Here is a 72,089-nt window from a genome sequence, read left to right as displayed (position 1 = left end):
GTTTTGAAGTTACAAAATGTAACAGTGTTCACTAAGATCTTTAAACTCTCACTTTGACAGTGTGTGTTACCCACCTGCATCAAGCAGGTTTTAATTATATCAGTACCCAAGAGGAATGTGGTGACCAGCTTCAATGACTATCACGCAGTTGTACTTACATCCACAGTGATGAAGTGTTTTGAGAGGCTGCTGATGAAATATATCAGCTCTTGCCTGAGAGGTGACTTGGATGCGCTCCAATTTGCCTTCTGAAGCAACAGGCCCACAGCAGATGCCATCTCATTGGCTCTCCACTCAATCCTGGAACATCCGGACAGCAAAGATATAGACATCATGATGCTCTTTATTGATTACAGCTCAGCAGTCACTACCATCACCCCCTCAAAGCTACTTAATAAGCTCAAAGACCTTGGCCTTAATATCTCCTTGAGCAATTGGATCCTGGATTTCTTCACTTGGAGACCCCATTCAGTTCAGATTGACAAGAAGATCTCCTCTACAATTTCCATCATTACAGATGCTCCACAAAAAAAAGAGCAAAATCTTTCCACTAATCACCGATGTGTAAATCTAGAAAGAACAATCCTTGACATGGGAATTTTCTGATGGGTCATTGCTCCTACCAAACCTGGAGAAGACACTTCCCATTAGCTCTCCCATCCAGCAAAACTTTAAATGTGGGTAATACGCGTACCAACCCCAGGGGGCAGAATCACACTCAACTGAAATACTCTCTACAGCAATGGGAAGGGAAAAGAGCAGCAGCTGAGATACTGGCGGAGAGAGAAGTCATTGTTTAATTTTGTTGACAGGAGTTGTCTGTATGCATCTGCAGGGTCTTCTCTTCCATTCAATGTCATAACGCAACCCAACAAATGTCACTCCCCCTCCCCCCCCCATGACAGGTACTCAAACTGGTCAAATAGGGCTAATTGAATGGAGTAAACTGTATGTTTGGTTCCTTAAAGTTGCTATAGCCGGGGGTAGTAATGGGGACAAGCTCCCACTACCTACTAAATGCTCCCAATAGCGTACGCCTCAAATAGCCTCGGACAACCATGTTCAGTTGTGGCTCAGCTACTAAGCCCAGTGCAAACATTTCTACTGACAGGGGATGGGACAAAGGCAGGTTACTGGCGTCTTAAAAACAGTCACTTTGAGCAGACTGGGCTTGACAGCTGTGCTTGGCAGCTCATCTAGGAGAGGAAATTCTGATCTCAAACCTCCTTTGTCTTCCCACTATCCCCACTCATAGGAAGTCTTCAGGAGAAAACCCAAGGGAAAAATCCAGAGCTGGAGTCCGCAGGGTAATCCTATGTTGAGTTCAACACTAACCAGCAACTCATACGATGCTGCTGGTGCCAAATTGTGTCAGTCTATGCTGTTCCTTTAGATTCAGCAGCTACATGGAGAGGGGGAGCCTGCTACATGGGCAACAGCTTGTACTGCCCAGGCTTGCATATCACATAGACAGCTGGACGCAACCATGACCAACAGAGGCCTCGCTGTACATTTTCCCAGTTACCATTTAATATATGTGCTCCTGTTCACAAACCAGAAAGATTATCCCAGGCCAGAAATCAGGGATGGAGTGAAAAGGCAAGTCTTGGACCAAAAGGCACAGCCTCAGAATTGAAGGATATCCCTTTAGAGCAGAGATGAGGAGGGATTTCTTTAGCCAGAAGGTGGAGAGTCTGTGTAATTCATTGACACAGGCCACTCTTGAGGACAAGCCACTGGGTATATTTCAAGTTCTATGTATTTAAAGAGAAGCTGACCAGTGGTGCAGTGGCATCACCACTGGACTTTGAGGCCAATGGTCCTGGGCTTGCATCCGGCCAGCTCCTTGCACGCTTCCCATCTGCTGGGTTGAGCATCAAGCTAGCAACTCAGCCTCATTAACAACAGACAAGTGCTAAGGAAAAAACAAAAATGCTGCCCAATGTGCCACAAGATTTGATTTGGAGAAGTGCACAGATGCAGTAGCTCATCATTGCATAAGGCCACTGAGAAGGTTCTGGGATAAAAGGGAGACATTGCCTAGTGGAGCAGTCATCAGAGTAGTGTGAGTCAGAGTAGTGGGGCTTTGACTCATTAGGGCTTCAGCAAGGATGGGCCTAGGAGAGGTAAAAGAGGTAAATTTCATATCTCTTTTTTCCTCTAACTTAAGAATAGTGGGTATGACTGCAAGGCCAGTTTTCTGCTCTGGATGTCAGATGCGGGATATCCGGGAAACTTACAGCCTCCCTGATGGCCACATCTGCACCAGGTGAATTGAGCTGCAGCTTCTTAGAGACTGGTTAGGGAACTGGAGCTGCAGCTCATTGACCTTCAGCTTGTTAGGGAAAGTGAGGAGGTGATCGATAGGAGCTGCAGGCAGGTAGTCACACCGGGGCTACAGGAGACAGATAGGTGGGTGACTGTCAGGAGAAAGAAGGAAGAACATCAGATAATGGAGAGCACCCCTGTGGTCACCCCCCCCCCCTTAACAATAAGTACTCCATTTTGAGTACTGTTGTGAGTGGGAACCAACAGTGGTCGTCACAGAAAGGTAGAGAACAGAAGAGTTTGGCAGCAATAACCAGGGGACTCTATCGTTAGGGGGATAGATAGGCAATTCTGTGGGTGCGAGAAAGAAACACAAATGGTATTTTAACTTGCAGGTGCCAGGGTTTGGGATGTTTCTGAACGAGTCCACAATATGCTGAAATGGGAAGGTGAGCAGCCAAAGGTCATGGTACATATTGGTACAACGACACAGGTAGAAATAGGGAAGAGGTCCTGAAAGTAGAATACAGGGAGTTAGGAAGGAAGCTGAGAAGCAGGACCTCAAGGGTAGTATTGTGGGGATTACTGCCTGTGCCACTTCACAGTAAGTATAAGAATAGAATGAGGTGGAGGATAAATGTGTGGCTGAAGAATTGGAGCAGCGGGGAGGGATTCAGATTTCAGGATCATTGGGACCTCTTCTGGGGCAGGTGTGACCTGTACAAAAAGGACAGGTTGAATCCAAGGGGGACCGATAGATATCCTGGTGGGGAAGTTTGCTAATGTTATTGGGGAGGGTTTAAACTAGATTTGCAGGGGGTGAGAACCAAAGTGAAGAAGAGGAGAATGGGGTAGTTGGCGCACAAGTAGAGGCAGCTTGTAGGGAGTTTGTGAGGAAGGATGGGCACATGATAGAGCAAAGATGCACTCAGCCTGATGGTTTGAGATATGTATATTTTAATACAACGAGTATTATAAAGAAGGCAGATGAACTTAGAGCATGGATTAATGCGTGGAACTATGATGTTGTGGCCATTACAGAGACTTGGATGTCTCAGGGGCAGGAATGTCTGCTGAGTGTGCTAGGCCTTAGATGTTTCAAAAAGAACAGGGAGGGAGGCAAAAGAGGTGGGGGCATGGCACTGCTGATCAGAGATAGTGTCACAGCTGCAGAAAAGGAGGAAGTCATGGAGGGATTATTTACCGAGTCAGTGTGGGTGGAAGTCAGCAACAGGAAGGAGGCTATAACTCTACTGGGTGTTTTTATAGATACCCCGATAGTAACAGGGACATCAAGGAGCAGATAGGGAGACAGATTCTGGAACAGTGCAATAATAATAGGGTTACCCTATTATTACTGCACTGTTCCAGAATCTGCCTCTCTATCTAGTGATGGGAGATTTTAACTTCCCTAATATTGACTGCAATCTCCTTAGAGCAAGGGGTTTAGATGAGGTGAAGTAAGTTCAGGAAGGTTTCCTGACATTATATATAGATAAGCCAACTAGAGGAGAGGCTGTACTTGATCTGGTATTGGGAAATGAACCTGGTCAGGTATCAAATCACTTGGTGGAAGACCATTTTGGAGGTAGAGATCGCAACTCTATCTCCTTTACCATAGTGCTGGAGAGGGATAGGAACAGACAATTTAGGAAAACATTTAACTTGGATAGGAGGAAATATGATGCTATTAGGCTGAAAATGGGGAGCAGATGTTCTCCGGGAAATGCATGGCAGAAACGTGGCAAATGTTCAGGGAACATTTGCATGGCGTTCTGCATAGGTGTGTTCCATTGAGCCAGGCAAAGGATGGTAGGGTAAAAGAATCATGATGTAGAAAATCTAGTTAAGAAGAAAAGAAAAGCTTATGAAAGGTTCAAGAAGCTAGATACTTACAGAATTCTAGAAAATTACAAGGTTGCCAGAAAGGAGCTTAAGAATGAAATAAGCAGAGCCAGAAAGGGCCATGAGAAGGCGGTGAGCAGGATTAAGAAAAACGCCAAGGCATTCTACAAGTATGTGTAAAGCAAGAGGATGAGCCGCGTGAGAATAGGACCAATCAGGTGTGATAGTGGAAAGGTGTGCATGGAGTCAGAGGAAGTAGCAGAGGTACCTTGGCAATTGTGGGGATGACTTAGAGTGTACTGAAACACTTGAGCATATAGACATTAAGAAAAAAGATGAGCTGGAACTTTTGAAAAGTATTATGTTAGATAAGTCACCGGGACCGGACAAGATATACCCCAGACTACTGTAGGAAGCGAGGGAGGAGGTTGCTGAGCCTCTGACAATGATCTCTGCATCATCAATAGGGACAGAAGTACCGGAGGATTGGAGGGTTGAAAATGTTATTCACTTGTTCAAGAAAGCGAGTAAAGATAACCAGGAAATTATAGACCAGTGTGTCTTACTTCTTTGGTGGGCAAGTTGTTGGAGAAGATCCTGAGAGGCAGGATGTATGAGCTTGATTGAATTATTTGAGGATGTAACAAAACACATTGATGAAGGTAGAGCAGTGGATATAGTGTATATGGATTTCAGTAAGGCATTTGATAAGGTTCCCTATGCAAGGCTTCTTCAGAAAGTAATGAATAAGAAGAGACCTTGCTTTGTGGATCCAGAATTGGTTTGCCCACAGAAAGGAAAGGGTGGTAGCATATGGTTCTTATGCTGCATGGAGATCGGTGACTAGTAGTGTTCTGCAGGGATCTGTTCTGGGACCCCTCCTCTTTGTGATTGACCCAGGATGACCAGGATGAGGAAGTAGAAGGGTGGGTTAGTAAGTTTGCTGATGACACAAAAGTTGGGGATGTTGTGGATAGTCTGGAGGTTACAGCGGGACATCGATAGGATGCAGAACTGGGCTAAGAAGTGGCAAATAGAGTTCAACCCAGATAAGTGTGGTGGATCATTTTGGTAGGTCAAATTTCAAGACAGAATATATTATTAATGATAAGTCTCTTGGAAATGTGGAGGATCTGAGAGATCTTGTGGTCCATATCCATAGAACACTAAAAGCTGCTGCGCAGGTTGACAGAGTTGTTAAGAAGGTGTGTGGTGTGTTGGCAGTCATCAACCATGGAATTGAGTTCAAGAGCCTTGTGATTACAGCGATATAAGACCTTAGTCAGACCCCACTTGGAGTACTGTATACAGTTCTGGTCACCAGATTTACAAGGATGTTGCCTGGATTTGGAGAGCATGCCTTAAGAGTACATGTTGAGTGAACTTGGCTTTTTCTCCTTGGAGCGACAGAGGATGAGAGGTGACTTGATAGACATGTATAAAATGATGAGAGGCATTGATTATGTGGATGGCCAGAGGCTTTTTCCCAGTGCTGAAATGGCTAACACGAGGGGGCAAAATTTTAAGGTGCTTGGAAGTAGGTACAGAGGTGATATCAGAGATAAGTTTTTCACACAAAGAGTGGTGGGATTCATGGAACACATTAACAGCGACGGTGGTGGAGACGGATACGATAGGGTCTTTTAAGAGACTCTTAGATAGGTACATGGAGCTTAGAAAAGAGAGGGCTATGCGGTAGGGTAATTCGAGGCGGTTTCTAGAGTCGGTTACATGGTCAACACAACATTGTGGGCCGAAGGGCCTGTAATGTGCTGTAGATTTCTATGTTCTAAGACTGGAAACCAGTGGGTAACCTACCCCCTTCCCACAAGCAGCTGTTCTTGTCTGGGTTCTGCTGGTCAACAGCCGATTCGAAATCCCCTATCCGATGTTCGAGACACTCTAAAAATATTTCCCCAACATAAGCAGTTTTGCAAGAGGAAACAAATATCAGTATTTCAAATAAGCAAAATAATTACGCATAAATGGACACAAAGTTAGTCTACTACCTCAAAGACCTACAAGATGATTTCCCCCAATTGCATTATATTTTCCTGGTGATTCTGAAGTTAAAGTACTTGTCCAATTGCCCCTCCCACCTGTTTCTATCTGCTTAGACAACAATGATTGTACCCTTTAAATATACAATTCCTGAAGGCAAACTTTGAAAATGCCAAACTCACTTAGCAGTTAGCATCACTTAAGCAGTTTTCAATGTAATATTCATTTTTCAATTATTCTGCATTTACGTTCTTATTATAATACCAAAGGAAATTATCATCACTGATTCCCACCGCTTACTGTGTCTGCTTACTGAGAGTGGACCACATTCCTCCTTTTGTTTACCAAATTTTCTCAACTGAACAGTCCCCTTTCATGTTACTCCAGGTGCTACAAGAAACAAGTCAGAACTCTCCTTTAACGTTCACACAATTTCTTACAAAGTTTGCAGTCCAGATACAGAATTTCACTATAGATGTTTATCTTGCCTAATTGTCAGATGATAGTACACACACCAGTATGGTAAACTGACGTCTGTGTTAACATGCTGGCTGCCAGTCATGTCAAGTTCACGTGAGAGACAACTATTAACTGTTAAACTCCAAATAAATCCTACAAAAGGTGGTGGATTTGGCCCAGTACATCATGGGTAAAGTTCTCCCAAGCATTGAAAACATCTACATGGAACACTGTCGTGAGAAAACAGCATCTAGCATCAAAGATCTTCACTACCCAGGCCATGCTCTCTTCCCACTCCTGCCATCAGGTAGCAGGTACAAGAGACTCAGGACTCGCAACACAGGCTCAAGCACAATTACTACCCCTCAACCATCAGGCTCTTGAGCAAAAGAGGATAACTTCACTCACTTGCCCCATCCATTGAGATATTGCCACAACCAGTGTTAACAATCTTAACAATGTTAACCACTTTACAATCGTTCTATCTTGTTATCTCACATTCTCTTTTTTTTTGTTATTTATGTATATTTGCCTTTGCACAGTTTGTTGTCTTCTGCACTCTAGATGATCTTTCATTGATCCTGTCATAGCTACTGTTCTATGGATTTGCTGAGTATGCCTGCAGGAAAATGAACCTCAAGATTGTATACGGTGGCATATATGTACTTTAATAATAAAATTGACTTTGAACTTTTGAACTTTGAACTTAATTGAATCAAACTAGCTCCCAGAGGAACAAACGGTCCCTTTCAATCTCTCCTTATTTCTCTGTTCCCTTGGCAATTTATTCTCTTTTTTACGCCCGTTGTCTCCCCCTTTGATGCTTTCGGCAATTACATTTACTGAGCGATAACTTGCAGTAACCAATTAACCTTCTAGCGTATCTTTGGGAAATTAGAGGAAACCAAAGAATGTAGCAGAAGCTAATGGAAGATGTGCAATCTCTACCCAGACAACAGTCAAGGCCAAAACCAAACACTGTGAAGAAGCAGCACTAACTGCTGTGCCACGACATTGCTCTATTTGTTAGCACATTGACCAACCATTCATTACTGATTCTCTTACCTGGACAAAATTGTATGGGTTCATTTTGATTGAAACAAAAAGTTTTAAATCACATCCCTATAGAAGAAAAATAGTGCATCCTGTTAAAGAAATAGCCATTTCTGTGGGAATCCCAAGGGGGCCTTGTCTACATTTGTCGATCTGCCAAAAGCTGAATTTCCTGGTGGCCTAACATTTAAATTCCTATCCCTCTGCACTTCCCAACATGTCGGTCCATGGCCTCCTCTTCTACCACAGTGAGGCCACTCTCAGGGTGGAGGAGCAACACCTCATATACCATATGGGTAGCCTCCTACGCTTTACAGTACAGGCGATCTGGGTTCAATCCCCACCACTGCTTGAACGAAATTTTTACGTTCTCCACGTGACTTCATGGGTTTCTCTGGATGCTCTAGTTTTCTCCCACAGTCTAAAGAGCTATCGGTTGGCAGGTTAATTGATCATTGTAAATTGTCCTGTGATCAGGCTGGGATTAAATTGGGGGATCGCTGGGCAGCACAGCTCGAAAACCTGGAAGGGCCTGTTCTGTGCTGCTTCCTTTTTATTGTTAAACAAACAATGAATCATGTAGACCTCACCATTGAAGACTGAAAAACTTTGCTAGGTTGTCAATGACACTTGCATGTTGCCCACCTTTGGTGTGAATCTGATAAATTTTATAACTTACTGTAGATACTTGCAGCCCCAATAAACTCCACCCCCACACCCCCCAGTGACTGCACTTTGGGCCGTTTGCCCAAGTACCAAGTTTGTACAGGTTATTAGAGCTACAACGGAACTTCACACTACTGACATCCAGCAACCACCTAAGCAGGTTCTTAGCCTGAATTCATCTTTTCTGAGGCTTAATTTCACCTCAGCCTTCCACACCCCAACTCAGCATGGAAAGTGTTCCTTCTGTTCTATTGTGTCCTTTCACCATCCAGTGTTAGGACTTGCTCAACTGCCTTTCAGCAACAAAAAATAAGGTGTCATCTAACACAGCTAACAAAAGCAAAATATCCCACAACACGGCAGAAGAATGTTGAGAAACATGTGACAGCAAGCCAGCTAACAAGACATTGGAGCAGGAAACCAAAACTCTTGTTTCAAAACATGCCAGGATTTTAAAACAGGAAAGAGAAGCAGAGAGGGTGGTGAAGAGGTTTAAGAAGAAAATCTGGTGTTTAAAACAAGCTGAAGACATGGCTTCCCATGCTGAAATCATTAAACTCATAGGTGACCACAAAACTAGTGGCAGAGTTTAAACAAAAAAGCAGAAAATGCCAAAGGCACTCGCAGGTCAGGCAGCGTGCATAGAGAAAGAAACAGCACCAACATTTCAGATCAATGACTCTTTGTCAGTTGTACTTTTCTCTCTACATGTTCTGCTTGACCTACAGAAAACTTCACAGAGAAGGTGCACAGACATCTTGAAAAAACTGAAGGTTTGCAGGCAAATACAAAGATTAAATGACCAAGGCTTCTACCGAAACTAAAAACAAAGATAAAAATTTAGATCAAAACGTTTACAAAGCTCAACAAGAACTGTGTTGTGTACCAAAAGATGATTGTATCCATTATAGACAATAGACAATAGGTGCAGAAGTAGACCATTCGGCCCCTCGAGTCTGCACCACCATTCTGAGATCATGGCTGATCATTCACTATCAATACCCAGTCCCTGCCTTGTCCACATATCCCTTGATTCCCCTATCCATCAGATATCTATCCAGCTCCTTCTTGAAAGCATCCAGAGAATTGGCCTCCACCGTCTTCCGAGGCAGTGCATTCCACACCTCCACAACTCTCTGGGAGAAGAAGCTCTTCCTCAACTCTGTTTTAAATAACTGACCTCTTATTCTCAATCCATGCCCTCTGGTACTGGATTCTCCCAACATCTGGAACATATTTCCTGCCTCAATCCTATCAAATCCTTTAATTATCTTAAACGTTTCAATCAGATCCCCTCTCAATCTCCTCAATTCCAGCATGTACAAGCCCAATCTCTCCAATCTCTCTGCATAAGACAGCCCTGCCATCCCAGGAATCAACCTAGTGAATCTACACTGCACTTCCTCAATTGCCAGAATGTCCTTCCTTAAACCTGGAGACCAAAACTGTACACAATATTCCAGGTGTGGTCTCACCAGGGCCCTGTACAAATGCAAAAGGACATCCTTGCTCTTGTACTCAATTCCCCTTGTAACAAAGGCCAACATTCCATTTGTCCTCTTCACTGCCTGTTGCACTTGCTCATTCACCTTCATTGACTGGTGAACTAGGACTCCTAGGTCTCTTTGCATTTCTCCCTTACCTAACTCTACACCATTCAGACAATACTCTGCCCTCTTGTTCCTGCTTCCAAAGTGGATAACTTCACATTTATTCACATTGAATGACATCTACCAAGTATCTGCCCACTCACTCAGCCTATCCAAGTCTCCCTGTATTCTCCTAACGTCCTCTTCGCATGTCACACTGCCACCCAGTTTAGTATCGTCAGCAAACTTGCTGATATAGTTTTCAATGCCCTCATCTAAATCATTGACATAAATCGTAAAGAGCTGTGGTCCCAATATAGAGCCCTGTGGTACCCCACTAGTCACCTCCAGCTAGTCCGAAAAACACCCATTCACTGCTACCCTTTGCTTTCTATCTGCCAACCAGTTTTCTATCCATGTTGAAACCCTGCCCCCAATGCCATGAGCTCTGATTTTACTCACCAATCTCCTATGTGGCACCTTATCGAATGCCTTCTGAAAATCTAGGTACACAACATCTACTGGCTTACCCTCATCTAACATCCTTGTTACACCCTCAAAAAACTCCACAGATTAGTCAAGCATGATTTGCCCTTGGTAAATCCATGCTGGCTCGGCCTAATCCTATTTCTGCCATCTAGATGTGCCACTATTTCGTCCTTAATAATGGACTCAAGCATCTTCCCCACGACTGACGTTAGGCTAACAGGGCGATAGTTCTCCGTTTTCTCCTTCCCTCCCTTCTTGAAAAGTGGGACGACATTAGCCACTCTCCAATCTTCAGGAACTGATCCTGAATCTAAGGAACATTGGAAAATGATTACCAATGCATTTGCAATTTCCTGAGCCACCTCTTTTAGAACCCTCGGATGTAGACCATCTGGACCCGGGGATTTATTAGCCTTCAGTCCTACCAGTCTACACATCACAGTTTCTTTCCTAATGTCAATCTGTCTCAGTTCCTCTGATATCTTATGACCCTGGCTCATCCATACATCTGGGAGATTGCTTGTGTCCTCCCTGGTGAAGACAGATCTAAAGTACGCATTAAATTCTGTTGCCATTTCCCTGTTTCCCATAACAATTTCTCCCAATTCATTCTTCAAGGGGCCAACATTGTTCTTAACTATCTTCTTTCTCTTCACATAGCTAAAAAAGCTTTTGCTAACCCCTTTTATATTCCTGGCTAGACTGAGCTCATACCTGATTTTTTTCTCTCCGTATTGCTTTTTTAGTTAAGATCTGCTGTTCCTTAAAACTTTCCCAATCATCTGTATTCCCACTCATCTTAGCCCTGTCATACTTCTTTTTCTTTAATGCTATACAATCTCTGACTTCCTTTGTCAACCACTGTGGCCCCTTCCCCCTCTTTGAATCCTTCCTTCTCATTGGTATGAACTGCTTTTGCATCTTTTGTATTATGCCCAAGAATATCTGCCATTGCTGATCCACTGTCTTTCCTGCCAGGGCATCTGCCCATTTAACTTTGGCCAGCTCTTCCCTCATGGCTCCATAGTCTCCTTTATTTAATTGCAACACTGACACCTCTGATCTGCCCTTATCCCTCTCAAATTGTAGATAAAAACTTATCATGTTATGATCACTACTTCCTAATGGCTCCTTTACTTCAAGATCACTTATCAATTCCTGTTCATTACACATCACCAAGTCCAAAATAGCCTCGTTCCTGGTTGGCTCAAGCACAAGCTGTTCCAAAAATACATCCCTTAGACACTCCACAAACTCCCTATCCTGGGGTCCAGCACCTACCTGATTCTCCCAGTTCACCTGCATGTTGAAATCTCCCATAACGACTACATTACCTTTAGCACATGCCAATGTTAACTCCCTAATCAACTTGCACCCAATATCCACGCTACTGTTTGGGGGCCTGTACACAACACCCATTAGGGTTTTTTTACCCTTACTGTTCCTCAGCTCAATCCACACAAACTCTACTTCCCCTGTTCCCAAGTCACCTCTTGCTAAGGACTGAATCTCATTCCTCACCAACAGGGCCACCCCACCCCCTCTTCCCATATTTCTGTCTCTACAATAGCACGTATACCCTGGTACACTCAATTCCCAGGCCTGATTCCCTTGCAGCCATGTCTCCGTTATCCCAACAATATCGTAGTTCCCCATTTTCATCTGAGCTTCAAGCTCATCTGTCTTATTTCTGACACTACACGCATTCAAGTATAGAATTCTTAGCCCATTCCTCCTCTCTTTGCTTAAAACACTGTCTACTGTACCTAACCCAGCTCCTTGAACTTCCATCGGGCAAATTGCACCCTGAATTTTGATGACCTTCTCAAGATCACCCAAACCTTCTACACATTTAACCCCATGCACCTTCTGACCAACCCTCTGGATCTGGATCCCTGCCCCCTGCACATCTAGTTTCAACCCCCCCGAGCAGCACTGGCAAATACTCCTGCAAGAATGTTAGTACCCCTCCGGTTCAGATGTAGACCATCCCTTCGAAACAGATCCCAATGTCCCTGGAACAAAGACCAATTATCCAAAAACCTGAACCCTTCCTTCCTGCACCATGCTCTCAGCCTCGTATTAATGTGCATAATCATTCTATTCTTCGCCTCACTCGCACGTGGCACAGGTAGCAATCCCGAGATTGTCACCCTGGAGGTCCTGCCTTTCAGCTTCACTCCTAACTCCCTGAACTCTCTAAGCAGGACCCCCTCACTCACCTTACCTACATCGTTGGTCCCTACATGGACCACTACATCTGGGTTCATGCCCTCATTCTCAAGAATAGCCTGCACCCGATCTGAGATGTCCCAGACCCTGGCACCAGGGAGGCAACATACCATCCGAGACTCCCGATCTGCCCCACAAAATCTCCTATCTGCCCCCCTGACAATAGAATCCCCTAAAACTACCGCTCTCTTCTCTTCCCTCCTCCCCTTTCTAGTTGAGGGTTCAACCTCTGTGCCAGAGGCAGGACCACTACAACTCATTCCTGGTAGGTCATCCCCATCAACAGTATCCAGTACGGTATACTTATTGTTAATGGGAATGGCCGCAGGGGTGCTCTGCTCTCTCTGCCTGCTCCCCCTGCCTCTCTGGACTGTCCCCCATCTGTCTACTTCTTGGATTTTTGGTGTGACTACCTCCTGATAACTCCTATCTATCTCTGCCTCTGCCTCCCGAATGATCCGTAGTTCATCCAGCTCCAGCTCCAACTCCCTAACTCGGGCTGATAGGAGCTGCAGCTGGACGCACCTATTGCAGGTGTGGTCATCAGGGACAACTGTGTTGACCCTGACTTCCCACATACCGCATACGGAGCACACCACTGCTCTGACTGTCTCCCCCATACCTGAACTGGATTGATAGAATAAGTCTAAAAAGCACCTAGCGACCTTACCTTCTTCCCCTCAGCGAGCAATCACACAGGCTTACCGAAGTCCCCTTACGCTGAAGCCCACTTAGCCAAAGCCCAGGACTCTGCTTCCACGGACTCCACTGCCCGCTCTGACAAGAAGTCCTGCCTTTTAAAGTGCGCGCTCGACGCTGACGTCACTCGTGCCTGCGCAGTTCCCCCTCCTCCACAGGTATTGACCAGGTAGGCTTAAATCCTACCTACACGGTCGAATTCTCTGAGCTCCCAGCTGAATCACAAGCTGTAACTTGCTCCCGATTCAAAAAAATCCATTGACAGATACTAAGATATACCTGTTGTACTCTACATGTTATTATTCATTATGCAAAGTAACGGATGACTTCATATGAAATTGAGCGCCATAGTAGCGTAGTGAGTAATGAAACACTATTATAGCTTGGGACATTCCGTTTAGTCAGAGAGTGATGAATCTGTGGAATTCTTTGCCACAGGCAGCTATGAGGGCCTGTCTTTAGGAATATTTAAGGCAGACTTTGATAGATTCTTGATTGGTCAGGGCATGAAGAGATACGGGGAGAAGGCAGGAGATTGGGGCTGAGAGGTAAAATGGATCGACCATGATGAAATGGCAGAGCAGACTCGATGGGCCAAATGGCCTAGTTCTGCTCCTGTATCTTATGGCCAGTTGGTTCCAGAGTTCAGAGTTCAGTTCCAGTACTGTTTTATAAGGAGTCTCTCTACGCCCTTGTTGCAAACTGTCCTGAGATTAAGTTAGGGTTAATAGGGGTTGTGGGGTAGCTGAGGTGGCATGGCTTGAAGGATGGAAGGGCCTACTCTGTGCAGCATCGTTAAATCAATAAATAAATAAATAACCAGACACATGGACTTAAACACCTAAAATTAATTTGGACTTTGATCCACATTTGATGATCAAACTCTTACTAGTGCACATCTTCATATTGTCTGCAAACATTGCAGCAAGTCCACTAATTCCACCATCCAAGCCATCCAGCTTCAGCTCCAGCTCCTTAACCCAGTTTTTTAAAAGCTGCAGCTGGATGCACTTCTCAGAGTTGTGGTCGTCAGGGACACTGGAGGTCTCCCTGCCTTCCCACATCCCACAAGAGGAACACTTCACTCTCCTGCCTGGCATCTCTGCTGTCCTAGATCAGCAGGTATAAAGAAGAGAAGGGGGAAAAAATTACTTTTTCTTTCTTTGCTTTCTCTGAGTGAAGCCTCTCTTCAATGAAGTCTCGAAGAGCTAAACCCTCAAAATTACCAGTCTGTCTATGTCCACTCTGAAGGCAGCCACTGTGACGATGGCTTCTGCCAAGACCCACTGCTGCCTTTTTAGTTTAGTGTCTGTTTTCTCTTGTTTTCTGGCCCTTTGTGGCTTGTTATTTTGCAGTTTATTATTAAATTTTATCACTCACCGCTGCTCTGCCTTTGGGTTAAACCTTTATATTTTCTCAGAATCATAATCAGAATCAGAGTTAAGATCACTGGCATATGGTGTGAAATTTGTTAACTTTGCAGCAGCAGTACAATGCAATAAGTGACAACAGAAAAGAATAAAAACTCTTAATTACAGTAAGCATATATATATATATATAAATAGTTAAATAATGCAAAAATAGAAATAAAAAAGTAGTGAGGTAGAGCTCATGAGTTCAATGTTCATTCAGAAATTGGATGGCAGAGGGGAACAAGCTGGTCTGGAATCACTGAATGTGTGTCTTCAGGCTCTTATACCTCCACCCTGATGGTAGAAATGAGAACAGGGCATGCCCTGGGCGATGGGGGTCCTTAATGCTAGATGCCTCCTTTTTGAGGCATTGCTCCTTGAAGATATCCTGGAGGCTAGTGCCCATGATGGAGCTGGCTGAGTTTACAACTACATGCAGCTTATTTCAATCCTGCACAGTAGCTCCCCACCCCACACCCTCATACCAAATGGTGATGTAACAAGTTAGAATGCTCTCTATGGTACATCTGTCGAAATTTGCACATGATTTAGGTGACATAACAGTAAATGCTGCCAAAATTCACAAGCTGCATCTTGTTTAAGCCTGTTATGGATATAGACATTATGAGTCATTGTTACATGGGAGCCTTTATCAAAAGACACAAGTAAATACATTTTTCATTTTTTTTTTGTAATTATATCCTTCTGTGGGAAAATAACTAAATTTTGACTGATGAGAGATGGAGGGGCAGTTAAAATCTACATTGTAAGCTTACTGCCCTTTTTAGAGTACCAACCAAGAAAGAAATCATTTACCGTTTTAGAGAGAACTGCTAAGAAGAGATGGATGGTGGGGTGGAGATACATCTCTCCCAAAGGAGGTGTTAGATAATCCTTTCCTCCACTAGTCTGCAGGTCAACGTTGGGCAAGGTGGAGCACCTGCTTAGACCCCGATCAGGGCCACATGAAGCCATGGGAGGAGGTGGTGGATGGTCGTATGAGCAGGTGGTACGTAATCACAAGTTCTTGTTAAGTGACCACTGACACCAGGCAGCCAATCTCTAAAGAGTATTGATAATGACTGGGGTCACCTGTCTTGTAAAGACACTGCCCAGGAGAAGACAATGGCAAACCAGTTCCTCAGTAAAATTTGCGAAGGACAATCGTGGTCAAACACCATGATCCCTATGTCATACCAAAGGGCACAAGATGAACAGAGAAAAGTGCTGCAAACTGGTGCCAATATTAGGCAAGAGGGAGTGTATGAGGAAGTAATTTGAACACTTGTCTCAATTAGTTGCTCCTGAAATTCTTGACAAAGACATGCCCATTACCAGATTCCTCTGACTCACCTTCATTCTGCCCTTTTCTATTTAAAGGTCATTCAGATTCCACTGCTGTTGTCCAACCTGCTTCAACTTTGCATTCACACATCATTCCTGAATAATCCTACCCATCAGTATCAATGTATCTGAGTTTTTAATTCATGTGAAGTCATCCATGACATTGCCAAATGAATGGAGTGTACAAAATGTAGTCAGATTTCTTTGTATCAATCTATGGTACAATCATTTGTGAGTATAATGGTTCATTCATTCATCTATCTATATATTTATGTATTTATTGAGATACAGCAAGGAATAGGCCATTCCAGAACTTTGAGTCATGCCCCACAGCAATTCCCAGATTTAACCCTAGCCTAGTCAGTGGACAATTTACAATGACCAATTAACCTACCAACCGGTATGTGTTTGGACTCCGAGAGGAAACCAGAGCACCCAGAGGAAACCCACATGGTCACAGACAGAACGTACAAACTCTTTACAGGTATCAGCAGGAAATGAACCCAGGTAGCTTCAGGCAGATGGAGCTCCTCAACTGTGGTCGGAAGCTGACCTAGGAGAAGGAAAACTCTGATCTCAAATCTTCACTGCCTTGCAGCTATACCCATGCATGGGGAAGGCTTTGGGAGTAAACCCCAAGGAAAAATTCAGAGCTGGAGTCTTTAAGGCAGTCCGACATTGAATTCAATGCTGGCTGGCAACTCCTGCGACACTGCTGGTTCCAAACTATATCTGTTTCTGCCATTCCTTTGGATTCATCAGATGTGTGGAGCGGGGGAGCCTGCTACACAGGCAACAACTTGCTCTCATATCATACTGTCCTGACTTAACTGCCTATCGTAGGCAGTTAAGACCCAATATCCATGTTTAACCCTGGATTTCCATCTCAAACCTAGAAATCCTGCTACAAAGTTAGAAGCCTTTGACTATTTTCGTTGAAGAGTCAAATGAACAACATACAGGAAGACTCCACTTATCTGGCAAGCTTGTAACTCTGGTGATGCAAACCAGCAGATTTTCCAGACTACTGGATATTATTTCCAATTAATGCCCCAAAAATGATTTGATTTCACTTTCTTTTTAAGCTGTGGCACACCAGAATAATAATCTTTCAAGTGAGCCAGGTATGCTTAAAGGGAACATGAAGTGTTCTGGTAGGTTTAAAAGGACTGGGGAAAATGAGGTCTCTGAGAGTGAAGAGTTGTGCAGGAACTGGAGCCAGAGTGTGGAAATCGTGCAGAGTGAACTGAATACTGAATTAGCAAGACTTACAAATATTCGGGTGACAGATTAGCTTTACAGGCAGTCATTCCTGTATCTGTCCTTCCCTATGCCTGTACGGACTGTTGTACTTGTGCGATGTGCGCAGAGCTCCAATGATTGTTGCAAAAGTCAAACCCTATATTCAATCCTTTATTATCAATTAGCAAACATACAATTAAGCATTATTGAGCATCATCTCAGCAGTCACCAAAGATATGACCCTCGCTGGTCCCAAGCTACAAATTGCCATGAAATATGCAAGAATACATAACTTATTCCCTTTACCACACACCCAGTCATGTGACTAGTTACCATAATGAATGCGCAACACAGAATACAATGCCAATAGAGAACAGATACATGGCTCCTACATTACCCAAATGTTTGACAGGACTGAATTACTTAAGAACTGTTTGATTTGATTTGATGTTCAAGAAAAAAGTTGTCCCAATTTCTATTGAGTCACATGAGTTTGAAAGTGGGAGGGAGCAGGAATTTATGTTTCTTCTTTCAGGTTAGGGTCATCAGTTCACTAGAAGGGATTGAAATTCATTCCACCTCTCTATCCCCACTTCCTTACATATTATTTGTGGTAATTTATTAAAATGGCGGGATTTGTACGCAAACAACTGGCTTTGTGCGCGGGACTTATCTCCAAATTAGGACACCTCATTAACTTCTCCAAGTATTTGCTTTCTATGTTGATCAGTTTTAGTTTCCATCCTATGTATCGATAATGGCTCCCTGTAATCACTCCAGTCTGGGTAGTGGAGTGGAGACTCTGTACGTCTCTATTAATGGACGTGTAAGGCGCTCAAGCCCTCTGCTGGTCTGCAGGTCACCCTTGAGCAAGATGTAGCTCTTGCTTAGACCCCCTTGATCAGGGGCACGTGAAGCAGGTGGTGGATAGTCATATGGTTCAAATCACAAGTCCTGGCTATGCGACCACTGACACCAGGTCAGATCATCTCTGGAGCTTTGGTAATAACTGGGACCATCCATCTTGTAAAGACACTGTCCAGAAGAAGGCAATGGCAAAGCACTTCTGTAGAACCATATGGCAAAAGCAATCATGGTCGTGAGACCATGATCGCCCACATCATACGACACAGCACTTAACAAACGAACAAGCTCTGTCTCAGATACTGTATTCCCCAGATAGGGAAGGGATGAAATGCTGTAGTCTCAATACTTTATTTAGAGATTCAGTATGGAACAGGTCTTTCTGGCCCCCTGCAACCCACGCCACCCTGCAACCCACCGATTTAACCCTAGCCTATCACAGGACAATTTATAATGGCCAGTTTACCTACTAACATAGAAAACCTAGAGCACAATACAGGCCCCTTGGTCCACAAAGTTGTGTGGAACATGTCCCTACTTTAGAAATTACTAGGTTTTAACTATAGCCCTCTATTTTACTGAGCTCCATGTACCTGTCCAAAAGTCTCTTAAAAGACCTTATCGTATCCGCCTCCACCACCGTTGCCAGCAGCCCATTCCATGCACTCACCACTCTCTGAGTAAAAAACTTACCCTTGACATCTCCTCTGTACCTACTCCCAAGCACCTTAAACCTGTGTCCTCTTGTGGCAACCATTTCAGCCCTGGGAAAAAGCCTCTGACTATCCACATGATCAATGCCTCTCATCACCTTGTACACCTCTATCAGGTCACCTCTCATCCTCCTTCGCTCCAAGGAGAAAAAGCCAAGTTCACTCAACCTATTCTCGTAGGGCATGCTCCCCAATCCAGGCAACATCCTTGTAAATCTCCTCTACACCCTTTCTATTGCTTCCATATCCCTCCTGTAGTGAGGCGACCAGAAATGAGCACAGTACCCCAAGTGGGTTCTGACCAAGGTCCTATATAGCTGCAACATTACCTCTTGGCTCCTAAATTCAACTCCACGATTGATGAAGGCCAATACACTATACGCCTTCTTAACCACAGAGTCAATCTGCTCTGAGTGTCCTATGGACTTGGACCCCAAGATCCCTCTGATCCTCAACACTGCCAAGAGTCTTACCATTAATACTATATTCTGCCTTCATATTTGACCTACCAAAATGAACCACTTCACACTTAACTGGTACGTCTTTAGACTGTGGGAGGAAACCTGAGCACCCGGAGGAAAGTGTTGCACACACAGGAAGGAATGTACAACATTGCTTACAGAGGATGCCAGATTTGAACTCTGAACTTCAATATCCCAAGCTGTAATAGTGTCGTGTTAACCACTATGCTCCCATGGCACCCCAAATGAGTTCACGTTTCAAGCAAGTTCATCAGCATCAAGAAGAAAACCATTTATTAAGTTCAGCAGCTGAGTTCAGAAGGCAGTAGCAAAGCCTCCCATTTGACAGTGATACAGTATCCTCCATCTGGATTGCTATAAAGCAGAGGTTCCCATCCTGAGGCCCACAGACCACTTATTTAAAAGTAAGGCACCATGGCATAAAAATGGTCGGGCACCCCCTTCTCTAAAGGGTTCCTCTGCTACCTCTCAGTTATGTCTGCCTAAGGAATTCATTACATTGTGTAGCTTTCTTTCTAAGAGGTTAGCCTTCAAAGTTCAAAATAAATTTATTATCGAAGTATACAACCCTGAGATCAGTCTTCTCACAGGCATACTCATCCATAATAGAATAATAGCCATCATAGAATCAATGAAAAGCCACCCTGCTTGTGCGTTCAACTAGCGTGCAAAAGACAATAGACTGTGCAAATACAAAAAGAAATTGTCCATGAAGCCGGTGGTGAGAGTCTGAGGATTCTATACCTTCTTCCTGGTGGCAGCAGTGAGAAGGGTCGAATGGCCTACTCCTGCACCTACTGTCTATTGTCTATTGTCTTCCTGATGGCAGCAGCAACAAGAGAGCCTGACCTGGGTGGTGTGGGTCCCTGATGATGGATGCTGCTTTCCTGCTACAGAGTTTCACATAGACGTACTCAACGGTGGAGATAGCCGAAAGCAGCGTGGAGATCCAAGATCAGCCTGTTTTTACACAGAAGAACCTCTGGCTCCTGCACACACTCCATTTTAAATGTAGTGACAGTCTGATGACAGTCACCCTTCCCTAATTACTCCAATATTCACCCTTGTAGTACTCACAATGGAATGCATTCAGAAATCAAAACACGCGGTGTCACGGACCCGATAGCAGGAGTTTGTTTAACAAGGGACCGGGTTCCCAGGTCCAGGCAAACCCTCTCCCCAGACTGTGAACTGCGGCCCCACATTTGGGTTTTTTGTCTCATGCCTTCTTTTTGTTCGGCTGCCGATAAAAGGCCCTTTCATCTTGGTGAACTGAGAGAGCATGAACTCCAGCCCACTGGAGAGTGGGCTTGACACTATCATATTTGTCAAGTTCTTGCTCCATTCAATTCATTTATTTTCTTTTAAGTAGGTCTTTGGCATCTAATTCTCCATATTCCTAATTTGCCTTGAGTGGCCTAGTGTTCAGACCTTGTGATTTCCACTCCAACTAACACTAACCAATGGTTGTTTTACCTGCTTTGTCCCTCTTTTATAACCATCAATGTAGAGGCTCCTGATAATCCAGTGTTTAGTCCGCGGCATTGCTTTGATACATCTATGTATCATCTTACCAGGTCACCTGGTTGAGTTCCATTGCAATAAGCACGTTATTTCATCACCGGTACCAGGAACTACTGAAAACTACCACATCCTGTTTTCCTGTTTTGCTAACCCAAATCTTAAAAGAATAATGGCAAAATATTTGTATGCTCTGTCAAATAAAGCTAACCCAGATTCTGTAGTTTTGCCTTTTGTCCTAATCCTGCAAAGTTCATGTATCAAGCATTTATTCAAAACATGAAATGAAAAGTTTCAAAAGAGGTTCAAACAGTTAAGAACATGATATAGCCACACTGAATGCAAATCAGCTGGCCTAATTTCTACACAGTTATGTAATGAATCTGGGACTAAAGGTACAGTTTTCCTTAAATCATTTTGTCACTCTTTGGTATGGCACATGAATTAACTCTGATATCAAAATCAGTGAAGCATTTATCTTGTTTCAACCCAAATACTATGAAATGAAACAGTCTGTCTTACCTCGAGTGTCGTTTGACTAGCATTGCCTTTGTTAGCCCTTTGAATATAGAAAACAATATCAATCTTTTCTGATCACTGAGAATCATTTTGATCAGAGGTCAAACACTTCGAATGCCTCTCCAATTTTTGAAGATGTTTTCTATCACAGAGTCACGGAGTCTGGAAACAAACCGAACCATCTAACGAGCTTCCATATTGCATTCCTATACTAAGGCCAGATTTTGTTGTCCTTTCCTTGTTCTCATCAATCCCTCTGAGAACGTACCATGGAGAGTGGTGACGTATGTGTACAGTACCATGCAAGCGTCTTAGGCACATCGACTTTTACTGTGTTTGTCAACGTGGAGTGGAGAGTGAGTTTGTAAATCTGGAGAACAAAGGATGTTGGAAATGGTGAGGATGGAGCACCATGGGAGGGCATGGGACAAGCGGCAGAGAAGGAGGAAAAGGAATGCCAGGAGCAGTGGGTAGTGTGGGTGCAGACAGGGTCATTTGATTCCAAGCAATTGATCTATTGATCATTACAGAATGTCTCTCTGGTGCTTCCTGCTCCTTTCCCTCTTTTCCCAACCATGATTCCCCTCTCCCTGCCCCCTTCCTGCTCTCATTTCACAACAGAGACCCATATCAGAATCAGGTTTATCATCACTCACATACGTCACTAAATCTTTTTTTGCAGCAGCAGCAGCAGTACAGTGTAATACATATAGTTACAACAGTACGAGGCATCCCAGCTATATACATGTGCCTAAGACTTTTGCACGGTATTGTTTGAGGATCGACATCAGCCCAAGCAACAGATCACGCCCTTTTTGATTAACTCAGTCTGCTGTTGCTTCATCATGTTCCTTCTTCTCGGTAGAGACTGAAAGAAAAACAATGGAAGTTATTCAGAATTTAGCTGGGCTTATGAAGCAAAATGAGTCTTTACAAAGTTAGGTAATAGAATATGCAATGGGATTTTGTCATTGTCTCAAATGTTCCTTTGCACAACTTTTTGCAGACTGTCCTGATCAAAGGCCATTCCAACCTTTGAAATTCAAGTCAATCTCAGACTTCTGGTATGTGCAGAAAAATGTGGAAGTGCTGAGCATTTCGTGGCTCCCTGGCTGTGGACTCACTTTTGTATCCTTTAGTTCTGAATTTTATTTCTTTACTTCTTATTTTTTACATGATTTGTTCTTTTTTTTTGCACATTAGCTGTATTTTAATGGGTTCTGCTGGGCTTCTTTGATTTTTGTGGCAACTTGTAAGAAGGGGAATCTCAAGATTGTACATAATATACATAGTTTGATAATAAATGTACTTTGAACTTCCAGCTAATTCAGAAGATCATGTTTATCAATTCACACTAACACTGGTATCCAAAAGTCACATCAACAGTGCACAGTCTTCCTGGAATTTACCATCATTCCCGACGCTGTCTGTAAGGCCTTTGTACTTTCCCATCATAACCATGTAGGTTTTCTTTCAGGTGCTCCAGTTTCCTCCTACGATCCAAAGATGTAGCAGTTGGGAGGCTAATTGATCATTGTAAACTGTCCCTTGATTAGACTAGGGTCAAATTGGGGGTCGCTGGGCAGTGCAGCATGAAGGGCAGGAAGGGTTTGTTCCACGGTGTATCTCAATAAGTTTTTTAAATGAATGTATCTTGTATGTTTTTAGTTAGTAATACATTATTTTGTAAAGAATTGTAATAATTCTGTTATATTTTCATCAATTATTACGATATTAAGATTGCTAATAATTACACAGCTGGCAAAGGTCTCCAACCCGTTTTGCAGACTGCCCGAAGCTATCTGGCCCAGACGTTGCCCACGCCACACAACCAGACTTCAGAATAGAGAGAGCCAGCAAAAGGGACCACCATCGTTTGGGTCTGCTAAGTCTGGTTGGTTTCTGGACAGGGAGGCTGGTCCAGCGCAAGCCTCCGCACGAAGTGACATATTGCTCACCATCAGGGTGGTTTCCATTCCACGGTCAGATCTTTTTAAATGTTTCCATTGTTTATCAACAATGAACTGCAGAATCACTCCTAATTAGGTTGTAAAAATACCTTCCTGCAATAACGATTATCGCTTGATCTTTGTGTAAGTAGCAACAGCCAGTTGCATCCCTTCTCATTGTCCAGACAAAGCAGGGAGTTTCTTTTGCTGTCATTTTTGACCAAAATAAAAAAAATAAATTTAAATTGTAATTACCGAGTGGGCACCACGGAGGTGTAGAGGTTAGTGTGACGTTATTACAACTCTGGGTGCTGGTGTTCAGAGTTAATTCCCAGCATCCTCTGTAAGGAGTCTATACATCTTCCCTGTGGAGTGTGTGGGTTTCCTCCCACAGTCCAAAGATGTACCAAGTAAGGTAATTGGCCATTGTAAACTGACCTGTAATTAGGTGAGGGTTAACTCAGGGTTGTCGAGGGTTGCCTGGGTGACGCAGCTCGAAGAGCCGCAAGGACCTACTCCACGCTCTATCACTAGTAATAATAAAATATTAAACCATCAGTTATTCAGCTAAGTCATTGTAGAAACATGCAGATAAATTGTGAGGAGTCCCTAATGAAGGGTCTTGGCCTGAAACGCTGACTCTTTTCCATAGACGCTGCCTGGCCTGCTGAGTTCCTCCAGCATTTTGTGTGTGTGGCTGTGGAAAGTCCCATCCTCACATAGATTCAGCCAAATGGATGCTAACCCAGTCATTTAATTCTGAGAGGAAACTGTAATATTTATTATTAAAGCCAAATAGCAAAATACTACATTACATTCATATCAACCACTGCTGGAATTGGTTCATTGGCACAACCTGTAGGCATAATATTGTACTTCTTAAAGCAGTGGAATTCCTTAAACCACTCACCCCACATCAATCTATCTGTAGGGTACACTTATCCAAAATAAACTGATCCAAGCTTTGCAGGTTTTGTATCTTCAGTAACCATGTTTCTTCACCATGGTTACCACAAGCAGAATCGTCAATCTGTGTAGCATAACAATTTCATCCTTCGTGTACACAGACATACTTTATGCACAGCCTCTTTAATTCTTTCTTGGCTTCTGTTGCTGGGGGTCGACCATGGATGTTGCGACCTGGCTGTCTACACGATATGCAAGCCAGGGCAGTACAATGTGGAGAGCAAGCTCCTGCCTACGTAGCAGGCTCCCCCTCTCAACGCAGCTGATGAATCGAGCGGAACAGCAGAGACCAATACGGTTTGGCACTAGTGACGTCACAGGAGTTGCCAGTCAGTGTTGAACTCAATGTCGGACTGCCTTAGGGACTCCAGCTCCGGACTTTCCTTGGGGTTGACTCCCAAAGCCGTCCCAAAGAGTGGGTATAGCCACAAGGCAGCAGATGCTTGAGATCAGAGTTTCCTTCTCCTAAGTGTACAGCCAACCACAGCTGATGAGCCCCATCTTCCTGGAGCAACTGGTTTTATGGCACTAGTAACCCACCTTTGCCCCTTTCTCCTGTCAATAGAAATGGTTCTACTTGACTTAGTAGCTAAGCCATACGTGAAGGCTAGGAGCTGGACTTGGTTGTCAGAGACTATTTGAGCTGCACTCCATTAAGAGCATTTAATAGGTCGTGGGAGCTTATCCACACTACCGCCCCTCCCCCACCCTTCAGCAAGGTGTTCCCCACCTTAAGGAACAGCTTCTTTAATGTGGCAAAGCATTCCAAGTTACTTCTAATTTAAAACATTATCAAACAAAATTTAACATCAAGTTACACAAGGGCACATTCAAGTTCATTAACAGAAATAGTTTGAACAGTCAGTCTAGCGGGGTCTCTCACAAAAGGAAAGAGATGTGGAGGCAGAGGGATTTGACAATAGACAATAGACAATAGGTGCAGAAGTAGACCATTCGGCCCCTCGAGTCTGCACCGCCATTCTGAGATCATGGCTGATCATTCACTATCAATACCCAGTCCCTGCCTTGTCCCCATATCCCTTGATTCCCCTATCCATCAGATATCTATCTAGCTCCTTCTTGAAAGCATCCAGAGAATTGGCCTCCACCATCTTCCGAGGCAGTGCATTCCAGACCCCCACAACTCTCTGGGAGAAGAAGCTCTTCCTCAACTCTGTTTTAAATAACTGACCTCTTATTCTCAATCCATGCCCTCTGGTACTGGACTCTCCCAACATCTGGAACATATTTCCTGCCTCAATCCTATCAAATCCTTTAATTATCTTAAACGTTTCAATCAGATCCCCTCTCAATCTCCTCAATTCCAGCGTGTACAAGCCCAATCTCTCCAATCTCTCTGCGTAAGACAGCCCTGCCATCCCAGGAATCAACCTAGTGAATCTACGCTGCACTTCCTCAACTGCCAGAATGTCCTTCCTTAAACCTGGAGACCAAAACTGTACACAATATTCCAGGTGTGGTCTCACCAGGGCCCTGTACAAATGCAAAAGGACATCCTTGCTCTTGTATTCAATTCCCCTTGTAACAAAGGCCAACATTCCATTTGCCCTCTTCACTGCCTGTTGCACTTGCTCATTCACCTTCATTGACTGGTGAACTAGGACTCCTAGGTCTCTTTGCATTTCTCCCTTACCTAACTCTACACCATTCAGACAATACTCTGCCCTCTTGTTCCTGCTTCCAAAGTGGATAACTTCACATTTATTCACATTGAATGACATCTGCCAAGTATCTGCCCACTCACCCAGCCTATCCAAGTCTCCCTGTATTCTCCTAACGTCCTCTTCGCATGTCACACTGCCACCCAGTTTAGTATCGTCAGCAAACTTGCTGATATAGTTTTCAATGCCCTCATCTAAATCATTGACATAAATCGTAAAGAGCTGTGGTCCCAATACAGAGCCCTGTGGTACCCCACTAGTCGCCTCCAGCCAGTCCGAGAAACACCCATTCACTGCTACCCTTTGCTTTCTATCTGCCAACCAGTTTTCTATCCATGTTGAAACCCTGCCCCCAATGCCATGAGCTCTGATTTTACTCACCAATCTCCTATGTGGCACCTTATCGAATGCCTTCTGAAAATCTAGGTATATAACATCCACTGGCTTACCCTCGTCTAACATCCTTGTTACACCCTCAAAAAACTCCAACAGATTAGTCAAGCATGATTTGCCCTTGGTAAATCCATGCTGGCTCAGCCTAATCCTATTTCTGCCATCTAGATGTGCCACTATTTCATCCTTAATAATGGACTCAAGCATCTTCCCCACGACTGATGTTAGGCTAACAGGGCAATAGTTCTCCGTTTTCTCCTTCCCTCCCTTCTTGAAAAGTGGGATAACATTAGCCACTCTCCAACCTTCAGGAACTGATCCTGAATCTAAGGAATATTGGAAAATGCTTACCAATGCATCCGCAATTTCCTGAGCCACCTCTTTTAGAACCCTCGGATGCAGACCATCTAGACCCGGGGATTTATTAGCCTGCAGTCCTACCAGTCTACTCATCACAGTTTCTTTCCTAATGTCAATCTGTCTCAATTCCTCTGATATCTTATGACCCTGGCTCATCCATACATCTGGGAGATTGCTTGTGTCCTCCCTGGTGAAGACAGATCTAAAGTACGCATTAAATTCTGTTGCCATTTCCCTGTTTCCCATAACAATTTCTCCCAATTCATTCTTCAAGGGGCCAACATTGTTCTTAACTATCTTCTTTCTCTTCACATAGCTAAAAAAGCTTCTGCTATCCCCATTTATATTCCTGGCTAGACTGAGCTCATACCTGATTTTTTCTCTCCGTATTGCTTTTTTAGTTAAGATCTGCTGCTCCTTAAAACTTTCCCAATCATCTGTATTCCCACTCATCTTAGCCCTGTCATACTTCTTTTTCTTTAATGCTATACAATCTCTGACTTCCTTTGTCAACCACTGTGGCCCCTTCCCCCTCTTTGAATCCTTCCTTCTCATTGGAATGAACTGCTTTTGCATCTTTTGTATTATGCCCAAGAATATCTGCCGTTGCTGATCCACTGTCTTTCCTGCCAGGGCATCCGCCCATTTAACTTCGGCCAGCTCTTCCCTCATGGCTCCGTAGTCTCCTTTATTTAATTGCAACACTGACACCTCTGATCTGCCCTTATCCCTCTCAAATTGTAGACAAAAACTTATCATGTTATGATCACTACTTCCTAATGGCTCCTTTACTTCAAGATCACTTATCAATTCCTGTTCATTACACATCACCAAGTCCAAAATAGCCTCGTTCCTGGTTGGCTCAAGCACAAGCTGTTCCAAAAATACATCCCTTAGACACTCCACAAACTCCCTATCCTGGGGTCCAGCACCTACCTGATTCTCCCAGTTCACCTGCATGTTGAAATCTCCCATAACGACTACATTACCTTTAGCACATGCCAATGTTAACTCCCTAATCAACTTGTACCCAATATCCACGCTACTGTTTGGGGGCCTGTACACAACACCCATTAGGGTTTTTTTACCCTTACTGTTCCTCAGCTCAATCCACACAGACTCTACTTCCCCTGTTCCCAAGTCACCTCTTGCTAAGGACTGTATCTCATTCCTCACCAACAGGGCCACCCCACCCCCTCTTCCCATATTTCTGTCTCTACAATAGCACGTATACCCTGGTACACTCAATTCCCAGGCCTGATCCCCTTGCAGCCATGTCTCCGTTATCCCAACAATATCGTAGTTCCCCATTTTCATCTGAGCTTCAAGCTCATCTGTCTTATTTCTGACACTACGCGCATTCAAGTATAGAATTCTGAACCCATTCCTCCTCTCTTTGCTTAAAACACTGTCTACTGTACCTAACCCAGCTCCTTGAACTTCCATCGGGCTAATTGCACCCTGAATTTTGATGACCTTCTCAAGATCACCCAAACCTTCTACACATTTAACCCCATGCTCCTTCTGACCAACCCTCTGGATCTGGATCCCTGCCCCCTGCACATCTAGTTTAAACCCCCCCCCCCCCGAGCAGCACTGGCAAAGTGCCTTTGGAGAGGGAACTCCGGAGCCTGCATGTGACAACAGCAATAGAGTGCTGATTAAATTCAAGGAATTTACACTAAGTGTAATGGAAACAATTACCTCCGGAAATTATAAGAACAAAAGTGATCACAGTAAAAAGGAGGAGCAAGCCTTAAGGATAATTTGAAAGTCTTGGGTGATGTTTTGAAGTTGGGGCGCTGCTTACCCGTCAACAAGCACTAGTCTGATGCAAGTTTGGACTTGTAGGTTTTGCAGCAACTGTAACATATTGTAACTCCCCAATGTAGTATATTGGGTAAACTGTAAAGTAAATTCTGTTCTTGTTGTTGCAGAAACAATGTCATATAATACTTTGTATCACAACCATTTCTTACTTAAAATTCTTTGATAATATAATATATCTACAACTTGGTTGTAAAGTTATTAAAAATGCTACAACTTGCATAATTTCTTGTATTCAATAAAAATGTTATCATATTATGAATTGTGAATGAGACAAAATCTACTGAACTCAAAGGCATGTACCAACAATTAACATGAAATCATACAGTTTAATGCATCAGATGCTAACGATAAAGAGTAGAAAGCTCTGTTGATTATTGCATTGGTGATCAGTGAAAATAAAGTCAATCACACATGAAAATGTCCATGAAAACAGTAACCTATCTGTGAAAATCACTATCGCAATGCTTACCTTTCAACTCCATTTGTTGATAACTACTGTGACTCCTTGAGGTTGTCATTGCCAAATGGGGGTGGGGATAAGCTCACACTACCTATTAAATGCCCCCAGAGGCGTGAGTCTCAAATAGCCTCTGACAACCCAGTCCAGCTCCTGGCCTTCATTACTAAGCCTAGAGGAACAGTTTCTTCTGACAGGAGAAAGGGCAAGGGTGGGTTACTGGCGCCTTAAAACCAGTCACTTTGGGCAGATGGGGCTCGCCAGCTGTGGTTGGCAGCTCATCTAGGAGAAGATGCTGACTTGCAGCTAAACCCACTCAAGGGGAAGGCTTCGGGAGTAAACTGTGAGGGAAATTCTGGAGCTGGAGCCCCTAAGGCAGTCCAATGTTGAGTACAACACTGACTGGCATCTTCTGCAATGCTACTGAGGCCAAGCTGTATCGGTCTCTGCCATTCCTCTGGATTCATCAGCTGCGTGGAGATGGGGGAATGTCCCGACCTATCATAGCTGACAAGCGGCCTCTGAGGCCGCAGCTGGAATAAGCTGCTCACTAGGAGTCTACTTACAAGAATAGTCGACCAGTCAACTTAGCTGTTGTTTTTACGCCAATGTCTTTAGCACCACAGAAAGTGCCATATTTCCAATAAAATCAATTGTGTTTCGTAACTTCAAAGCATTAAACTAGTTCAAAGGGAGCCCGGGAATGCAGATCTAACTTAGAGTTTACTGTAAGTGCATGTACCATGTGGTGACATGATGACATAAGCAATTCATGTATTTATACACATAACCCGTAATGAGTCCCTCCAAGGGGACTGCAAACTTGACAGGGTCTGGAGGCTTGCGTGCCTCAATGCCTCAAGTTGGCTGGAGTCAGGGCTTCATGCTTTGACTCTTGGCAGGGTCACCCATGCCAAACAGTTCAAAGGGTAGAGGCCAGGCTAAGAGTGGTCCACCAGTCCTCCAGGCTCAGGGGTTCAGCTCAGGGCTAACAGCCCCAAATGGTAAAAAAACAGTTATGAAGGATCCTGCTACACCTGAGTGCAACGGTATTCCTGAGCCTCCACCATGGCTGACAGTAGTGAAAATCAAGAGGAAACTACTGACATGATGAAGGAAGCCCTGAGCACCATTAGCAATGGAGGGCCTTCATTGCTGCCCTAAACGCCAGTGGCATAATGGACATCTCTTCTTCTTTGTAATGACTTACTTAAACAAACAAGAATGCTTAATCAAACCACATATATACAAGATTACTGAAATATTAAATATACAACTATAGTCCAATTGCTTGCCCTCAATTTTCTATTGAGTTTATTATAAATAATGGCTCTGAAAACTTGTGCCAACCAACTGGCGAGACTATTCAAGGCCATTTTCAACCCCTCACTGCTATGGGCGAAAGTTCCCACTTGCTTCAAAAAGGCAAAAATTATACAAGTGCCTAAGTAGAATAATGTGAGCTACCTTAATGACTATCGCCCGGTAGCATTCACATCTACAGTGATGAAATTATTTGAGTGGTTGGTCATGACTAGTCTGAATTCCTGCCTCAGCAAGGACCTGGACCCACTGCAATTTGCCTAATGCCACAATAGGTCAAAGGCAGACACAATCTCAATGACTCCTCACACGGCCTTAGACCACCTGGACAACACAAACACCTGTGTCAGGATGCTGTTCATTGACTATAGTTCAGCATTTAACTCTATCATTCCCACAATCCTAACTGAGAAGTTACAGAACCTAGGCCTCTGTACCCTCTGGAATTGGATCCTCAACTTCTTAAGCAGAAGACCACAATCTGTGCCAACTGGTGATAAAATCTCCTCCTCACTGACGATCAGCACTGGAGCACCTCAGGGGTGTGTGCTTTGCCCACTGCTCTACTCTCCCTATACCCATGACTGTGTGGCTCGGCATAGCTCAAATACCATCTATAAATTTGCTGATGATACAATCATTGTCAGCAGCATCTCAGTTGGAGACAGGAGGGTGTACTGGAGCGAGGTATGCCAACTAGTGGAGTGGTGTCCCAGCAACACCTGGCACTCAAAGTCAGTAAGACGAAATAGCTGATTGTGGACTTCAGGAAGGGTAAGACGAAGGAACACATACCAATCCTCAAAGAGGGATCAGAAGTGGACAGAGTGAGCAGCTTCAGGTTCCTGGGTGTCAAGATCTCTGAGGATCTAACCTGGTCCCAACATATCGATGCAACTACAAAGAAGGAAAGACAGCACCTATACTTCATTAGAAGTTTGAAGAAATTTGATATGACAATAAAAACACTCTAAAACTTCTACAGATGTACCATGGAGAGCTTTGTGGCAGGCTGCATCACTGTCTGGTATGGAGGGGGCTACTGCACAGGACCAAAAGAAGCTGCAGAGAGACATAAATTTAGTCAGCTCCATCTTGGGTACTAGCCTACAAAGTACCCAGGACATCTTCAAGGAGCGGTGTCTCAGGAAGGCAGCATCCATTATTAAGGACCCCCATCACCCAGAGCATGCCCTTTTCTCACTGTTACCATCAGATAGGAGGTACAGAAGCCTGAAGGCACACACTCAATGATTCAGGAACAGTTTCTTCCCCTCTGCCATCCGATTCCTAAATGGACATTAAAACTGTGAACACTACTTATTTTAATATATATTATTTCTGGTTTTGCACTATTTTTAATCTATTCAATATACGTATACTGTAATTGATCCATTCATTTATTTATGCATTCATTCATTCATTTATTTTTCTTCTATATTATGTACTGCATTGAACTGCTGTTGCTAAGTTAACAAATTTCATGACACATGCTGGGTGATAATAAACCTGATTCTGATTCTGAGAACCAGCGATAAGGCAGGACATGTTAGCCTGGTTTTATTTGTGCTTTGCATTAGAGACGTGACTGTTAGCGAGACAGGTTGGGAGCAGCTTCCCAGCATAATCCAGACCATGTGTCATATGAAGTTGCTAACTGTTGAGATTTGCAAATTTTGTGAGACAAAGAAGTTTGGAGTCATGCATTTCTCTGGAATGCACATTTCCTGTCCCTGCTTTCTGAGGCATTGAGCGCCTGCTTGTCCTGAAAGAAGACTGATCAAATTTAATGAGCGTGTACTTAAGGGAACAAAAGTAACTGCTCATGGGGGATATATATGCAAAAGGATTTGAACTGCAAATTATGGCCAATGACTGTCAATGTTTAGAATGTGGAGCAAGTCCTAACAAAGTTCAAAGTAAATTTATTATCCAAGTACAAATATCTCACCATATTCAACCTTGAGGTTCATATTCTTGCGAGCATACAAGGAACACAATAGAATCAATGAGGGACAATGTGCAAAAGACAATAAATTGTGCAAACACAAAAGGAAATAATAATAATAAATAAGCAATTAATATCAAGAACATGAAATGAAGAGTATTAATGGAGGAGTTGTGAGTGTTTCACCTTGCCTGACCTGCACAGGTTGTTGAAATATGTGTTGGCATTCCTAGGTTTGGTGCTCATAAATGCTGATTCCTGAACCTCTGGCACAGAGATCCTGGAATCACTTATAAGTACAACTCCCCTTGCATCTGGTCAAATATAGCAGCTGGTTTTTATTCCCAGGTACGCCTTGGGTGTCAGAGTGGAGAAACATCTCTACCACAGGAGGTGTAAGGCATTCCTTCCCTCCGCTAGCCTGCAGGTCACCCTTGGGCAAGGTGTAGCATCTACTTAACTGCCCCCCCCCCCCACTGATCAGGGTCACATGAAGCCATGGGAGCAGGTGGTGGATGGTCGTATGAGCAGCTGGTGCACATCACAAGTCCTGGTGATGTGACCACTGATGCCAGGAGGACAATCTCTTAAGACTATCGATATTAGCTGAGGTCAACCATCTTGTAAAGGCACTGCCCAGAAGAAGGCAATGGCAAACCACTGCTGCAGAAAACTTTGGCAAGATCAGTCATGGTCACGAGACCATGATTGCCCATGTCAAACGACACGGCACATAATAGACAATAGACAGTAGGTGCGGGAGTAGGCCATTCGGCCCTTCTAGCCAGCACCACCATTCACTGTGATCATGGCTGATCATACAATCAGTACCCCATTCATGCCCTCTCCCCATATCCCTTGACTCCACTATCTATAAGAGCTCTATCTAACTCTCTCCTGAAAGCATCCAGAGACTTGGCCTCCACTGCCTTCTGGGGCAGAGCATTCCACATATCCACCACTCTCTGGGTGAAAAAGTTTTCCACATCTCTGTTCTAAATGGCCTACCCCTTCTTCTTAGACTGTGGCCTCTAGTTCTGGACTCATCCATCAGCGGGAACATGCTTCCTGCCTCCAGTGTGTCCAATCCCTTAATAATCTGATATGTTTCAATCAGATCCCCTCTCATCCTTCTAAATTCCAGTGTATACAAGCCCAGATGCTCCAATCTTTCAACATATGACAGTCCCGCCATTCCAGGAATTAACCTTGTGAACCTACGCTGCACTCCCTCAATAGCAAGAATGTCCTTCCTCAAATTTGGAGACCAAAACTGCACACAATGCTCCAGGTGGGGTCTCACCAGGGCCCTGTACAGCTGCAGAAGGACCTCTTTACTCCTATACTCAATTCCTCTTGTTATAAAGGCCAGCATGCCATTAGCTTTCTTCACTGCCTGCTGTACCTGCATGCTTGCTTTCATTGACTGATGTACAAGAACATCTAGATCCCTTTTCCTAACTTGACTCTACTTAGATAACGAACACCTTAATATTTTTTGAAAATGTAAATTAATAAATTAATCATTTGCCATTTAATTCAGATCAATGTGTCATAAATTTAAGTTTAAGTTATGCTTCTGATTATTTGTAATGAAGGAATATTAATTGAGTTTTCTTGTCTGAATGAAGGTGCATAGCTCTGTACTGCCACACTGTGGTAGGAAATAGATTCACAGCTACAGGTCTCCAATGTCCAATTTTAATTACAGATTTTTAGTCATGCGTTTCTGAAGATTTTTATTTATTTTTATTTATTTATTTATTGTGATACAGTGTGGAATAGGTCTTTCCCGCTCCAAGGAATAAAGTCCTAACCTGTTCAATCTTTCCCTGTAACTCAACTCCTGAAGACCTGGCAACATCCCGGTAAATCTTCTCTACACTCTTTCGATCTTCAGTTGAAGGCATTTAATGGGTAGTGGGAGCTTATCCCCACTCCCAGCTATAACAACCTTAAGGTACCATGAGTGTCAAATCTCAGTGGTGGTCTATCTCTCTCTCTCACTGCCCCCGAGGAAAGGTCCTTGCATGTGAATAACCTCACTCTCTCCCTTGATGCTGTCGGAGTACGGTGCTGGAGCAAGGTTTAATCCATGCGGTATATAGATGGGACGTTTATGATGTGTTCTATTTTCTGGGGGCTCCTATTTTTGTTGCTGTTTTTTGGGGATTTTTGAATGGGGACAGCCTGCAAGAAATGAACACTGAGCTGGCCTGAAATATACCTTTTGATTTTGTGCTTTATATTCTGGGTTTTGGCTTTTTCTTTCTGTTGCTGTTTGCGTGACTTGTTTTTTTTCCAGCTGGAGGGGGGGGGGGTTGATGTTTTTCTTTGAATGGATTTGATGATTCTTCTTTGTTTTGTGGTTGTCTGTGAGGAAGTTGAAAAGCAGTACTGCATACTTCCTTTGATAACAAACATACACCGAATCCTTTGAAAGCAGATAGGGTGATTAAAGCTGACCTCCATTTCTTAAAGGGAAATTGTCTTGTGATTTTTGGCTGTTCCTGAAGATGTGACTGACAAAGGGCAAGAACGGATGCTTGGAATTCCTGATACAGCTCTGGGGGCCATGGAAAGAGAAAGGATGGAAAATTCTCTAACCACAAGGAAACCAGCCAGACACAGAGAAATTAGAAAGTAAAAGGAGATACCAGTTAAAGTGAAAACGTGGAGTAAAGCTGTTGGAGCACAAATGCAATGCTGCAAGAGGTTTAACAGAGTTGGGCTCAGAACATTATCACAATCCAAAGATAAATCTTCTTTGACAGCCACTTATTTATTCACCCTGAACAGGTGAATGACTGTTTTCAGATAATGGGCCATTTTGAACTTCTAGTTCTCATAGGCTATGTTATTTTTCTTTGACTGGTCTCCCATTTTCCAGATTTTGCTGGTGGTTATAAACAATCAGTAAAGATAAATTCTTTATCCTTCAGTGGACAGGAAGCATATGTTCAAGAAATGACACAATCTTCAATTAATTTCTCTAAAAGTATGACTTATGTATGAAATACATAACCACTTTACAGCCATTTCACAAAAATAAATCAGTGCAATTTGCAAGTAAAAACATTTAAAAACAAATGGAAAACAGAAGAGTTTTATTATAAATGCAGTTTGAAATAAAAACAATTAGTTAGAGGCTTTTGATGACTCCAATCTGCCTGATTTCGCTGAGCAATATTTTCACTATTAACTGCATTTAATCCATATAATTGGATGGCAGGGTGGAGATATGTCTCTACCAAAAGAAAGTGTAAGGTAGTCCTTCTCTCCTCTAACCTGCAGGTCACCCTTAGGCAAGGTGTAGCACCTGCTTATCCCCTCAAATCAGAGTCATGTGAAGCCATGGGAGCAGGTGGTGGATGGTCGTATGAGCAGCTGGAGCATATCACAAGTCCTGGTTATGCAACCACTGATGCCAGGCAGACAATCTCTGAAAAGCAATGCTAATGGCTGGGGTCACCCACCTCGTAAAAACACCGCCCAGAAGAAGGCAATGGAAAGCCTCTTCTGTAGAAAAAATTGCCAGGAACAGTCATGACCAATACAGATGGAAGATCATGAATGTCCACATCATACAACATTGCATATAATGATGATGGTGACTGATCTCCACATTACAGGAAGGATACAGTAGCGATAGAGAGGCAGAAGAGATCTATCAGAAGATTACTTGGATTGGTGTTGGTGCATGGCCAAGTGGTTAAGGCGTTCACCTAATTATCTGAAGGTCGCTAGTTCGAGCCTTGGCTGAGGCTGCGTGTCTGTCCTTGAGCAAGGCACTTAACCACACATTGCTCTGCGACGACACCGGTGCCAAGCTGTATGGGTCCTAATGCCCTTCCCTTGGACAACATTGGTGGCGTGGTGAGGGGAGACTTGCAGCTTGGGCAACTGCCAGTCTTCCTTAAAAAAAACCTTGCCCAGGCGTGCGCCCTGGAAACTTTCCAAGGTCCAAATCCATGGTCTATCGAGACTAACGGAGGCCTACATAAAACCTAGATTGGTAAACTGTAGCTATAAGAAGAGATTCAATAGGCCAAATTTATTCTCGCTTGAATGTAGGAGTTTGAGAGATGACCTTATAAAAATTTATAAAATTATGTAAAGTATAGATAGAGTCAGGGTCTTTTTTCCAGTGCTGGGGTTCCCAATTTTTTAATGCTATGGACCCCTACCATTAACCAAGAGGTATGTGGACCACAAGTTCCAAACCCCTGTTCTAGAGTAAGAACGCTTCAAATTAGAGGACACAGGTTTAAGGTGAAGGTGGGGGGAATTTAAGATAATCTGAGGCAGGTTTAACAGATAAACGAGGTAGTAGAGGTAGATAGAATCACACAGTGTATACAAACCTCATACAGGTAAAATGGTTTTCACATAATGAGAGAATTGGGATTATCACAGAAACTATCGTGGCCAGTACAGACAAAGACGGCCAGATGGGCCTGCTTCTGTACTGTAGCTTTCGATGAGTCTAAATTTCTTTGAACTAGTCAATTCCATTAAACCATTACTGCAAATTAATGAAGCATTCTCCACCGAGGATGCTATTCACTCTTCAGACTAAGATTACTGTGAAGTCAAATGGCACCTGCATACAACTTCCCTTTGGTCGGCATCTTCTGGATAGACCACAAAACCATCTCTTTCACTGCTTTTTATGTCTTTTACATTTGTTTCTGATCTCAAATGTGATTCTGAAACTATAGGAACCTAGCGCTCTGCAGTCTCCAAGGCTGCAGGACGGGGTTCAAGCGATGTTTGGCTCTGTTTCACTGATGAAAGTTCCCAGTATTTGCTGATTAAAACGATGGGGGAAATTGAAGAATTAAAGCAAGTGCAAAGGGTGAGCGCCAGCTGCTTGCCTTTTGAATGCTTGCTCTGTAGTGGAGAGGAGAGAGCCTGCCGCTGCCTTCGGGGGGGTGTTGCCCAGGATTTTGGTTGTGGACTTCAGACTACAAATCTTATAGATTTTATATTCTGCGTTTTTTCACCCAGTCTTCTCAGATTTATTTTTGTGCAGGGAGGGGTTTTGGGGGTTGATGTGCCTGATCTGTTTTGTTTGAGTTTGTTTGTGCAGGAGGAGGGATTTGGGGATCACTCTGCCTGATTCGGGTTTTTTTTTTTTGGTTTTTTTGTGCGGGGAGGTGGGATTTTGCGGTTGTCGATCATGCTGCCTTTATTTTCTTTTGTTTCTTGGTTTCACGGCTACCCAAAGAATTTTAAATTTCAGAGTGGTATACTTCGATAATAAATGAACCTTTGAATGTAGAATGTCTTTGGATCTTAAGTAAGGAACAAAATCTTACTCATAAAGATGGTTAGACTTCAATCTGCATATTGATTGCACTAATCCAAGGGTTCAATTTGGGTTTAATGAAAGGGGTCCATGGCACAAAAAAGGTTTGGAACCCCTGGACTAAACAGACGAAGGCATTCTGCATGAATGAGTCATGGAATTCTTCTAAAGATAGGCTAATATAGATTTCATCAATTCTAATGAGGTAGGATTAGTAAACAAGAGACATAGGAAATTGTAGATGCTGGAATCTGGAGCAAAATCTAAAAGATATGGTTAGGCATGAGAGATTCAGTAGATGCTGGAAATCCAGAGCAACACACACAAAATGCTGGAGGAACTCAGCAGGTCAGGAAATGAAAAAACAGTCAACATTTTGGGCCCAGACCCTTCTTCAGGACTAGAAAGGAAGGGAGGAGATGCCAGAATAAAAAGATGGGGAAGGAGAAGGAGGTTAGCTAGAAGGTGATTGGTGAAGCTAGATGGGTGGGAAAGGTAATTCACTGGTGAAGAAGGAGCAACACATGCAAAATGCCAGAGGAAATCAGCAGGTGAGGCAGCATCTATGGAAACGAACAACCAGTTGACACTTTGGGCCAAGACCCTTCTTCAGGACTGAAAAGGAAGGGGGAAGATGCCAGAATAAAAGTTGGGTGGAGGGAAAGGCAGATAGCTAGAAGGTGATAGGAGAATCTAGGTGGGTAGGAAAGGTAAAGGGCTGGAGAGGAGAGTGGACCACGGGTGAAAGGGAATGAGGAGGGACACTAGGCGGAGGTAATAGGCAAGTGAGGAGAAGAGGTAAGAGGCCAGAGAGGGGAATAGAAGAGGGAAGGAGGGGGGAACTTTTTTATCTTTAAGGATCTCTTTGAGAGCAGTGGTCATCACAGGTTAGAATTAGTCTGGGTAGAAGGGTTTGGTAGAATGTAGACTTGGTGACATTCATAAAAATATCTGGAATATTGAAGAATTAATTCAATCATGTAAAGGTAATTTTTGATTAAATTAAAAGTGCCTAACATTCTGAATATGTTTTTCCTTAACCAGAACTTAGAGCTGCTGCATTGAGAGTGTAGTAGGGTAGTTGCAGAAGGGAAGGAATTATACCCTAAAATTAACCAAAGCTTAAGAATGAGCTTCATAAATATTGCTTGATACAATTTCAAATCACTATTTTAGATGGAATAAAAGAAAAGTATTAATTAATCCAGAAATATATTGGGTTGTATGAATAATACTAAAATCTGGTTTAACTCTAGGTACTTAATATAAAATTGGAACCCATCTTAAACATGAATAGTTTAGATGTATTAAGAGCTGGTCAAGCAAAATTTCACTTTTAAAATTCTTATTCTTCTTTCCAAATCTGTGCATGGCCTCTCTCCTACACATCTTGACAACCTTGTATGGTTTTAAATCTCCCAGGATAATTTCTTCTCCCAAATCTGACCTCATATTTCCCCAGTCCTGAGCACAACATCAGCCACAGCTGTGCTCTCACTGCACAGAGATTGGTTGATTAACATGTTTTATGGTTATATTGGCAGTAATAGCAACTAGTATTTTTAACAAAGCAATTAAACTTCCTTCACAATTCAAAGTAAATTTATTATCAAAGTACGTATAAAACTCTGAGATTCATTTTCTTGTGGGCATACTCAATAAATCCATTCTAGAATAATAACCATAATAGAATCAATAAAATACCACACCAGCTTGAGCACTCGACCAGTGTTCAAGACACAACAAACTGCGCAATTACAAAAAGAAAGAAATAATAATAAATAAACAAACAATAAGTATTGAGAACATGAGATTAAGAGTCCTTGAAAGTGATCCATTGGTTATGGGAACATTTCAATGATGGAGCAAGTGAAGTTGAGTGAAGTTATCCCCTTTGCTTCAAGAACATATGTTTGAGGAGTATTAACCGTTCCTGAACCTGGTGGTGTGAGTCCTGAGGCTCTTGTACCTTCTTCCTGATGGCAGTGGTGAGAAGAGAGCATGGCCTGGGCAGTGGGGGTACCTGATGGTGGATGCTGCTTTCCTGCTCAATAGTGGGAGGACTTTACCTGTGATGGACTGAACAGTATCCATTACATTTTGAAGGATTTTCCTTTCAAGGGCATTGGTGTTTTCATACCAGGCTGTGATGCAGCCAATCAATATTCTCTCCACTACACATCTATGAAAGTTTGTCAAAGTTTTAGATGCCATGCCAAATCTTCACAAACTTCTAAGAAATCAAAGGCTTTCATTGTAATTTTACCAGGACAGGTCTTTGGAAAAGTAACACTGAGGAATTTAAAGTTACTAACTCTCTGATCCTCAATGAGGACTGGCTCATGGGCCTCTGTTTTCCTCCTTCTGAACTCAGTAATCATCTCTTTGGTCTTGCTGACATTGAGTAAGAGGTTATTTTTATAAAACCACTCAGCCTGGCTTTCAATCTCCCATTCATGCTCAGTTCCAGATCTCAGCCCAAAATGTTCACTTTATTCATTTCCACAGGTGCTGCCTGACCTGCTGGGTTCCTCCAGAATTTTGTGAGCGTTGCTTTGGATTTCCAACATCCGCTGAATTGCTCGTGTTTATTTCGACATGAGTTTAGTCTGTATTCTGACTGTATATAAATTATAAGGTTTGAAATATGCGTAAAAAACATACCAATTGCGGGTCAGAAATGCAGAAATATATATATATTTCTACAACTATTAACAGAAATTAAAATAAATAAAGGGAAACACACAACTTCAGGAATAGTTCTTTCAGGAATGGCTTTTTCCCCTCTGCCTCCAGACCTCTGAACAGACATTGAATCCATAAACACTACTTCACTACTTTTTTCTCTCTTTAAGCACTGCTTGCTTATATATTACATGTGAAATTATAAAGAAAGCACAGCAGGGCCTCTACTTTGTTTGAAATTTGCAGAGATTTGGAATAACATCTAAAACTTTGACAAACTTCCTTAAATGTGCAATGTTGACTGGCTGCAATCAGCCTGATATGGAAACCGCAATATCCTTCAATGGAAAATCCTACAAAAAGTTCATCACGGGTAAAGCCCTCCCAGCCATTGAGCACATCTACATGAAAAGCTGTCACAGGAAAGCAGCATCCATCATCAGGGACCCCCACCATCGAGAACATATTCTCTTCTCATTACTGCCATCAGGAAGAAGGTACAGGAACCTCAGGACTCACGCCAGCAGGTTCAGGAACAGTTACTACCCTCAACCATCAGACTCTTGAACCAAAGCGGGTAATTCACTCAACTTCACTTGCCCTATCGATAAAATGTTCCCACAACCAATGGACTCACTTTCAGGGACTCTTCATCTAATTTTCTCAATATTTATTTATTATTTTTGTTTCTTATTTTTGTATTTGCACAGTTTGTTGTCTTTTGCACTCTAGTTGAATGCCCTAGTTGGGTGGTCTTTCATTAATTCTGGTTATTGGTTATTATTCTATAGGTTTGTTGAATATGCCCACAAGTAAATGAATCTCAGGGTTGTATATGGTGACATATATGTCCTTCGATAATTAAATTTACTTTGAACTTTTGAACTTTGAATATACATCTTACGCAAAACTGTGATACAGTTTTTTTTTATTATTTTGTATTGCAATGTTTTGCTGCTGCAAAGCAACAAATTTCATGGCATACGCCAGTGATATTAAACCTGATTCTGATTTAGATTCAGATTTTGATGCTGTGCATTTAACTCAAAATTTTGCAGCAATGAAATAGCATGTACGGTACTAGCTCAGCATGGAGATAATGTGAACAAAAATGTGCATTCATTACTGTCAACAAAAATAAATCCATCTATTTCACAATAGGATACCATCTGGGCATTGGGACAAAATTGGCAAGCAAGTTCCAAAATAAACCAAAAATCTAAAAATAACAGTTGCTTCATCAAGCCAGCATTGACAAGTGGTTAAAAGAGCAGTGAAGAAGAAGATGACAGATTGGACTCCGTCGGAGGCTAGAGCTTAAAACCAACTAGAAAAAGGACATGATTATATTCAGTCGTCAATGGGTGAGAAATGTGATTGGAAATGTCATTGTACAATACAGGTACCATTAGTGACAGGGACTACAACATGTGCTTACTGTCATCAGGAACTGGATGATATTACAAACACGCTTTCCGGCTTCAGAAGGACAGACTCGAGATGAGGAAAGAGCTTACGCAAATGATTTTATTGGCACCCTGAATAAACCATACCATCAAAATGTCAGGGTTTACAGAAGAAACATGATCATTAAGCAATGACATAACAACTTAGATAAACCGATGAAGTAAAATAAAGTTATCATCAACTATAAACTGTAGAAACAGAAAGACAAGGGGCTCCAATGAAAACCAGGGCATTAAAATGCTTATATTTTTCACTTTAGCTCTCATCTCATATGCATAAATGCAACAGATGGGGCTGATTTCTGACTCCTTCCAGTCTGTTTTTCAGAATGGGCAGGAAAGTATTGGCATAAAAATTCTCTACACCCCCATCAACAACACACCCCTCCCCAGCCCACCCTTGAGAAAACAAATCCGTGCAAAAAGAATTATAAATTTGAATCATGAATGGATAAGGAATGTGATGGGAAAGAACCCAGGTACAGTACAGACATCTTCAGTGATAGGGATTGTAACACAAACTCATCACTGTAAAGAAATTGGGTTTTTAAAATTTCACGACTTCTCAACAGAGTATGCCACATTATAATTTTCAAACATGCTTTTATTTGAACAGCCAGTGCTCCTGCCCAATGTCATCAGCAGCAGGGCAGGAACTGAGTCAATGTTTTGCTGTCTTGGAGCATTTTCCACATCTAGCTGCCATGTTGTATTTGGACAGCAATGCCTCCGGGGCATCTCACAATAGTTTTCAATGTGTCTGTATAATACTTAAATTGGTCTAAACAAATCATTTGTTTCATTCTATTAGAAGAGACCTCTCAGGAATGGTGGCACAGCAATGAGCATCAAGGGATGTTAAAGGCAGAATTAGATTGACTGATAGCATAATAAGCTCCTCTACCCTGTGTGGGGCACCAGAGAGCATGAGCTCTGAGGTTTTTAAGAACTTGATATGGTTAATTGTTGTTTAAAGAGACTCATTAATCATTTAGAGACCCATGTGTTTTTCTCAAACGACTAATTGTTTGTAAATCAGTGTTCTGGTACTTCTTGTTTAAGTTTATTTTGATAGTGTTGGAATCAATTGTTCTTTATGCTTTTAATAAGGTATTAAATGAATAATTAATTTTTAGCGACTAAATTTGTAGTTTTGCTAACATATTACTTGTATTTTTAACCCATATTTTTCACTGTATGTGGTGTTAGATTCCGTCTACTGCTGGGTAAAATGATATAACGGTTATGTAACAGTTTATCACCTTTCATTTTCCTTTGGCTAAGTGTTAAACACGCCATACCTGTGTGTCTTCCAATAAGCCCTCCCTTATTTCAGGATTTGTTCTCATCTCAGTATAACAGTGTCTGTTCCTGCAAAAATCGTCATCTAATTTCTCTTTGTTCTTTAGTTTCTGTTCATCTGTGCTCTGTGCCTGTTTCTTTGTTTTAAATTTTCAATGAACGATCGTTAAGCAACAAGTTTTCAACTCATTCTTGGACTTCTAAAAGAACCTGCGAATTGGAAATCACCAGATCCAACAACAGGCCTGGGGATTCCACGTTACTTGTATTATTGAAGCGGATGCCCAACTTGCATTAATCGCAGGGTCCTTCTGCAATGAAGTGTGCTGGCAATATTGGAACCCAAGTGCAGAGGAACGGTAGACTCTGATGTGGAGATGGCGACCAGAGTTTATTCATAACAATTCCAAAAGAACACCGGCGGCTTGGCCGAGCAACACTGCAATAAGTAACTTTCTTAAAACTAGGACCCCATGATTAGAACCAATCAGGCATCCACTTAAGTAATACAAGTAAGATGGAATCCTTGGGTCTATCAAAAATAAACCTAACAAGCTTAAACAGGAAAGACTAGGATACTGCTTTCGCCTGAGAATAATGCAAGGAGCACTAAACAATTAATGGCTCCTATTAAGCAACAATTAACCAGTTCAGGCGCCCTAACAACCTCAGAGCCTAAAGTTCTCAGGCTTCCCCAACCCCCATAGACCTGAAGAGCTTTTTACAGATAGTCTTGCAATGTGGAGAGCAAAAAGCAACAAAACTGTAAATTGAGAAACCTTAAAATTTCTAAAAAGGACAAGAAATTAATTAGAGTTAAAAAGCTATATAGTAAAAACATAAAAAACAGACAGTTAAAGCTTTTATAAATATGTTCAAAGGAAAAGATTAGGAAGAGTTAAAATGGATTTCTTACAGACATAAACTGGAGAAATTACATCAGGCAATAAGGAAATAAAAGAAAGTTAAAAAAAAAATTTGTTTTGATGGAAAACAACACAGGAAGCCGCCCAAGGTCTGTAATGAATGAGGAATGGAAAGAAAATAGTATTAGCTAAAAAGAGAAATTATTAGAACTGGAAGTTAATAAATCCCTAAAGTCTAATCACCTGCATCTGAAGATGCAGGATGCAGGCATGGATTGAGAATAAGAGGTCAGTTATTTAAAACAGAGTTGAGGAAGAGCTTCTTCTCCCAGAGAGTTGTGGAGGTGTGGAATGCACTGCCTCGGAAGACGGTGGAGGCCAATTCTCTGGATGCATTCAAGAAGGAGCTGGATAGATATCTGATGGATAGGGGAATCAAGGGATATGGGGACAAGGCAGGGACTGGGTATTGATAGTGAATGATCAGCCATGATCTCAGAATGGCGGTGCAGACTCGAGGGGCCGAATGGTCTACTTCTGCACCTATTGTCTATTGTCTATTGTCTATTATCATGAAGGACCTTGTCCTGCAAGAAGTTGGATCACTCAAAGTTTCAGCAAGTAATCAGGAATGCAAGATACATTGACTTTATCACAAGATAATTTGAAGAATGGCTATCTTACTGCCATAATAGAGGAGGTACAGGACCTTGAAGGCACACACTCAGTGATTCAAGAACAGCTTCTTCCACTCTGCCATCAGATTTCTGAACTGGCATTGAACCCTTGAACACTACCTCACTAACTTTTTTTTTAATTTTTGCACTACATATTTAATTTAACTATTTTAAATATATGTATATAATAGTTAAATTAAATAATTAAGTTACTCACTGTAATTTGCATATATTTTTTCTATTATTATGGATTGCATTGTACTGCTGTGGAAGAACAGCAAATTTCACAAAATATGCCAGTGCGTCAGGAATACAATGTACAGGGCAGGTCTCCACACTCAGTGAAGGATATACTTGCGATAGACGGAATGCGATGAAGCTTGGCCAGATTGATTCCGAGGATATGGAGTTTATCCTGTGAGGAATTTTTAAACAGATTGTGCCCATATTCGCTTTAAGCGTGCTTGCTATCTATATGTGCTTGTTATCTTATGTATGCTGTATGTGCCTTGTGCTGTGTATGACTATTGGTACTTTGTTACTCATCTTGGCCCCGGCACAATGCTGTTCCATTTGGCTGAATTAACGGGTATCCATGTATGGCTGACCCTATCATGCACTTCACTGGGGCTGTGGGCCTACTCCGGCTGCTCCAGGCTCTGTGACATTTACTCTGCTATTGACTGAACTGAGGCTGAGGCTGTGGGCCTGCTATGGATGCTCCGGGCTTTGAGTCTGAGGACTCATTTTCGTTCTAAACCCATTTGCTAAATTTTATTGTTTGCATGATTTTTTTCTCTCCCGTGCCAGCCATTTCAGCCCTGGGGAAAAGCCTCTGACTATCCACATGATCAATGCCTCTCATTATCTTGTACACCTCTATCAGGTCACCTCTCATCCTCCGTTGCTCCAAGGAGAAAAGGCTGAGTTCATTCAACCTATTCTCATAAGGCATGCTCCCCAATCCAGGCAACATCCTTGTAAATCTCCTCTGCACTGCAATATCGAGCGCTTGTCAGTCTTTTCTTAATGGGTTCTTTGGGGTTTCTTGTTTTCTGGCTGCCTGTTTGAAGATGAACCTCAACATTGTATAATGCATACATACTTTGATACTAAATGTACTTTGAACTTTGGTTGAATGACATTTAAACTTGAACTTGAAAATGTGAGATTATTTTGTTGAAAGATTCTTAATTCTTACAAGATTTGAGGGCTTAATGAGAGAACTGGCATTCGGAGCTGAGATGAGAAGGGACTTCCTCATCCGGAGGTAGTGAAGCTTTGCAATTCGTTACTCAAGAGAGCTCTGGAGACTCAGTTAGTGAGTTTATTCACAGCAAAGATCAAATACCGATTAAGGTCATCAAGGATGCTGAGGTAAAAGCAGAAAAGTGAGACTGACATAAACGAACACCCATGATCTTATTGAACATCAGAGCAGGTGGGAGGTTCATAACAATATCTACTTCATTCGTATGGTCAATCAAGAGTTGATGTGACTAAGAAAGGTTCAGTTTCCTGCTGCTAAAGTCAGACATGACTGTAAGCTGGCACTAGAGAGCAGAGCTTCATGGGTTAAGAGACATTACTCCTAGTAACATTGTCTCAGCTTCACCAAGACAAAGATCTCAGCAGCAGTATATTGAATAAAACAGAGAGTGTAACCAGTTAGTATTTACCAGAGGCTCCATTCTATGACATCTCCAACTTGGGTTTGAGCAGAGAAGTCATTGGTTATTGAGTATTTTGTTATTAATACCAAAAATACCCAACAGATGAGACCACCAGACCCAAGGAAGGTGAAAAGGGTCTCTGGATGAGCAATCTGTGACAAGACACTTGCCAATCGCACAATCCTCCAAAAGATCTTAAATTGAAAGTAAAATGCTACACATTGGTGAAATTGTATTCTTTGTCCCAAAAATGTATAAAAAAATTATTTTATGTATTATGGCTGAGTCAACTGAAGGAGCAAAGATAGCTGTGAGATGCATGAAATGCAGTATAAGCTTTTTGATTATATCTCACACAACTATGATAAGATTGAAATCTCCCTCAATGCTCCTGCTTCCCTTTTCTCATCTTAAGTTCATTTTCCACCACAGCAAAGCTAATCAAACTATACTTATTGAACCTGATACAGAGATTTTTAGCTGATTTGAGAGCTCAAACAAGTCCACAAGAGCTAACTTTGCAGTAGGTTGTAATTAATTTTCAGGACTGTTAATTCTTAACTAATTACCATGACTCATTCTTTAACAGAACTAGATTGTAAAATTGCAAAAAAGACAGACTATGTAGCAAGTTGGGCAGGTGTCAATTAATGCTAAACATCATAGAGTCATGGAGCATTACAGCATAGAAACAGGCCCTTCAGCCCATCAAGCCTATGCTGAACTATTAATCTGCCTAGTCCCATCAATCTCCACCTGCACCATAGCCCTCCATACCCCTCCCATCCATGAATCTATCCAAATTTCTCTTAAATGTTGAAACCAACCCTGCATCCACCATTTGTGCTGGCAGCTCGTTCTACACTCTCAGCACCCTACGAGTGAAGAAATTCCCCCTCATGTTCCCCTTAAACAATTCACCTTTCACCCTTAACCCATGACCTCAGGTTGTAGTCTCACCCAACCTCAGCAGGAAAAGCCTGCTTGCATTTACCTTATCTATACCCCTCATAATTTTATATACTTCTATCAAATTTCCCCTCAATCTCCTACTTTCTAGGGAATAAAGTCATAACCAATTCAAACTTTCCCTGTAACTCACATTCTCAGGAAATTCTAAATTGTTTGATTTGTACTGAAATATTAAGTTTTATTGTTGCTTTTATCAGCAAAAAAAAGCAGAATTAGTATTCATCGTTGCTTATATATATTTCCAATTATTCCGGTACACAATTCAAAACCAACCTAAGTCCAGGGTTCCCAAGTTTTTTAATGACATGGAGCTTTACCATTAACCGAGGCATCTGTGAACCTCAGGTTGGGAACCCATGACTTGAATTAAAATCAGTCACAGCATAAATTAGAGCGACATGATATAAAATGCAATTTTGCAGTTAACTTAAGTGAAACTAGTTTTTAAGGATACAGATCGGTGTTGTTAATGTCAGTCTGGTACAGAAATTCTAAACTAATTGAACAAAAATTATATTATTTACAATGCTTCCCTCAAGCTTTCACATTGGGATGGTATCATGCTCAGAAACGATCAATGATTAAAAAAAAACAAAATTACACATCAATTGTTGGTACTGTAATTTGAAGGCTCATCCGGGAAACACCTTGTTCCTACTGAACCATCTGAACCATTACTGCTTTCCATGCTTTGTCTTTGTCAAAGTCCTTTGTGGCAGATTTGGGTATCTAGGCGACAAGTATAATTTTTAATTAGTTGGAGTAACAGAGGGACCAAGTCAGGCTGAAATTAAAATGGAAATGCTGGAAATAACAGCGGATGCAATATCTATAAATGAAGGAATAGAGGCCAACATTTCAGGTTCACACACGCAAAACGCTGGAGGAATTCAGCAGGTCAGGCAGCTTCTTTAGGAAAGAGTAAACAGTCGACATTTCAGGCCAGAGAAGGAATGAGGAGATTCCTGAATTAAAAGGGAAGGAGGCTGCCTGGAAGGTGATAGGTGAGAAAAGTCAAGGACTGGAGAGGAAGAATCTGATAGGAGAGGAGAGTGAACCAGAGAAGTAAGGGGTGGGGAAGGGGACCCAGGGGGAAGAAATAGGCAGGTGAGAAGAAGTAACGGGTCAGAGTGGGGAATAGGGGATGGGGGTGTGAATTTTCCTTCACTGGAAGGAGTAATCGATATTCATGCCATCAGGTTAGAGGGTATCCAGGCAGAATATAAGGTATTGCTCCTCCGTCCTGAGAGTGGCCTCATCTTGGCACAAAAGCAGGCCATTGCTCGACACATTGGAATGGGAATTGGATGTAAAATGTTTGTCCACTGGGAAGTCCTGCTTGTGGCAGATGGTGCAGAGGTGCTAGACAAAGTCATCCCCCAATTTATGATGGGTCTCACCAGTGTAAAAGAGGCCACACCAGGAGCAGCGAACACAATAGATGACCCTAGCAGATTTGTAGGTGAAGTATTGCTTCACCCGGAAGGACTGTTTGCGGCCCTGAACGGAGGAGGTATATGGGCAGGTGTAGCACTTGGGCCGCTTGCAGTGATAGGTGCCTGGAGGGATATTAGTATCGAGGACGAATGGACAAGGGAATCATGGAGGGAGCGATCCCTGCAGAAATCAGAGGGGGGAGGTAAAGATATGTTTAGTGGTAGGGTCCCTTTGGAGATGGCGGAAGTTGTGGAGGATAATGTGTTGGATTTGGAAGCTGTTGGGGTAGTAGGTAAGGACAAGAGGGACTCTTTTACTGCTACGATGGTGAGAAGATGGGGTGAGCATGTATGTTTAAGAAATGGAGGAGATGCAGGTGAAGGCAATATCAATAGTAGAGGGAGATAATTCCCGTGCTTTAAAGGAGAAGGACATTTCTGATTTCCTGGAATGGAAGCCATGTCCTGGGAACAGATGCAGCAAAGGTGAAGAAACTAAGGGAATAGCATTTTTACAGGAGATAGGGAGAGAAGAGTTATAGTTGAGATAACCACAGGGATCAGTAGGTTTATAAAAGATGTCGGTTGACAATTTGTCTCTAGAGATGGAGACTGAAAAATCAGGAAAGGAGAAGGGGGTGTCAGAGATGACCCAAATGAACTTAAGGGCAGGGTAGAAGTTAGAGGTGAAATTGACGAGCTCAGCATGGGTCCATGAAGCAGTGTCAATGCAGTTGTCAATGTAGCGGAGAAAGAGTTGGGGAGTATAAGCGGGGAAGACTTCGAACACAGACCGTTCTACATAGCTGACAAAGAGGCAGGCATAGTTTGGGCCCATGCTGTGATAAGCTTTCATACTAAAACATTAACTCATTGACTCTCTACAAGTGCTTCCTGCTCCATTATTTCTCATACTTCTATTGTTATTTTCAGATTTCCAGAATTTACAGTATTTTGCTTTTGGATTAACTTTGAAGGGATTGTTTTTGCTTGTAATATTAGCAAATGCAAAATAAAATATTTTATTAATTCCTTATTCAAAGCCAAAATATATTTCATGAATTGGTCAGGATTGACCATGGATGTTGCGTCCCAGCTGTCTACATGATACACAAGCCTGGGCAGTAGGATATGGAGAGCAAGCTGTTGCCCATGTAGCAGGCTTCCCCTCTCCACACTTCTGATGAATCCAAAGGAGCGACAGAGACTGATACAGGTTGGTACCAGCAGCGTCTCAGAAGTTGCCAGTCAGCATTGAACTCAACATAGGACTGCCCTAGGGACTCCAGCTCCTCTTGGGGTTTACTCCCGAAGCCTTCCCCATGAGTGGCTATAGCCACAAGGAGTAGAGGTTTGAGATCAGAGTTTTCCTTCTACAAAGTGATCTCCAAACCTTGGCTGCCTGAAGCGACTGGTACCCGCCTTTGTCCCTTCTCCTGCCAGTAGAAACAGTTCCATCAGGCTTAAGCCACATGTGACGGCCAGGAGCTGGACTTGTTGTCAGAGGCTATTTGAGATGCATGCCATTGGGAGCATTTAATAGTGAGCTTATCCCCACTACCACCCCAGGCTATAACAACCTTGAGGAATTAGGAATAGAGATCTTACAAAGTCCCTTACAACTTTTCAGTCATGAAGTGCTAGATACAAACTGTATCTGTAGTTCCCCTATATTTACATTCCTGTCATAAACTACCAAGTAGAGGCCACTGGCTTTGATTTATTGGGCATTCATTTGTGAATTTTTATACTTGCCTCAACTGTCTTACAGCTCTCCTTTGGGAAGTCTGACGTATTCCACATTGACTCATAATATTTAACCTGCATGTTGTAGTTCACACAGTGGACGATTGTGGCAAGCATCAGACTGGACTGAACCAGCAGCAGAAGCATTAGAGCAAATACCAGGATGTCATAAGATGGCTGTAATAAGAAATATGGATAAATTTACATTACAATAGAGTCAGGGAAAAATATAGCACAGAAACAGGCTATTCAGCCCATCTAGTCCTTGCTGAACTATTTAAACTGTCTACTGCCATCGACCTGCACCGGAACCACAGCCCTCTATATCCAAGGAATGCTTAACTGAAATAATTCTGCAGAAAGAGTAACATTTCTTTGAATAAAAAAAAAGGCAGATTCAAGTAATAATGGTGCTATGACAGCTCTGGAGAGTGGTTAAAGACAAAATTTGACCGATGTGGTCATGTGATACAAATCTCTCAGTCAGGATCCCAAAAACAAATGAAACAATAAACTCCTCTTCAACATGGCATGGTAGGTATAGCACAATACATTACAATACCAGTGACCCAGGTTCAATTCCTGCCAGTGCCTGTAAGGAGTTTGTATGTTCTGTCCATGTCCATGTAGGTTTCCTCTGGGTGCTCCGGTTTCCTCCTACAGTCCAAAGGTATACTGATTGGTAGGTTAATTGGTCATTCTAATTTGTTCTATGACTTGGCAAGGGTTAAATCAGGGGTTGCTAGGCAGTGTGGCTCAAAGGGTCAGAACAGCCTACTCCGTGCTACATCTCAATAAAATTTTTAAAATATGTAAATAAATTATACTATATAGACAGGAGGAGCTTATTGCATAAGTACCTTAAATATTCTCAGCTTTATTTTACACTTTGAAGGGGCTAATTTGAGGACATCATTCAACATTGAATTTACCTATGTAATATCTAGCACCTTAACACTTCAGTGTTTAATTTAAAGATACAATAATAAAAGATGCCTTTCCTCCTCAGTTGACATACTTACAAACAAACTTGTTGAACTCTGCTCAACGATGTCAATCAGCTTCATAACACTGAAGGATAGGTAGCCAGAGGCTGTGAATAGCATTGGGCTTGTAACACTGCTTATCGCAATTAAGGCTTCTATCTAAACATAAACAAAATAAATGCCAATAATGATCAAAAGGGTCCATTGGTAGGATGTTCCTTTGTTTGCAATCGTTGATAAGTTGCTGTGATAAGTGAATTACATAGGATTTAGGAGCAGAATTAGGCCATTCGGCCATTCCGATCTGCATCATGGCTGATCCATTTTCCCGTCAGCCTCAGCCTCCTACTTTCTCCCTGTATCCCTTCATCCCAACTTTTTGCTTAAGCGTGTCGCACCAGAAAGTTAGCCATTCTTGTCTGGCACGTGGTGTCAGGATTGGTCTCCTTTCAGATTAACCGGGTCACAATATGAACGTTCCTGACTCAACCCTTTTTTTTTTAACGAGATAGATGGAAAGCGTGTTCAGGGGATGGCCCGACTTGGATTCGAACCCGGGAACCTTTGCTCTGGAGTCCGGTGCTGATGCCATTGTGCCACCAAATAGGCCTGACTAATCAAGAATCTATCACCTCTGCCTTAAATATACCCAATGTCTTGGCCTCCACAGCTGCCTGTGGCAATGAAATCCACAGATTCTCCACTGTCTGGCTAAAGAAGTTCCTCCTCATTTCTGTTCTCACAGAATACCCCTCAATTCTGAGACTGTGTCCTCAGGTCTTAGGTTTCCCCACCATAGGAAACATACTCTCCACATCCATTCTGTCAAGGCCTTTCAACATTCAATAGTTTCAATGAGGTAATCTCTCATTCTTCTAAATTCCAGTGAGTACAGAACCAGAGCCATTAAACGCCCCTCATATCACAAGCCTTTCAATCCCAGAATCATTTTCATGAATCTCCTTTGAACCCTCTCCAATGTCAGCACATCCTTTCTTAGAAAAGGGGCCCAAACTGCTCACAATACTCCAAGTGAGGCCTCACCAGTGCCTTATAAAGCCTCACATTACATCCATGCTTTTATATTCTAGTCCTCTTGAAATGAATGCTAACATCGCATTTGCCTTCCTCATACAAAACATATAGTCTATTTACAACGTGGATAACTACATGGAAATCATAATTTATTATTTATATGTACAAGGACAATCAGAACCTACAGAACCTCTGACTTTGAAAATAGTTGTTACGTTTGTCGTGTTAGGAAATTATTCTGCCTGACCTGCTGAATTCCTCCAGTAGTTTGTGTGTGTTGCTCTGTACACTGCAGATGCTGTGGTCAAATCAACACATACAACACGCTGGAGGAACTCAGCAGGTCGGGCACCATCCTGGAGGCTACCCAGATGGTAGATGAGGTGTTGCTCCTCCAGCCTGAGTTTGGCTTCATCATGGCTGCAAAGGAGGCCATGTATGGACATCGAATTCTCCAGCTTCCGGTAATTCCCTGGCACCTACCAGCCTTCTCCTTTCCACCCTCCCCCCACCTTACTTATAGGGCCCCTGCCCCCCCACCTTCAGTCCTGACGAAGAGTCTCAGCCCAAAATGTTGACTGCTCGTTTCCACAGCTGCCCGACCTGCTGAGTTCCTCCAGCGTATTGTACGTGTAAATATGTTGCAAGATGTTTTGCAGTTTGTATAATACAGATTTTTTTTCCTTTTGTTAATTTTATTGCTTTAAAAACAACAACGTTTCATCAAGGTACTCTTTCAAAGAGCTCAGAAGTCTGATGGAAATAAGCTAATTAGTACATACAGATCTAGAGACACGACTGAAGTTCACTTCAGGAATATAATATATAATCCCAGTGCTAACGTTAAACCTGGCATCAAATCCTAGTTAATTATCAGAACTATATTTTTGATCTACAAAAGTAGGCCAAAGTGTCAAGGGTTATTAATATCAATTAGATTTATTTTGAATAGTTTTACCATGAATAACAACAGCCTTGAAAATGATGATCTGCCCACACCCACTACTCCCCAATGTGTTACAACATCCAACAGCAATCTTGACCTGAGTGTGGTTCCAGCTCAGTTGGTGCAGTGATACAGATTCCCAGTCTTACGTCGTACAGAATTTTAATAGCAGGTAGCTAAGCTATGATTCTAGTGTGTTTACTGTGAATGCCTGAAAGAAAATGTATCTCAGGGTTGTATATCCAGATGATAATTGGGTGCCGATACATCCCTACCAAAGGAGGTGTAAGGCACTCCTTCTTACTGCTATTCTGCGGGTCATCCTAGGGCAAGCTGTACCACCTGCCTTGCCTCCCCACCCCACCATACGACCACCCACCACCTGCTCTCATGACCCTGATCAGGAGGCTAAGCAGGAGACGAAACCTTTATGATTTAACCATCAGGCTCGACAAACAACCCAACAAACAAATCACAACTTGTTGTAAAAGTGAATATACTATGTCCCTCGGGGCAATCTCTGATGAAAATAAAGCAACCAAATCATAGAAATTCATCACATATTTCAACTTACTATGAACTTGGAAGGATGTTCTGCTGCAACATGACTTGCAATAGCTCCAGGAAAACACTGGAAAATAAAACAATCGCATCAAAGGTGTAGTGAAGAATACAACAGAACGTGTTCTAATATGAAATCTCATGATTTGTTGAGTATGCCCACAAGACAATGAATCTCAAGTTTGCATTTGGTGGCATACATGTACTTTGATAATAAATTTACTTTGAACTCTGAACTTTGAAAACAAAAGTTAAGAAGACCTGTGTGGTGAACTACATATACCCGTCTGGACACGCCCCCTGCTGACTGCTGTTGTGGCCCCTCCCACTGACTGTGTCTCCTCCCACAGACCCCGGTATAAAGGCGATTGAGGCCTGAGCCCGGCCCTCAGTCTCCAGGATGTAGTATGGTGGTCAACTACTGCTTGTTCTTTCTTCCAGTCAATAAAAGCCGATATCTCGCCTCACATCTCAGAGAGTTATCGACGGTGCATCAATCTGTGCACAGATTGTTTACTGACTGGCCTGCTGAGTTGCCCCAGGATTTTGTGTGTGCTGCCTGCAAACAGATGTAACCACTGGATGGTGCAAAGGTATACCAGTGGGTTCCTTGGTCCTTGAAGTGCAGCCTTAGTGGAAGTTGTCCAGCCAATACCTCTCTGACCTCGCTTCTCAAGAGCAGTCACTATGATAGTAAGCGTTCAATAGGCCAACAAGAGCGCTTTACATACACTCTGGGCCACTCACAGCCAATCACGTGTTAGTTCACGCTCTCACACACAAAATGCTGGAGGAACTCAGCAGGCCAGGCAGCATCTATGAAAAAGAGTACAGTCAATGGTTTGAGCCAAGACTCTTCAGCAGAACTCTTCAATTTTCTGCTGTTTAGTTAACAGATGTGCTAACAGTCTTTTACCCATCTAAACAGCTGTCCAAATTAGAAGGAATGTTTTGTACATAAAATCATTTTTCCTCCCAATACCAGTATTTGCAGTCATGTCTTACTGATGATGATAACATAAAATTAACATAATGTACAACTGAGCGACAGTTTGACTTACTGCAGCCAAAATCCAAAAGAACGTCACCGAGAGGTAAGGCCCAGGAACCAAGGCACCCATGTTTAGAGCAATAATTCCACCAAACACTGCACAAATTGCCACAATCACTTCCACCACCTGCAGAAAAAAGATTGACGGTCATTAAACTGTTTAATCCAGCCATTTAAAAAGGAGTCATGTTATGCAAACCTGTAGAATTTTTACCACAGGCAGCTATGGAGGCCAAGTCTTTATGTATATCTAAGGCAGAGGTTGATAGATTCTTAATTGGTCAAGGCATGAAGAAGGCAGGAGATTGGGTCTGAGAGGAAAATTGGATCAGCCATGATGAAATGGTGGAACAGAGGAGGTGTCAGGGGTAAGTTTTTTACGCAAAGAATGGTGAGTGCATGGAATGGGCTGTTGGTGGCGGCGGTGGAAGCAGAAACGATAGGGTCATTTAAGAGGCTCCTGGATTGGTACATGAAGCTTAGAAAAGTAGAGGGCTATGGGTAAGCCTAGGCAGTTCTAAAGTAAGGACATGTTCAGCACAGCTTTGTGGGCAGAAGGGCCCGTATTGCACTGTAGGTTTTCTATGTTTCTAACACTATGTTTCAAATAACCTAATTCTGTTCCTATATCTTATGGTCATTATGTCATGATGTTAGTCCGAACAGCTTTAGTTCTAACACCTTAGAGCTCCAAGCCTCATTGCCCACAAAAGACTGTGGCAGGAAAGCAGCATCCATCATCAGTGACCCCACCGCCCAGGACAAGCCGTCTTCAAAGTATTGCACACTACCAGGTTCAGGAATTGTTATGATCCCTCAAACATCAGACTCTCTTGAACTAAAGGGGATAACTTCACTCAACTTCACTTGCCCCAACCTTGAAAGATGGACTCACTTTCAAGGGCTTGATATTTATCACTTATTGATTTATTATTATTATTATTATTATTATTATTATTATTATTATTATTATTATTATTATTATTATTATTATTATTATTATTATTATTATTATTATTATTATTATTATTTCTTTTTGTAATTGCACAATTTGTTGTATTTTGCACTCTGGTTGAATGCCCTAGCTAGTGCAGTCTTTCATTGATTCTTCTATGGTTGTTATTCCATGGACTTATTGAGTATGCCCTCAAGACAATGAATCTCAGGGTTGTATATGGTGACGTACATGTACTTTGATAATAAATTTACTTCGAACTTTGAGCTATATTACCCAAGCCATTGTAATTAGATTGCAAAGGTAGCTCTCCTTTCCATGGTTGTGATGAAACTTCAACACCTCCCACCTTCACACTTACACCAGTTTTTAAAAACTCAGGCTTAAAAGTATCGCGGAGACACAGGTGTCCCTCATAACCAAATATAACCGATTTGTACTCAGGAAATGGATGATATTTCAAAAAGTGGATTCCTGCTAGGTTCTGGGCTCCATACCAATTGATGGTCAGCAGTTCACATTTGCCAGGAATGTTAGCTGAATTCCAAGAATGCAGTTCTTAGAAAGATTGAGACAAATGAGGTTCTTGCTAGAAAATTCTCCAGAAAATGGAAGATTAAGATCTAGAAGTTCAAACTTCAAAGTACATTTATTATCAAGTATTTTTACTATATACAGCCTCGAGATTTGCCTCCTTATGGGCAGCCACAAAACAAAGAAATTCAACAGAAACCATTAAAAGAAGACTGTTAAACACCCAACATGCAAAAAAAAACAAATTGTGCAAACAATAAATATAAGCAAATAATAATTCAGAACTAAAGTACATGAAAGTGTGTCCATAGCCAGAAAGCCGATTCAGGAGCCCATTAGTTGAAGGTCACAGCCTCAGTTAAGTTCAGATACAAGTAAACCTCACCAAGCAGATAGCTGACCACCAGTCTGTCCCTCTCCTCTGACCCCAACAACTTGACCTTTTCAATAAGGCCCAGCGGTTAAATTGGCCTGGGACCCACCACCCTGATTCGGCCCAAGCCCAAACTTTCCAGTCTGGCCTGGAGCTTAAATTGGTCAAACATTGGCCTTACTTGCTCTTGGGCCCAGTCTCTGCCACCTCAACTCTGCCTCTTGAAATCACCTCCAAATCCGCTCCAGCAACGGCCAAATATTCTTTCACACAATGGAAACTAACGCAGCACTATCCCATTTAAAATTCAGCCCATCACATGCCATGCTTGCATGCCAGATACAACTTTCAAATCAGTTAGGCACTGGGTTAGGACAATGCCCATGTAACAGTCCTCCTGGACCACTCTGGGTCAAATTAAACTGCATTGTCTCCCGAGTAACCATTCCACAACTAATCCCATGGCAAGCACATTGCTCTAATGCACCAATAAACTGAGTCAGTTTAATTATGGTTAATTCTTCTAGACCTCTGTATAATGCAAGGACAACCTCCGTCATCCCTAATCTTGATCTCAACCCCACAAGACCTTAATTACTCAGACACCCAATACCTTTGTAGGTGTGAAATCAGCAATTGTTTGATCAACATGTTCAAATCTCCACCCTCACATCTTCCATGATTCAGGCAATTCTTCTAACTTGGAGACTACCCAACATCAGCATCATTATGTGCCATGTCATATGCTGTGGACGTTCATGGTCTTTCCATGACCACAATCGTTCTTGGCAAATTTTTCTATAGAGTTGGTTTGCCATTGCTTTCTTCTGGACAAAGTCTTTACAAGACAAGTGAGCACCTCTGACGCCTGTCCCACACCACTCCCATGGCGCCCATCCTCACCATTCCCAGCATACTTTTCTTCTGCCGGATTTATAATCTCACTGTCTGCTCTACATTGACAGGTGCAGTACTGTGCAAAAGTCTTAGGAACCCTAGCTATATCTATGTACCTAAGACTTTTGTACAGTGTGGTATATCTGTAACTGATTTATTACCCATTTTGTCCTTTCCCCATCCTATAGAAACAAACATTACATCACACTATCCGGTCACAGTCCTGAGCAGAGGGATGAATTAGTAACTCTAATACACAACACAAAAACAAAATTAAGTATTTACATATTTGAATACCCAGCAGGTAAGATCTCACTGAAAAATACTAAATTACAGTCGGCCCTCCTTATCTGCAGGGATTGGTTCCAGGATCCTCCGCGGATACCAAAAAATGCGGATGCTCAAGTCCCTTATTTAACCTGTCTCAGTGCAGTGGTCTTTAGGACCCAGCGGAAACCCGGACTTTATTTAATCTGTCTCAATGCGGTGGTCCTTAGGACCCAGTGGAACCCCGGACCTTATTTAACCTGTCTCAGTGCAGTAGACATTAGGACCTGGCGCAGCTCTGAATCTGCAGTGTTCATGTTCATGGAAATAATGACGATCATGATTGAAAATAAAGTGGAAATAATAAAGTGATCGAAAAGAGGTGAAACGCCATTGGTCATTGGAAAAGTGTTAGGCTACAGTCGGTCAACGATCGGAACAATATTAATGGAGCATGTGAAAGGTCCTGCCCCGATGAAAGCTACAATTATTTCTAAGCAACGCAGTGGCTTAATTATTGAAATACATACATTTCTTAAGTATTTTATATGCATAGAAAGGTAAAATATATACTATATACTAAGACAAACATTTGACTAACTGACACTAAATAATACTGGGTGTATCTGTTCCGACTTCAAATCCGACTTAAAGACAGACTCAGTAACGGTACTCGTTCATAACCCGGGGCTGTTTGTACTTTAAAATCATCTCTAGATTACTTATAATACCCAATACCATGTAAATGCTATGTAAATAGTTGTTATTCTGTATTGTTTAGGGAATAATGACAAGAAAAAAAGTCTGTACATGCTCAAGCAACAAGTGCTGGAGAGAGAACTTCTGGGTTTTCCCGATCCACAGTTGGTTGAATCCGCGCATGTGAAATCCGCAGATAAGGAGGGCTGACTGTATTAGATTTTCACAAAAACAATAATTAGCAAAACATCACTTTCAAGCTTTATAGATACTTAATGTTATCTACTTACCGAATAGGACTTCAGAGTACGAGATGGGAACTTTATGTGACAAAAGAATGTTGTCTCGTTGTATGACAGCACCTGCAGATAAAGTAGATTTTATTAGTGATAAACTCATATAAGATTAGAATGCATGCCCCAAACAAGCAAGAAAGAAAATGGAGTCTCAGAGACTTCACCACTCTTACTCTATACAGCGCAGCATATTAATCCTTTGCAACACGCACAAAATGCTGGAGGAATCCAGCAGGCCAGGCAGCATCTATGGAAATGAATAAACAGATGACATTTTGGACTGAGTCTCTTCTTCAGGACTCAACTTCCTTCCCCTCCCCCTACCCTTTTATTTTGGCATCTTCCCTCTTCCTCCTCAGTCCTGAAGAAGGGTCTTGGCCCAAAACGTTGAATGTTTAATCATTTCCACAGATGCTGCCTGACCTGCTGAGTTCCTCCAGCACTTTGTCTGTGTTGCTTTGGATTTCCAGCACCTGGAGACTTCCTCGTGTTTATGACCTGTTATAATTGTTCTGACTGCTAGAATTTGATGGTAAAATAAACTTCTAGATTTGGTTTATATTAACTAATTGCATCAATTTGAAAAAAAACAGTACACGAACATATTTATATGTTATTCTTAAACTGAAAATCAATGCTTCATTGAAGAACCATATTGCTCTGAAAATGTAAACATTATAACTGGAATACTTGCTTTCTTTCTCTTACAGCATTTTGTGTCGGACCTTGCTGACAAGATGACTTTACTTGCCATCAGAATTTCCAAAAGGACAAGTAAAACCAAGTTAAAGTTTATCTGCAAAAAAAAAAGTAAATTGTACATTATGCAAACAATAGACGAGCAAAGCTAACTAACAAAGTGTTTTCTTCTTTAATTAAAATCCTGTGTGAATCTTATGGCAGAACACCCAGAATATTTCATTAGGAGTTTGATGAGATTTAGTATGTCACCAAAGGCACGTGCAAATTTCTACAGATGTACTGTGGAGAGCATTCTAACTGGCTGCATCACCCTCTGGTGTAGAGGGAGCGGGGGTGGGTGGCTACAGCTCAGGATCAGAATAAACTGCGGAAAGTTGTGAACTGTCCAACATAGGCACTTGCCTCCCCAACATCCAGGCCATCGTCAAGGAGTAATACTTCAAAAAGGGGCCATCCATCACTAAGGACCCCCATCATCCAGGACATGCCCTTTTCTCATTGTTACCATCAAGGAGGAGTTACAGGACCTGAAGACACACACTCAACAATAGTGCAATAGTCCTTCCTCAGAGTGCTGACTGTTCCAAGTTTAATAGCAGCATCTCACCTTCTCTATTAATTGATTTTATTTGAAAAAGACTGCAGTAAATTTCTTCTAAAGTGATAGTAGAATGATTGTCATTATAAATACATACTTAACAATCATTGCTCTAAACAGAAACTCTAAACTGCATTTTGATCAGTGAGAAATGTTGGTGAATAAACTTTGAACAATCGGCTCTTTCATTTGCTGACTACATCCACCATTTTGTGGACCCCATCCAACTAACTTCCAGAAGCTGCATTTAAAATTTGGCTGGTTGAATGAAAACAGCAGAATCCTCTAGAGTAGAGAATAATGATGATTCTTAATTCACCATAGATTTTGTCACACTGACCCATAATCACAATAATATATTTTCATCTTATTCAAATTTTAGTTTAGTAACAGCTTAAATCAAAATGATCCTAAGTTAAGATGGAAATTATATTGCTTCTACAAATGCATGAGAGTCAATCACACATTTCTTAAATGCAGAATAATCTTCTGAGGTTTTAGAAAACTGTGGACAATTCAAAATTATTTAATGTAATTTCCTGTACACAAGTGTAAAGGAGAACAAAATATTTGTCACTCTGGATCAGATGCAGTGCAAAGAAAACCTAAAAGATATATTTAATATCTAAATATTGTAACATCTATAAAATAACATCTGTATTAGATATAATCACAGCACAAAAGATCCTTAAGATTGTTATAGCTGGGGTTCATACTGCTGATAAGCTCCCGCTATTAAAGGCGTGTGCCTTTTATAGCCTCTGACAACCAAGTACAGCTTCTGGCCTTTACATGTGGCCACTTCAGGAGGAGGGGCAAAGATGGGTTACTGGCACCTTAAAACCAGTCGTTTTGGTCAGATGGGCCTCATCAGACATGGTTGGCAGCTCATCTAGGAGAAGAAAATCTCTATTCTCAAGGCTCTGCTGTCTTGCATCTATACCCACTCGTGAGGAAGGATTCAGGAGTAAACCTGGGGAAACCAATCTGAAGCTGGAATCCCTAGGGCAGTCCTACGATAAGTTCAATATTGATTGGCAACTCCTGTGAAGCGGTTGGTGCCAAACAATATTGGTCTCTGCCATTCTTTTGGAGTCATCAGCTGTGTGGAGAGGGCGAAAGCTTGCTACATAGGCAACAGCTTTTTCACCATATTGTACTGCCCTGGCTTGTGTATCTAGACAGCTAGGACACAACATCATGGTCAATCCTGACCACAGAGGCCTACTACTACTACAGCGCCGGTAGCCACTTTTTATGGAAATTATGCCAGCTCTTTTGTAGACATCATTCCCCTGCTATTTTCACTCTTATTTCTTTCTTCCCTTCAAAATTTATACTGTTTTAAATGTTACATGAAATTGCATACCTCCATCCCAGATTATAGCAGTTATGTGACAGGTCAGTGAGTTATACCTTGCAGAAACAGACTCTTCAGTTTTGGGATGAAATTGTTCCTTGTGCTAGAACACACATCATATTCTGTGTTTTTGCCCATTCTTTCGTGTTACCATTTGGCACAATTTGTTATTATCTTTTGCAAGGGGCGTTCAGGGTTTGATGTTCTTGCAGTTTCCATAATTTGTTTTTCTGCATGGGGGGTGTTTGATGTTGCTCTTTGCACAAATTATCTTCTTTTGTGCTGGGGGAGGGTGGTTTGATGTTTCTCTCTAAACGACTTCCATGGTTTTCTTTGTTTCGTGGCTATCTGGAGAAGACAAATCTCAGAGTTGTATACTCTGCACATACTTCGATAATAAGTGAACCTTTTAACCTTTGAAATGTGGGAGGAATTCTCAGCACCTGGGGCAAACTGAAACAATCACTTGGAAAACATGGGCATTTCCCTCAGAACGCACTGGGGATCAGGACTGAACATGTGCTACTTTGAATCTACTTGCATGCTTCAGAGAATTAACACTGTAAACTGGACTGTAAATAGTATCACTGTGAACTCCAAGACCTTTAACTGAGCCAGTCCAGCAGCAGCTCTGCTGAGATTTCTGGATCCTATATCCTTCTAGAGGAAGACCACAACTTTAGTTTCAATGGGGATAGTGCAGCGGATAGTGAGGTCAGCTGAGAAGATCATCGGGGTCTCTCTTCCTGCTATTATAGGCATTTACACCACACGCTGCACCCGCAAAGCTAACAGTATTGTGAAGGACCCCATGCACCCCTCACACAAACTCTTCTCCCTCCCGCCATCTGGCAAAAGGTAAAGAAGCATTCGGGCTCTTGCGACCAGACTGTGCAACAGTTTCTTCCCCCAAGCTATCAGACTCCTCGATACTCAGAATCCAGACTGACATCTAGATCATTTATTATTATATTGTAATGTGTCCTCTATTGTGCCTGTTGTCTTATTTATATAATTATTGTACTGCCCTGCATTGTTTTGTGCACTTTATGTAGTCCTGTTCAGGTCTGTAGTCTAGTGCAGTTTTTTATGTTGTTTTATGTAGTCTAGTGTAGCCTTGTGCTGTCTAGTGTAGTTTTGTGTTTCATGTAGCACCAGGGTCCTGGAGAAACATTGTTTCGTTTTTACTGTGTACTGTACCAGCAGCTTATGGTCAAAATGTCAATAAACTTGACTTGACTACAGGGACAGACTATAAACGCAGGCAAATTATGCTGAATCTGTATAAAGCAATGGATTGGATGGCAAAAGTTTAGGAAGCAAAAAGCAATGTAAATGATTTTGTTTAATTTATTTTCCTCTAACTGAATGTCTGATTATTTGTACTTTAAGTAAATTGTTTTTAGAAAACAGGATCTTAGTTATTTCAACCAAAATATTTTAAACAACTTTGAATGTTGTTAAAAAAAAATTAAAATCAATAGGTTTTGCAGTTCACCAGGTCCTGTCGCCTATCTTGCCAGATGTCACCAGGACTACAAGGCAAGGCCTCCATACTGTGGCATCTGAGCCCTGGTCACCCTTCAGAAAATGAAGGAAAAGACGAAAGAACCAGCAAGATAGGGCATCCATTTACTGTTCAAAATAAGAATGAATGTGGATGGGTCACAAGGGCAAAGCGCTGTGTTAGGATGCTTTGACCAATGACTCCATGGATAGTATAAAATATTCCAGATTTATAATAATGAACCTCCACCAACTCCTTACGCAGAAAAACAACCAAATGCAGAATGAATCTTCCACGTAATGCCATCTACAGCACGTAACTCAGGAGCGTGACTGACTTTTCTCCAAAGCTTCAATAAGAGCATCTACATCAGGGGGGCCACGGACCCCTTGCTTAATGGTATTGGTCCATGGCATAAAAAAAGGTTAGAAACCATTCATCTACATCATCATTTATGAAACTTGGCAATTTCAGTACAATGGAGACCAGTTGATTAGCATTAATCTTCCACTATAAACATTCTCATAATCCTTCACTAACAAACTGCCTACAACTTTCAAAAATTGATCGACAGTTTCTAACCACAATTTGTAAAATTAGTCACCTCCATCATGGGTACTAGCCTCCGAGGTATCCAAGACATCTTCAAGGAGTGGTGCCTCAAAAAAAGAGGCATCCATCATTAAGGGCCCCCATCATCCGGACATGCCCTCTTCTCTTTGTTACCATCAGGAAGGAGGATCCTGAAGGTACACACTCAGCAATTTAAGAACAGCTTCTTCCCTTCTGTCTTCAGATTTCTGAATGGACATTGAAACCATGGACACTATCTTGCTAGTTTTTTTTTAAATTTCTGTTTTTGCACTATTTATTTAACTGTTTGACATACATATATATTTATTGTAATTTAGTATTTTCTCTATTATTATGTATTATTATGTATTATTGTTTTGTACTACTACCTCAAAGACAACAAATTTCATAACATATGCCGGTGATATTAAACCTGATTCTGATCTGATTCAACAATTTCCACCTAACCAGGTGTTCCCAACCTCTTTTATGCCATGGACCTCTACCATTAACCGAGAGGTCTATGGACTTCAGGTTGAGAACCCCTGACCTAAACTAAAGGCCAGAAAGTTCGAGGAAACTGAATCACCTTCAAGTCCTCCTCAAAATTATCATTTCATTGCCTTGGAAACATATAATCATCACTCCATAGTTGCTGCATCAAAGTCCTGGACTCCGTAACCAATAGTACTATGGTTCCTCATTCATTATACGGAGTCCAACAACTGAAGAATTCAGCTTACTAATGATTTTGTAGCTCTAAGTAGGGGAATAAACAGTGCCTTTGCTTTTGTTAGCTGCTGCATATTATAAACTATGTTAAAAAGTTCAAAGTAAATTTAGTATCAAAGTACACATATGTCACTGTATACAACCCTGAGATTTGTCTTCTTGAAGTTAATCCATAATAGAATGATAACCATAATGGGGTCGGTGAAAGGCTGCACCAATATGGGTGTTCAACAAGTGTGCAAAATACAACAAACTGTGCAAATACAAAAAGAAAGAAATAATAAGAAGAAATAAATAAGCAATAAGTATCGAGAACATGAGATGAAGAGTCCTTGAAAGTGAGTCCATGAGACAGAGAATAAAATAATATTTTTATATTTGAAGGAAGATATCACCAAACCTCAGAAACAAAGATTATGAATCTTTGATGGTTTATATCTTTCAACTGTTGATCTAATAATGTTGCCTAAATAGAGGTGGCAGGGTGGAGATAAGTCTCTACCAAAGGAGGTGTAAGCCACTCCTTCCCTCCGCTAGCCTGCAGGTCACCCTTGGGCAAGGTGTAGCACCTGCTTAGCCCCCACTCAGGGTCACGTGAAGCCATGGAAGCAGGTGGTGGATGGTCGTAATGGCAGCTGGTGCATATCACAAGTCCGGGTTATGTGATCACTGACACCAGACAGACAATCTCTGAAGAGTATTGATAATGGCTGGAGTCTCCCATTTTGTAAAGACAGAAGAAGGCAATGGCAAACTACTTCTGTAGAAAATTTGCCAAGAACAATTATGGTCTTTGGAAGACGACAATCACTCACGCCATACAACAAGGCACATAATGATGATGATGATGATGCCTATATAACCATATAACAACTACAGCCATCAGGCCATCTCAACCCTTCTAGTCTGTGCCGAACGCTTACTCTCACCTAATCCCACTGACCCGCGCTCAGCCCATAACCCTCCATTCCTTTCCTGTCCATATACCTATCCAATTTTGCTTTAAATGACAATACTGAACCTGTCTCTACCACTTCTACTGGAAGTTCATTCCACACAGCTACCACTCTCTGAGTAAAGAAATTCCCCCTCATGTTACCCTTAAACCTTTGCCCCCTAAGTCTCAACTCATGTCCTCTTATTTGAATCTCCCCTACTCTCAATGGAAAAAGCCTATCCACGTCAACTCTATCTATCCCCCTCATAATTTTAAATACCTCTATCAAGTCCCCCCTCAACCTTCTACACTCCAAAGAATAAAGACCTAACTTGTTCAATCTTTCCCTGTAACTTAGGTGCTGAAACCCAGGTAACATTCCAATAAATCTTCTCTGTACTCTCTCTATTTTGTTGACATCTTTCCTACAATTCGGTGACCAGAACTGTACACTATATTCCAAATTCGGCCTTACCAATGCCTTGTACAGTTTTAACATTACATCTCAACTCCTATACTCAATGTTCTGATTTATAAAGGCCAACATCCCAAAAGCTTTTTTCACCACCCTATCCACATGAGATTCCACCTTCTGCTGAATACGGATTCTAAGATTCTTACCAAAATTTTGGCCACTAGATTAGAAAATATATTACCTCAAATTATCTTTGAAGACCAGACTGGATTTATTAAAAACCATTATTCATCCTTTAACATTAGAAAATTAATTAATATAATTTATACTCCTTCATCTAAAATACCAGAATGTGTCATTTCCTGAGATGCTGAAAAAGCATTTGATAAAGTTGAATGGCCATATTTATTTAATATGTTGCAGAATTTTAATTTTAGCTTGAAATTTATATCATGGATTAAATTAATATATTATAAACCTTTGGCTTCAGTTCTTACCAATAATCAGAGATCTTTTGTTCAGTTGTCCCGTGGTACGAGGCAAGGCTGTCCTTTAAATCCTCTGTTATTTGGCATTGCTTTAGCCATTGCCATTCGTGAATCACCTAATATTTTTGGTATTACCCATAGGGAAGGGACTTATAAGTTATTATTATATGCTGATGATTTGTTACTATACATATCTGACCCTGAGAGATCTATTCCTGCTATTTCATCCTTGCTTGCTCAGTTTAGTAACTTTTCTGGCTACAAACTGAATTTTAATAACAGTGAACTATTTCCATTAAATATACAAGTTTCAATCTATCAACACTTAACATTTAAAGTTGTCACAGATCATTTTACTTATTTGGATATTAAAATTACCAAGAAACATAAGGATTTATTTAAAGTTAATTTTTTACCTTTAATTGGCCAAATCAAGCAACTTATTATCAGGTGGTCCCCATTATCTTTGTCATTGGTTGGTCGAATTAATGCTATCAAGATGATAGTATTTCCTAAATTTTTATATTTATTTCAAGCATTACCAATTTTTATTCCTAAATCTTTTTTTGATATTATTGACTCCAAAATATATGTGTAGCAGAATAAAAATCCTAGATTAAGCAAAAAATATTTACAGAAGCCTAAGAAGGAAGGTGGTTTGGCTTTGCCAAACCTAAGATTTTACTATTGGGCAGTTAATATTTGATATTTAATATTTTGGACACAAGAATCCATTATAGCACCTTGCCCACAATGAGTAAATTTGAAGTGTAAATCTGTACAAGACTTCTCATTGTTTTCTATTTTAGGATTTTCGCTTCCTTTTGCTTTTTCTAAATTGAATAAACAAATAACTAATCCTATAGCTAAACATACATTACGAATATGGTTTCAATTTCGTAAATTCTTTGGCTTGAATAAGTTTATCTAACTATTATATCTAACTTTTTCTTCAGCCCTCTTTTATGGATCAAGCCTTTATATTATGGAAAACAAAAGGTATAACATGTTTTCGTGATCTATTTTGAGATAACAGATTTATGTCCTTTGAACAGCTATCCAATAAATATAATTTGGCTAAAACTCATTTTTTTAGATACTTGCAAGTTAGAAATTTTTTGAATAATATGTTACAGTCTTTTCTGAAATTATGTCCAATGGACATTACGGAAAAAATTTTAGCTCTGAATCCTTGCCAGAAGGGTATAGAAGCTGTCATTTATAATATGATCATGAAAATACAGCCAGGAGTATCAGAAAAAATTAAGAAGGAATGGGAAAAAGAACTTCACTGTCTTATACCCACTGAGCAGCGGGAAAAAAATTTACAATTAGTCAATTTTTCCATTTGTGCTAAACATGCCTTAATACAATTTAAGGTTGTACATAGGGCTCACATGTCCAAGGATAAACTTGCTCGATTTTATTCTTATGTTAATCCAACCTGTGACAGATGTCATTCTGAAGTCACTTCATTGACCCACATGTTTTGGTCTTGCCCCGTTTGCAAAATTATTAGAAAGATATTTTTGGTATTATTTCAAAAGTTCTGAATATTAAATTGCAACCGCATCCTATTACTGCAATTTTCGGTTTACCAATGGTAGATAATAGTTGTTTATCCCCCTCAGCCTGGCAGATGATTGCATTTGTTACGTTAATGGCTAGAAGATCTATCCTATTGAACCGGAAAGAAATTAATCCTCCAACTATATTTCAGTGGTTTTCTCAAACTATTTCTTGTTTGAGTTTAGAAAAAATTAGAAGTGTTGTCTTTGATCCTTCAGTTAAATTTGAAGAAACTTGGAGACCATTTATTCAACATTTTCATATGAGCTAAACTGACTTTTCCTAAACCTTACTTTTATTATCCTTAATTATTTGGATGGAGGTGTGGAGTTATTGAAGCTACTGTGTATATTTGACATAATGCAATGGCCCAAGTTGGTTAGGTTTTTTTTCTTTTTTTGGGGGGGGGGGGTTCTTATTTACTCCATTTTGTGTAACTACTATGAGTTTGGGAGGTTATTATATATGGATTATCATCTATTTGTATTTATACCTTAACCTATTAATTATGTACTCTCAAGCTCTTTGTATTCATGTTTCACTTATTTTGTTTAAAATTAATAAAAAGATTTAAAAAGAAAAAGAGATTCCACCTTCAAGGAACTATGAACCATTATTCCTAGATCACTCTGTTCTACTGCATTCTTCAATGCCCTACCATTTGGATTATTCCTACCATATAACTGTAATAATTATTATTGTTCATTAATAAAAGCTTATGAAATTCAAAGAGAACTTACATTTAATGCAGCAGGATTGAGGAGCAGCTTGCACCCATACCAGACCATGCACGTTGTTGTGATGGTGAACGTGGAGATAAAGAGAAGCTGGAGGTGTGGTAACTAAAGAAAATAATGAATTAATATTCTGTAATATTATTCCTTGAACATCCATGTCAAAAATACAGCTTGTAATAATGTACCTACTGCATTAACTCTTCTCTTAGCTGTAGCAAACCCAACAATTGCTGCAGGAATACACTAGAAAAGAAAATAGGTATTAAAATAATACTTTTATGGGAAGGAAAACAAGCTACTATCACATGTACAATAAATGCCCAAAATATAAGCAAGTTGAATGGAAAGAAATATTTTATGCTTATTTTCACTGGGAGCATATTTGAAAACAAATTGTTAACCTCCATTTCTCGTATAGCCCAGGGTTTCAGTAAGAATAAGCAGATTAACCAAAACATTTATTTTGTGCTCTCTCTGTCTCACACACATTCTGTCATCTGGAAAAGTTGAACTGAAATGAGTCTGAAATGCTCCTGATACAGATCCATATAGTCTCCATTTTAAAATTAGCAGATATTGTCACACCTAGAGAACTCATAGAATGGGAGGAGCATGAAGTGGGAAAATTCTCAAAGAGTTTGTTTTTTATTAAGTTAGAAGACTTATTCTGGAGCAGTATAAAATAAAGTTTGCTTGGAAATTTTTAGCTCCTAATTCCCCATGACACCAAATCTAGATAAAGAATTTAGATTTTTTTAATGTATTCCAGGATTAATATTCATCATTTTACATAGTAGAAGTATATTTTCTTGTTTACCTGTACTTTCTCGGTAGCTTTTACACTTTATTCTGCATTATTATTGTTCTACCTTTTCCTAACTCACTGATCTATATAATGATTTGATCAAGACAATCTTTTTACTGTATCTCAGTACACATGATATTAATAAACAAATTCCAATTCCAAGAAGTCCAATAAATATTAATATCAAACACTTACTACAAATAAATAATTTCAAATATAGTCATTTAGGTATCAGTTTAAATGACCAAGAAATTAAAATTCAAATTTCACTGTCATGTGACAATAATAAACCTATACCAAAAAATGCAATAAATATTAATACCAAAGACTTACGTAAATTATTTTTAAAATAGTCATGAAGGAATCAGTTTGAACGAACAAGAAGTTAAAATTCAAATTTACACGTTGCTTGAATATTTTTAGAACAATTTCATTCTCTGCGAAGTATTTTCAACTAAGCAGAATTAAGACAAAAAGCTACGAGTAATCACATTGAAATGGTGCTTACTGAACCTGCAGCACAACGCAAGTAGTCCATTTCATCAGGAGATACATTTCCCAGATAAACTGAGAAGCCAGTAACTATCAGAAGGCAACTCTGTAACACAATTGAAATGTAATTTTTACCTGATGCAGAAGCACTTTACACTAACAATAATATCACAACCTCTGAACTACACTGGTGAATACCATTGTGCCAAGAGTAATACAATAGAAAACACCCTAGAATATATTGCCTACAACATCTAAATAAAAAAACACAAAAATTACATTACAAAATGTTTTCAACAACAAAATCTTTTTGCCACTTATCAAGGGTTACTTTCCTACGTACCAATTGTTAATCTTTTTATTGTGAATATTGCTTAATCTAGACTTTATAATATTTCAACTAAAGCAACCTTCCTAGGTCCTTTATAACTTCCACTTCCCATGCCGGTATATTCACAGTAAATTTTATAAGTAATGTCAGATTTGCATATCACCATAGCTTTGAGGTTGTACTGTGTTTACTCAGAATAGATTTATTATACGTAAAGATTTATGTGGGTACATTTACCCCAATTATCAGAGTGTAGATCCATCCCCTGTGATGAAAACAAGTATGACATTTTCTGTCCCTCTGATGATCACTGGATTGAAAATCAGTGGTATAACTTCCATCTTTCTGTTTTCTTCGTTCCACTGTAGACATTTTATCATAGACGAAGTCTTCTTTGTAATCATCTTCCTTGGTCATTTTCCTTTTCACTACAACAAAAAGACAGTAGTCATAAACATGGGAACAGTTCATAAGAAGAAAAATAAGTGGTCGTTTCAAAGGTAAGTTCACTACCGTTTTGATGAGCAAAACTGCAAGTGAAAGCAATCTTAGTGTTGTGCACTAGTGTTTTGTGCTCCAGAAGATTTTACAGTGCAGTGGGCTTCTTTTGAAAAGTTTGCTCATCAACTTTGGCTTTGGGCATAATCTATTCAAGTTGCAGACAAAGCTCCAGCTCAGAAACTGTGAATTAGTGCCAGGAGAGTGGAGTGCATCCTGAATTTAAATGAGCTGAAAAGCCCAGAACAGGATCTCCTCTGAACTTACTTTACTTATTCACAACTTTATACATTCACGTACTTAACATTGAATGAAAACAGACAATTGATGAAATTGTTATAGTGAAAGTGTATGTGTGAGTTTACATTTTAAATATGCCCAGGCCGCCTAACAAAAACGTAATTGCATTTGTATTATCCCGTGAGTGTTTGGCTACAAAATGTATGAACGTGCAAGACACATCTTTGTTGGACATTTTAGTGATTAATGTTCACAAGGATAGACAAAAGCATGGATTACTTCAGATATTTTCAACCACTTTGCAAATGTTATACTCAATGTTTTCATGAAGGTTGCTAGAGAAGCATTTTCACCACATTTCCTAGCAAGAGATCCTGTGCTAAATAATCTTCCAGTGCAACAATTAGTGCTTTGAGAATTTCTACCAAGACAAAAGAAATGCCGATGTGCTTCTTTTTAAAGCACTTATTGCAAATGGCCTCAGTGACAGGAATACTTGAAACAAATAATATATATTTAGCAACACCAAGGAGGAACAACTGCTAAATCCATCAATCAGGGACTCTGAAGCAAGTCAAGATGTTAGACTGAAGGAGATTTGGTTCAATGGTTCAGTTTAATAACAGAGAACGCATACAGTATACAACCTGAAATATTTATTCTTCACAGACATCCACAAAAGAGAAAAAAAAACCCAAAGAATGAATGACAGAAAAATGTTAGAACCCTAAAACCCCCTCCACCTCCCATACACCAGTAGCAGCAAAAGCATTTGGTGGAATGACGACTAGAATTTCAGAACATTTAAATTAATCAAGAAGAACAAGGAGAAATCTAGAATAAGAATACCCGAGGAGGGTTAATTTCAATAAACTGGGAAGTATCAGGAAGGTTATGTTGGAGTCAGTGACTGTCAAAAATACAATGAAGGCAATGGATTGTCATGAGCCCTGTGGGCCTGTGTGCCTATATTTATTAATTATTGTCTCATATAGAGTCATTAAGCCCTTGTGCTTTCTGTTTAACCTGGTCAAATTTATTTTAATTGGCACGGATTTTCCACAT

The 72,089-nt window shown here is 41.3% G+C and overlaps 1 protein-coding gene across 1 annotated transcript; it reads right to left on the bottom strand.

Annotated features, from left to right (window-relative positions):
- Positions 1-47,912: 47,912 nt before the first annotated feature.
- Positions 47,913-70,703, bottom strand: mlc1 (modulator of VRAC current 1). The gene is made up of 11 exons (XM_059986875.1): positions 70,524-70,703; positions 69,972-70,061; positions 68,848-68,901; positions 68,662-68,763; positions 59,735-59,836; positions 59,035-59,106; positions 55,030-55,146; positions 53,982-54,038; positions 51,463-51,585; positions 50,450-50,617; positions 47,913-47,987 (listed from the first exon to the last, which is right to left on the bottom strand). Exons 1-11 carry the CDS (start codon positions 70,701-70,703, stop codon positions 47,913-47,915), a joined length of 1,140 nt encoding a protein of 379 aa, XP_059842858.1.
- Positions 70,704-72,089: the final 1,386 nt, after the last annotated feature.

The sequence above is a fragment of the Hypanus sabinus genome, chromosome 13 (assembly GCF_030144855.1).
Source record: "Hypanus sabinus isolate sHypSab1 chromosome 13, sHypSab1.hap1, whole genome shotgun sequence".
Classification (NCBI taxonomy): Eukaryota; Metazoa; Chordata; class Chondrichthyes; order Myliobatiformes; family Dasyatidae; genus Hypanus; species Hypanus sabinus.
The sequence above is the reverse complement of the archived record's forward strand: the minus strand, read 5'-3'. Positions and strand labels throughout refer to the sequence as shown.

Bases quoted from the DNA above. Each gene is read 5' to 3' on its own strand.
- mlc1 (XM_059986875.1), bottom strand. From the start codon at position 70,703: ATGACCAAGGAAGATGATTACAAAGAAGACTTCGTCTATGATAAAATG. The intron at 50,618-51,462 runs GTAAGTATGTCA...TTCTTATTACAG, and splicing joins AGAGTTCAACAAGTTTGTTT to CCATCTTATGACATCCTGGT. The intron at 47,988-50,449 runs GCAAGTATAAAA...CTTGTCGCCTAG, and splicing joins AGAGCTGTAAGACAGTTGAG to ATACCCAAATCTGCCACAAA.